At 36.9% G+C, this 56,530-nt stretch overlaps 1 protein-coding gene across 2 annotated transcripts; it reads left to right on the plus strand.

Annotated features, from left to right (window-relative positions):
- The first annotated feature begins 8,793 nt into the window (after positions 1 to 8,793).
- Positions 8,794 to 30,378, plus strand: LOC110928610 (phospholipase SGR2). 2 transcript variants are annotated; one of them, XM_022171640.2, is made up of 22 exons: positions 8,794 to 9,755; positions 10,863 to 10,963; positions 11,839 to 12,015; positions 14,172 to 14,327; positions 14,454 to 14,525; positions 16,045 to 16,197; positions 16,300 to 16,350; positions 18,079 to 18,249; positions 20,304 to 20,453; positions 21,012 to 21,077; positions 22,162 to 22,575; positions 23,042 to 23,093; positions 24,304 to 24,425; positions 24,569 to 24,641; positions 25,479 to 25,581; positions 26,365 to 26,458; positions 27,571 to 27,633; positions 27,745 to 27,793; positions 28,792 to 28,895; positions 29,005 to 29,051; positions 29,529 to 29,789; positions 30,135 to 30,378. In XM_022171640.2, exons 1-21 carry the CDS (start codon positions 9,560 to 9,562, stop codon positions 29,743 to 29,745), a joined length of 2,631 nt encoding a protein of 876 aa, XP_022027332.1. In that variant the 5' UTR covers positions 8,794 to 9,559; the 3' UTR covers positions 29,746 to 29,789; positions 30,135 to 30,378. The 2 variants fall into 2 exon arrangements, with proteins under 2 accessions (XP_022027332.1, XP_022027333.1); XM_022171641.2 differs by having other exon boundaries at positions 28,795 to 28,895.
- The last annotated feature ends 26,152 nt before the right edge of the window (positions 30,379 to 56,530 follow it).

Raw genomic sequence — 56,530 nt, forward strand, 5'->3', positions numbered from 1 at the left:
TGATTTGGAATTAGGAGCCATAATTTTTGCCCTTAAAATTTGGAGACATTATCTTTATGGTAGTAAGTTTACCGTTTTTACAGATCATAAGAGTTTGAGATATGTCTTCGGGCAAAAATAGTTGAATATGAGACAAAGACGCTGGATGGAATTACTTAGTGATTATGATTGTGATATCCAGTATCATGCAGGAAAAGCCAATATAGTGGCTGATGCTTTAAGCCGAAAGTGTCACGAAAAGCCAAAAAGGGTACGTTCTCTTAAATTAAATCTACAAGTAGATTTAAACGATCAGATTAGAAAAGCACAAGAATCAGTAATCAAGGAGGATACTGAAAAAATTAAAAGGAATGATTAAGGAGTTAGAACAAGGAACAGATGGAATTTGGAGATTCCATAAAAAGAGAATGTGGATACCTAAATTAGGAAATTTACGTCACCGTATATTAGAAGAGGCCCATAAGTCTAAATATACGATGCATCCAGGAAGTGATAAAATGTACCAGGATTTAAGGAAAAATTTCTGGTGGATAGGAATGAAAAAGGATATAGCAGCTTATGTTTCTAAATGTTTAACTTGCTCACAAGTTAAAGCTGAACATCAGAAACCCTCAGGTTTGTTACAGCAATTAGAAATGCCAGTTTGAAAATGGGAATTGATAACAATGGATTTTGTTACCAAATTACCCAAAACAAGAAAAGGTAATGATACAATCTAGGTGATTGTAGATAGGCTAACCAAATCAGCTCATTTCTTACCAATGAAAGAAACCTTTAGTATGGAACAATTAGCCAAATTGTATGTAAATGAAATTGTTTCATTACATGGAATTCCTCTATCAATTGTTTCTGATAGGGATAGCCATTTTACTTCTCATTTTTGGTCAAGCTTCCAAAAGACAATGGGAACCAAGTTAAACCTAAGCACAGCTTATCATCCTCAAACAGGCGGGCAAAGCGAAAGAACAATTCAAACAATGGAAGACATGCTTAGAGCTTGTGTAATAGATTTCGGAGGTAACTGGGACGAACACTTACCTTTGATAGAATTTTCTTATAATAACAGCTATCACACAAGTATCAATGCTGCACCATTCGAAGCACTTTATGGACGAAAGTGCAGAACCCCAGTCTGTTGGGCAGAAATTGGGGAAAAACAATTATCTGGACCTGAGATAGTACAAGAAACAACTGACAAAATCATCCAAGTTAAGGAACGACTAAAAGCTGCACGTGATCGACAAAAGAGCTACGCTGACAACAGACGCAAACCTTTGAAATTTCAAGTAGGAGATCAAGTATTATTAAAAGTCTCTCCTTGGAAAGGAGTAGTAAGATTCATCAAAAGAGGAAAGCTAAGTCCCAGGTAGATTGGACCTTTTAAGATTATTAAAAGAATAGGGCTTGTAGCCTATCAGCTACAGCTACCAGAGGAAATGGCAGGAATACATGATGTATTTCATGTATCTAATCTCAAAAAGTGCCTAGCTGATGAATCACTCATAGTACCTCTTAAAGATATAGAGGTAAATGAACAACTCAAATTTGTAGAGAGACCTCTACAAACTGAAGATAGGAAAATTAAAAATCTCAAGCATAAGAGATTAGTTCTGGTCAAAGTGAAGTGGGACTCCAAAAGAGGACCTGAATACACATGGGAGCTCGAATCAGAAATGCAAAGGAAATATCCACACTTGTTTCACTAGATCTCGAGGACGAGCTCTAAAACAAGGTGGGGAGGATATAACAACCCAAATGTAAACCGACACCCTCATAAATTTTTTTACACCCTAATATATCTTGAAAGTCCTTATATGCACCCCGTATGTGAAAACCGAGCCCAAGTAGATTATAACATATAAAATAAATTAAAAACCCTAAAAATTAAGCTGAGGCGGGCCGCTTAGGACCTCACCTCAACTTGACGCGGGCCGCATTAAGGTGTAACCGGACTCCGCTGAAATCTTTAGTTCATGCGGGCCGCGTATGATTTCGTATAAGTTAATGCGGGCCGCGAGTATCCCAATTGGTGGCGCAGCCCGGTGATGACACGTGTCATCATCGTGGCGGACCTATACGCTGACCCAGCCAAGCTACGCGTTGACCCAGCGTTGACGCGGGCCGCGTAAGCTTGGCCTATTCCTCACGCGGGCCGCGTGAAGACGCGATTACAACCCTATAAATAGAAGGCAACTGGCCTTCAGTCCGATCGTTCATTTCTTTCTTTCAATCTCAATTTTCTGTAGTGGCGTTATTATACCCGGGCATTATACCCCCTAATTAGCGAGGTTCTGCTACGATGTAAGTATTATAACCCCTGAAGACGTATTAGATACTCTGCCCGATTGATTTAGGGTTCCGTAACGGCTGTCGTGGTTCTGCCCGACGTAGTCGTTGGAATGCCGTCTCGGGGAGGGTATTACTAATGTTAAAATGGGTTATTATACTAACACATGTGCATTTGTGTAAATTCTAGATATTCACCAGGAAACCCTAAAGAATAACATAAAACAACAATGTGAGTAATCTCCTTTTTGTTAACAGTTTTTACAAAACCTTAACCTTTTTACAATACAATTTAGCAGTGATTGAGTCTTTGTAATTCTACAATTACTGCCGGTATGTTGGGGTTTTGTATACAAAATGTGAGTAACGTTACCATTGGACGAAGAGTTAGCCAATGTGTAATATGACCCACAAGTCAGGATTGACAGTACTGAATGAGTAATTTGGTAGATATAAACATTGTAATCGCCCTCAATACTGTTTAAATTAATTTAGTATTTTCTTGATCAAACTGGGATTCACTCACCAGTATTTTCCACTGATAAAATGTTTTTAAAACGCGTTTCAGGTAACACAATGTGAAAGCCAATTAGAAGCCAGCTGGACAGCACTGAAGGCTTGGAAAAATGGCTATAAAAGTTACCTAAATAAAAGAAAGCGTTTATTTTAATAAAGTGGGATTTATCCCTGTAAATCAATTTGTAATAAAAACTTGGGTTTTACCCATGTGTTTAATATTATAAAATATGGTGGTTTACTCTGATTTAATATTTCCTAACTACCGTCCTGATGAAAATTTCCGCTGCCAAATAAGTAATAACGTGATACCACCGAAGCTGGCTCGCGGCCGCCCGTTCCCGGGAATCAGGGATCGGGGTTGTGACATCAATACCATCGAATCCTTCATCATCTTCTTCCTTCTGCAATCACAGTCGTAGGTATGTTGTTTGCGTTTGATTATATGTGTTCATCCTTAATGCATTTGATGTAACAATCTTACGGCTATTCTTCAATCGAAAAAACAGGTTTTTTCAATGTTGTTAAAGTTTTTTATGTTCTAATAGTCTAATTGTTTTTTTTTTATCTTATATTTAGTTGTAAGTTTTAAGTATCGGTTTTCTTCGGTTTATCTTTTAACTCGATGTTTGTATGTTCTTATCTATATATGTGTTTCTTTCAATGTCCAATTTTTTTTGTTTCCTAAGATGCATTCATTCATCTATTTTATAATAATAACATTGTATATTTTTTAGATTGTTCAAATTTTTCATTCTTGGTTTCTTGCATTCATGTATTTTTAGAATAATTAAAATATTTATGTTTTAGATCTTTCAATTTTTTATCCATGGTTGTTAAAGATTAGTTTAAGTTTTAATTACATTTACAACTTTGCATTTTTTAGTTTTATTAGATTTTTAAATATATGTTTTGAAATGCAATACATGTGCGGTTATTTTTGCTAAATGATATGCAATTATATTAAAGTGTTTTTACATTTCAATTATTGCCTTTTTAAAGTATGAAAAATAGTTTCAATTAGAGATTCTGCAGTAAATGCAATTTCTTGACACTTCAATTACATTTTTTATGATTTGTATTTGTTATTGTTAATAATTGATTATTATTATTATTATTATTATTATTATATGCATTTTTTAATTGTGATGACAAATTTTCTGCAAATATAAATTCAAAGAAGATGAATCTCAGAGTCTTTAAATTTATCGATGATTCAAAATCGTTCTACTTGGTATGTTACATTATTGTTTTTTATATTGACTTTTATTAAACTTGATTATTCTTATAATATGTATAACCTATCATTTTCATATGTTTTTAAATAGTTTGTTAACTATATGTAAATAAATAGATTTTCTAACTAATGAGATATTTTAGGTTTTAGATTTCCAATAATTTTTTAATGTTCTTATGTTATGTTTAGACAGATCCAGAACATTATAATGTAAACATGTAAATAGATTTATGCTTATAATCAAACCTAACATTTATAATGTGTCGTGTTTATAGTAAATAGATATGACTCAATTTTTTTTAAATAATGCATAAATAATGGATTAAACAATAATGAATTTCCAAAATAAACAAAAATTACTTCCCAATAAAATTACAACATTAAAAATATTACTTATTTACCAATGATTTCCAAATTTATTTAACATTTAATTTCTGAAAAACATATATATTTTTTCATCGAATTATACCTAATATAATAACACTAATTAATCTATTTATTAAAATGTATTACTTAACATATAGTGAACTTAAAAACATTTTTTTTACATATTGATTGCGGAGAACACAACCATTTATAAGTTTGTTTTATAATACAAATTATTTGTTTATGCTACATATTTTTCTGTAAGTATTTTTATGGAGTCGTTTACTATGTCAATACATGTTTTTTTACAAATTTTGTCAATTAAGTTAAAATTTATCTGAAATACATATGTTAATTCAAAACAATTATAAAACAATGTAACGCTTGAAAACATTTCTTTTTATTTTGTTTAACGACATAATTAGATTAATATAAATTAACTTTTGCTGCCCGAGAAGGTCAGGTAGTCTTTTTATTTTACATTTGTTGTATACATAATTTAAATGGTCCAACCCCGTGAAGTTCATAGGGAATAACCTAGTTTAGTTTACAAAAAATAATCCATTGATTTACATATTAATTATCTTTAACATCACAAAAATCACCTCCTCGCCACAATATCTAATTATATTTCTCTCATCGTCTTTGTACTCGAATACCAAAGAAAAGAGAAATACATAACATCATCAAACAAGACCACAAACTTAGACCGTCTCTTCAAGAAAACCGTAGTGTCAAACAAGACCACGAACTTAATATATGGTGTCTTATATACATTCAGATTTGCTATTACGATGTGTGATACAACGTATTTGAAGTTAGACTATGTGTTGTGGAATAACAATCTCACTCAACGACTAGCAAAAAGTGTTGTCACATCACCGCTAAGTACACATTGGAGCAATAACTAAAAACACAATAACTAGATACGCAAAAAGTGTCGCCACGTCACCGCCAAGTAGACATTGGTTGTTAGGGCGACTCCTACCTTCTTCCCCATCTTCACATCCGCTATTGAAATTGCGGTGGCTTGAATGACTCCTTAAAATAACTGCTCAGCATAATGTTTGACGCCTCACCCTGAAGTATAAATTTACATGAACAAAATTTACAAAAACTAAACTTTCTATAAAACTTACAAAATAATATTTGACTTATATTTTTTTTTGAACGGCAAATTTGGATCACTGACGGATTACTGGAGTATCATATCCATCTCCACTAGACATAATGCCTATACACCAATTCAGGAGGAAACCCAACAAATATGGGAACCCCCCCTGTGGAAATCGAACCCAGGACCTATTGGTCCCAAAGTTTTATCCCACCACCACACATGCCACTAGGCTATAAAGCCATGGGCATTTGACTTATATTATCCTTATATTAAAAATCAAACGAAATGAACAGTAACGATTTCCTTATTATATATTAAAATTAATCAAGGGTATTTTTAGGTACCGAATCGGTACCGACTTTGACATTTTCGGTATCGGTTCGGTACCGGTATTCACCGGTTTTTACCCCCAAATGCTGGTACTGTACCAGTACCGTGCCAGGTATATTCGGTACTGGTACCCACTTTTAGGGATTTTCGATCCGAGCTCATCAAATCCTGTAGCAACGCAAGTAATTGCACCTTTTAGATTACTTTTCATACACAACCCAATGAATAGTAACATCATCAAGGGGATGAGCAAATGGTATCGGGTACCGGTACTGGTATCAAATTTACCAAACCGGTTATATTTTAGGTACCGAATTGGTACCGACTTTTGACATTTTCGGTATCAGTTCGGCATCGGTATTCATCGGTTTTTAACCTCAAATACCGGTACCGTACCAGTACCCACCGGTATGAACCGTACCATACCAGGTATATTCAGTACCGGTAGCCACTTTTGGGGATTTTCGGTAACGGTATTTTCGGTATCGGTTGGTACCGAGCTCATCAAATCATGTAGCAACGTAGCAACGCAAGTAATTGCACCGTTTAGATTACTTTTCATACACATTGTAAGTAAATTGTATTTCGTTTGAATAAGGTTTTATATACACAACAACTTATTTTGTTTTCTTTTTTGTCTTTTTCTATAATAAATGAATTGTAACATGTAAAATTAACTTGGAAATTTAGATTATTGATGAGCAAATCATATGAAATCTTGTAATCAAACCGGTATCGTATCAATACCAAATTTACTATACCAATTATTTTCGATACCAATTTGGTACCTACCTTTTGGCGTTTTCAGAATCGTTACTTTCGGTTCGACACCGGTCTAGCACCATACCTGTATTTACTGAGTTTTACCTTCAAATACCATATTGTATGGTACTGAGCATTTTCGGTGCCGGTACCTAATTTCGATGATTTTCCGGATCGGTACTTTCGGTGCCATTACCGGTACCGAGCTCATCCGTATTTTAACGTGTTAGCACCATAATAGCTAAACTGAAAACAACCTAATTTCCAACGTGTGGGTCCTATTATTATATATTAGATTATTTAAAATCGTTTTTTGGACGAAGTGACTATCGTTACCACTTTCATTTTTATTTATGTTTTGATATTCGGTATCTGCTTGCCGTTACCGACACGCGTTTTGCAGGCATTAGGTCCCCGCCGCAACGCGCGGACGGAAAATCAACTAGTATCTTTTAAAATTTTGCAAGTTAGAGCTTATTTGGCCACCCGGGGCGCCCCATGGTGAGCATTTGTTCACGCGTGGAATGGAGTAAAACACCGCCGCCGGTGGGAATCTTCACGCATTGAATACATAACGCGTCCTCACCATCACACGTTGGAATTCAGTTGTTTTGTGAATGATTTTGATGATGGAGATGAGTGTGTGGTGAGTGATGGGCATTTTCACTAAATGCTCGATGACATGGCGGAACTTGATTGGATGTTGTTAGTGATGGAATTACATCACTAGTGGAGCGCCCCTACGCCCCTTAGTCTATTTTTTGTTACGGTTTTTTTGGGACCTTTGGTCGAATAGGAACCGCAAGGTTATTAGCTTCACTTCTTACATCAATGCTACCAACAACTTTAGAAGATCTTCTTGCACTTGGACTTTTCTCTACTCGCAGGTAATCCATCTCACTATGAAGGGCTAAATGACAAAGCTAGGCTGGTTGGGTAATGGGTGAAACAACTAATATTAAGTACAAGTGTAGTTAGGATGCTCATGGAGCAACCATTGTCCATGTTCTTAGACCTTTTACAGATAGTTCGGGTCAACATGATATTATTTCAATAATATATTACTTTATGTAAAATTATAAAAAGATTAAAGGTTTTATACATTATAAACACCATTTGACCCGTTTCTTCTCTAAGCTTTTCTATTTAGTATCTGTTTGGCCCATGATAAATAACATAATCCAATTTGACCCGTTCTTAAGTAAATAGGGCGAAATCATAAACCCACCATATTCTATATTTTCATGGTGTGAAGATTTATGGCCAAGAGTTCGATATATTCTATAAATGTTGTGTGTCAATAATGAGTCAAATAGTATATTATTTCAATAAAGCCATATGATCTTTTTAACAAAATCTTCTAAAAGGTTTTATGGTTACCAAAATAGTTAATATAAAATAATATTTTAAAATGAAAAAGCTACTAATGCTTATTAAGTTTGATATGCGAGTCGGAGAAGTCAGTTAACCATCTCTTCGTGTCTTGCCATTTCGCTTAAGGTGTTTGGGATCGGGTTGCAAACTGGTGCTGCCTAACTGGGTTTATATGTTTGAAAGTAAAGATTTGGCCAGATATCATTGCCATGCGAGGTCGATGAAATGGAAAAAAATGTTGTACCCTATAACGCATTATGGAATGTGGAGTGTATGGCGTTGTCGAAACAACTTAGCATTCAATCAGAAGAATCCGAACCTGGGGAGCGCTGTAGAGGAGCTAAAAATGCTAGGGGTACATCTGGTTCCTGGAAAAAATAGAGAATGGTTGATCTAAAATGTCTGTAATTTGTAAATTGCTGGTGACTTTGGTTGTTTGTTCACACTGTTTGTATCTATGGTGATGGATATTGGATAATATGTCGTCCCAAATTTTATTTAATAAAATGAGTTGACTTCTACAAAACAAAAACTATAAAGTTTTATGGTTTGAGAAATAGGTCAGAATGAGTAATGTCTTTTTAAAATTTGTTTACTTTCTAATGTAAAAACAATGCATTAGTTTTTACATAATAAACAATTGATAAATACAATATATTTTTATATAACCCGTGTAATAAATAGAAACTTAAACTAGTTATGTTTTAAATAAATAAAAGCTTTAAAAGATAAAACCTAAATAGTCCATTAATGATAACTTTAAATATAAATGTTTATCATTATCTTTTTAGCCATGCGACACATATGACACCTAAGGTTAGGTGTTTGTAGCACAGCACATATGTGACCCCTTAAACCAAAGTCTCCCCCTTTTCTGTTTCCGAATATGCCACTCTCTTCTCTTCAACATTCTGCTTGCTTCTTGTCTCCATTTTCTTCAATCTTTTCTCATCAAGTAACCCTGATCGATCATCAATTAAGGCTTCCAAACTTCAACACCGACGATCAATTTCAGTGATTTTTAGTTGAAAAACTTAGACCCAATTTCAAGCTTGCGGTTCTTGATCGAGTGTGCGAGAAGCTATTTGTGTATGTTAGAATAGTGGGTTGTTCTTAATTGTAGAGAATAGTTGCAAGTGGAGGTTGTGTTGGGTGGTGTTTCAACTTGCACACCAACTGTTTGGTAAATTGCTTGAACGAAGTGTTTGAACAAATTAGACCCAATTTCAAGTGTGTGATTCTTGATCGAGTGCGAGAATCTATTTGCGTATGTTAGAATAGTGGGTTGTTCTTAATTGGAGAGGATAGTTGCTGGTGAAGGTTGTGTTGGACTTGCACATCAACTATTTGATAAATTGTTTGAACAAATTTGATCCAGTTTCAAGTGTGTGATTCTTGATTGAGTGTGCGAGAATCTATTTGTGTATGCTAGAGTACTGGGTTGTTCTTAATTGGAGAGAATTGTTGCTGGTGAAGGTTGGGCTGGGTTGGGTTGGGAGGTGTTTCAACTTGCACACCAAGTGTTTGATAAATTGCTTGAACGAAGTGTGCATCTGGTTTAAGGTGTTTTAATGGCGGAAAGCAGTGGGAAGCGTGAGATGGCAACATCTGCTGATATGTTGCGGAATACGCCATCGAATATACGGAGGTTAGCTGATGAGATACAGCAGTGTGAGGGGCGGCAGAAGTATCTTGCGCAGACGAGAAGCCCGTCCGATGGGGGTGATGTTCGGTGGTACTTTTCGAAGATCCCAATGGCGGAAAATGGTGAGTTGTTTGATCATGATGTTTGACTTCTAACAGTTATGTTGGTATTGTATGAATGTGTTGGCTTATTTCATTCTTTTTGGGAGTAACTTGCTCTCTATACCGATACCTTGTTGAACTCTTTACGGTTGCTATATATGTTTTAAATCTATTAGAGGCATTTTGTTAGTACAAAGTTCTCTTTTTATATGTAGGATTAGTCATTAGTGCACTTTCACACTTCATTGCCCCTGTAGAAAAATAGAAGTGGAAATAAAAAAAAAGAAAACATGAAATGACTTTAATAACACATCATATGCGCTCACTTATCATATCATGTTTATATTTCTAGTTTTGTTTCATTTCCGTTCATAGAAAGAAGGATGATGTTTTGTGAGTAGAGGTGTCAAGATGGACATGTCGTGCGAGTTATTTAATGCGTCAACAAGTGCCATTTTCTGTATGGGCCGAAAGGGGCTGGGTCATACTTCTGTCCATTTTTTGTTTAGTTTTTTAATTAACTAATTCTTAGATAAAAATAAACAATAGTATTTAACTAATTAAATAATTAGCTAGATCTTTGAATAAAAATGATTTAGGATGTTGTTTGCTTGAAAAATACACTTTGGAAGACTTTCAACGGTGACTTTTTTTTTAACTATTTTTAAAACTTGTTTTGGATGAAACACAGCCTAAATCGATCTATTCATAAGCAAATGGGTGATGTTGGTTGTCACGTTTTATCTTTTGATATTTAGAGTAAAGTACATAGATGGTCCCTATGGTTTACCAAAATTTTAGATTTGGTCCCCAGCTTTTCAAAAGTACACAGACTAAGTTCGTTACAAAGTGCAAACCACAGGGACCATCCATGTACTTTTAGAAAGCTAGGGACCAAATCCAAAATTTTAGTAAATCACAGGGACCATCTGTGTACTTTACTCATATATATTATCTTATAAGGAAATTTTATAAATTTTCACTCACTGTTATCGTTCCGGGCATAGTCTTATTATTCAAATCTCTGCTATAATATTATGTATAATCCATTATTCTCACACTAACATATCTTTTCCTATTCCTTTAATTAAATGTTAATTCCTTCTTGTTGCCATTGCTTATATACAGAGCTAGCTGCTGCTATCCCACCCACTGAAGTCGTAGGAAAAGGTGACTATTTTCGATTTGGTATGCGGGATTCTCTTGCTATAGAAGCATCATTCTTGCAGGTCATACCATTTGTTCTCTTTGTTGTATTGATAATTAGCTATTGATTTGATATTCGTCGTTCGTTTTAGGTTCACTCAGCAGGATGTTCTTATTTGAGTTTTTACTTCTCATGATCATTTGATACTAGATTATGTAAACGAAACATTACTACATTGTACTATAGGTGGTGAAATTGGTTGTACGCTGGTCTTGCAGTTTAGTAATGGGTCAAAATGGGCGGGGTTGCTTTCGCCAAAACACTTTTCTTCTATATTTTTTAATTTTTATGAATTATTAGTTTGCCAAATATATTTACACAAATTGTATTACCTTAATAATAATTAAGCATTTTGTATGAAATGTATACTTTGGGAGACATTTAAGTTTGAGTAAAGTACACGGATAGTCCCTGTGGGTTTCCAAAATTTTAGATTTGGTCCCGAGATTTCCAAAAGTACACGGATGGTCCCGGTGGTTTGCACTTGGTAACGCATTTTGTCCCTCTACTTTTGCCAAAAGTACATGGATGGTCCCTATTGTCTGCATTTTGTAACACATTTAGTCCATAACTTGGACCTCCTTAAACCTTTAGATTTGTTGGCTGGGGACTAAATTCGTTACAAAGTGCAAACCACAGGGACCATCCATGTACTTTTAGAAAGCTAGGGACCAAACCCAAAATTTTGAAAAACCACAAGGACTATCCGTGTACTTATACTCTTTTAAGTTTTGATTCATTTGTCCTGTTTCCGTCTAGCTTTTTTTTTTTTTTTATTTACTTGTCTCACCTGTTAGAGATAAATATAGCCGAATCAAATTGCCACAAATTTTAGGGATTTCTGTATTTTTTGCATCAAATTTTAGGGAATTACTGATATACATAATGAATATACAGAGAGAAGAAGAGTTGCTCTCTAATTGGTGGAGAGAGTATGGTGAATGTAGTGTGGGCCCGAAAGGATCACTTTCTTCAATTTCAGAGTCAAATGATTCACCAAACGCGCAATCAAGCAAACTGTATGCAAACGAAGAAGAAAGAGTTGGTGTTCCTGTGAAAGGAGGCTTGTATGAGGTGTTGTCTCTTTTCTTATCTTTATTGTTTTAAATACCATCTTGGTTTTACTTTTTAGGCACTTTGGAATAATCATTGTGGTTTTAAGCGTTGTATTCTGTTTCATTTTGGAGGCGTGTTTTGGCCGCAATTAGAATCTGAAATAAAACGGGAGATAGAAACATTAGACGTTTGAGTGTTTGATAAGTTTTGATTATATTAAGGAGTTAAATGCATGGTTGGTCCCTGTGGTTTGTAGATATTGCAGACTTGGTTCCAGTGTTTCAATAATTACAAAGTTGGTCCCAGTGGTTGCAATTTTCGCACTCGGGTGATCCTTATCACTAACCCATGCTAATTTTCTCAGTTAAATGTGTGTGAAATGACTAGATTGCCCCTGAACCATAAAAAATAAAAAAAAATTATAAAGATGGCCCACCCCCATCTTCTTCCTCTCTCTCTCTCTCAAACCCACTACCATCACCACCTCCACCTTCAACCCACCACCACCGCCACTTTCAATTGAAAAAAATAGATTAGTTTTCATAATCACTTGAACATAACATATCGTTTAGCTCTGATCAACCGTTTCTGACATGTTCAATATCCTGAATTTCCTGCATCTTCCATTTTACTTCTTTATCAAGATGTGAAAACTCCTTTATTTTCTGGTTTATTTGATGCTCGTGTGCCTGTTAACCATAGTGCAACAAAGAATCATATATACACGCATATGTGAGGTTTAATTTTGGAAAATACACACATGCTATGAACACTCAAATCGATCTATAGTTTATACCGTCCTTCAGATTGTCTTTTTTTCCAATGATGCTAAATCGAACACAATTTATAAACTGCAGCCTCTTCTTTTTCTGTTTTCCATTACGTTAGGGAGGGGGGGGGGGATCATCTTTTTTATTTCTTTTAATGTTCAGGGGTAATCTAGTAATTTTCAAACATACTTAACTGAGAAATCTAACAGAGGTTAGTGATAGGGACCATACGAGTGCAAAATTTACAACTACTGGGACTAACTCTGTAATTATTGAAGCCTTGGGACCAGACAAACCATAGGGACCAACCATGCATTTAACTCTTATCTTAAGAGTAAAGTACATGGATGGTCCCTGTGGTTTACCAAAATTTTGGATATGGTCTTGTAACGCATTTAGTATCCAACTTTTGCCAAAAGTACATGGATGTTCCTTGTGGTTTGCACTTTGTAACGCATTTAGTCCCTAACTTGGCGCTACTGGAACCTTTAGATTTGCTAGTTGGGGACTAAATGCGTTACAAAGTGCAAACCAATGGGACCATTCGTGTACTTTTGAAAAGCTAGGGACCAAATCCAAAATTTTGATTAACCACAGGGACTATTCGTGTACTTTACTCTTATTTTAAAAAGTGAAAAGATACAATGACCAGAAAGGACATTTTTGTGAAAAAAGTAAATACACACGAACTGGAAATAGAAGTCCCTTATTTAGGTTTAAATAAGGGGTTAATAAGTAATTCTATTGTACCCTTAAGATTATCAAGTTTGTTGTAGCTGGTATGAAATTTAGGCCTTTAAATGAACCGAACGAACACAGATGAGCATAAAGTACCTTTTTTATATGAATTATTGATTAATTACGATAAGTTTCATTGGAAAGCATATTTTTATTACTAGAAAGCTCGATTACTAATTAGTTATATTTTTATAAGTACTTAGAAAGCCCATTTTACGTTTATATTTATATAAATATAACTATTTATGTATTTATAAAAATTAAATGAACATAAATGAACAAACGAACATAAATGAATGTAAACAAACGAACATAAACGGACGTTCGTGAACATAAATGAACGAGCAATACGTATGTTTATGTTCGTTCGTTTAATTAAATGAACAAACATATTTGTTCATGTTCGTTCGTTTATTAAATTAAATTAAATAAACCAACATAAACGAACTTCCCGCCGAACAAGTTCACGAATAGTTCATGAACTTTCGGTTCGTTTACAGGCCTAATGAAATTGATTATTCATCTAATAATAATAACAATAATAGACTAATGGTAATATATTTATGGGTGTATCTATTGGCTTTTGAAAAGTCTTATCAAAGTTCTTATGGTGATTATAACGGTATAAATGTGTAATTACTTCTTTGTTGCATGTTACTATTGCAGGTAGACTTATTAAGAAGACATAGTTTTCCAGTTTATTGGAGCGGAGATAATCGACGAGTTCTTCGAGGCCATTGGTTTGCTCGTAAAGGGAGTCTTGATTGGTTTCCACTCCGTGAGGATGTTGCTGAACAGTTGGAGTTCGCTTATCGCAGCCGTGTAAGTGAAATGGGCGGGCCCGGTTGACCCAAAACACCTTTTGTCAATTGTTTAGTTTAAAGAATACACTTGTGTTCATTGTTAAATGACGTTTACAGTAACCACACTGTATGCATTGTTTTTCAGATTTGGCACCGTAGAACGTTTCAACCATCTGGATTGTTTGCTGCGCGAGTTGATATGCAAGGTTCTAGCCCGGTATGTTGGTGTTTAGTTCTAAACTTATATAGTTATATTTACGATTTGGGAAAATGCCATAGAATAGCAAAATACTTTCGCGTTTGGATCCGTTTTGTATTTGACGTTTTTTCCGACCTGTTTTGGCCTTTTTTGCTGATTTGTCAATATATATTACTCCAATTAATAATAACAATAATATAATAGTAACCAAGTTTTAAACAAATAGATACACACATCAACACATAATTATGAGTCACACTATAGTTATTAATTATTAATATTAATTTTATAACTATTACGAAATATTTAAAAACATACAAATATAAGAGAAATAATGATAAACGACAATTTTTCTGTAAAATTTAATATTATTATCAAAAGGGTTGTTTCAAAATTTTCAATTACCAAAGTGGGTCATATAAAAACTTCTAATACCAAAATAGGTCATTGAATGACGTATGCAGTTAATGCGGTAAAAGATCGGATATCGGTCCTCGATATTCGAGATATAGGTTATCGTGGTGGGATATGGGTAAGTTTAATATCATGCAGAATTTATATATATAGCAATTTAACATTAACAATTCAGTATACTCTCCTGCCATTAACAAATTAACCTTTTTCAACTTGCAAAACACTAACAATTAATAATTAAGACTTAAAGCACTAAGAGCAGCAATAAGAAGAAAGACGAATGGTAGAACTAAGGAGAAAGGTACTGATATCGAAGAAAGGTACTGACATCGGGAAAATCGGTGATATATCGGTCAATATCTTCGATAATATCGGTACCAAGGGTCAAGTTATTCTACAAAGGCTTCTAATTGTAAGAAGTGTAAGAAGGATTTATAGAGTGACAAGTGTCCAATAAGCTAAAACTAAACCCACTACATCACCACCAAAAACCTAAACACCCACCCCCACCACCCAAAAACCTAACCCCCCCCCCCCCGCGGCAAAAAAACAAAAAAAAAACTATATCTCACCAAAAAAACCCCCAAAAAACCTAACCCCCCCACCCCCACCCCCACCCAAAAACCTAAACCCCCACCCCCTCGGCAAAAAAAAAAAAAAAAAAAAAATTGTGTAGTGGGGTTTTTTTGTGTAGTGGGTTTTTTTAGGTTATTGGACACTTGTCACTCTATAAATCCTTCTTACACTTCTTACAATTAGGATCCTTTGTATTTGATCCTAATCCTCGGTACCAATATTCTGACTGCTATTTGAAACCGATATTTTACATGGGGACCGATAATCGATATATGGGTGGTATGTCCATATTAACTGCATAGTGAATGACTAATTAAGGCAGCATTAGCTTCTTAACCGGTTGCAGCGTAACGAGTCAACAAAGGTACCAAGACTGCCAGTCAAATAATTTTTGAATTATGATTACCAACATGAATCCGGAAAATAATTAATTACCAAAACGGATCCGAAGTGAAAGTATATTGCTCTTTAGGACATTTCCCTCGGGATATTAAATTATTGTCGCCATTTACATAACCATAAAACATATATTACTTATCTTGTGCAGGGGTTACATGCACTTTTTACGGGCGAGGATGATACATGGGATGCATGGCTAAATATTCCCTCATCGGGATTTTCTGGCGTAGTGAATTTTGGCGGGACGGGCCTCAAGTTAAGGCGTGGGTATGCTCCATCTCATTCACCAAAACCGACCCAGGTATATTTTTATTGGTCAACAAACTTCTCGAATGGTCAAACTTTTATAATTCCTGTAGAAATATTCCAGTTCCTTTATTTGCTTGATAACTTGTGTTTATAGGATGAGCTACGCCAACAGAAAGAGGAAGAAATGGACGATTACTGTTCACAGGTAAAACTGTTGCTGTATTACTTGGTTATATGTCATACCTATATCTAACTGTTGCTGTATTACTTGTAAAAATTTACATAAAATGTGTAAAGTTGTTTGTGTATTTTAAAATTTACCCCCCCTCTATTTTCACTAGTTTACATTTGGTCCTTAAACTTATAAATTTATACATAAAAAGTATAAAATTGACATTATATATATAGAAAAAGTTTAAAATACAAAAGGCTCTTAACGTGTGACGGTACGCGGCCACCAAAATAACGTGCGTAATTAGGGTTAACCAACCCATGCGTAATTAGGGTTTAACCCAACCCATGCGTAATTATGCAATAACGTGCGTTAAACCCCCCCGCCCTCTGTATATATATATTGTATAGGGAGAGGATCATGAGAAAACTAAAAAACTACCAAAAAAATCCTAAAAAGCACACCATTTTTTTTCATTTTTTTATTAAAATTCGCTATTTATTATAATATAAAAAAAGTAAATAAAAATAGTATTGTGCACATGTGCATTATATGTACATGTTGCACATGCGATTTAGCCTTGGGGTTTAGGTTTTGGATTTAGTTTAGCTTTCAGGGTTAAGTTTTTGGGAGGTTTAGTTTTTTGGGTGGGGGGGGGGGAGAGGGGGGAGGGGGGTTAGGTCTTAGGTTTAGTTTTAGGTTTTTTTTTTTTTGGGTTGGGGGGTAGGTTTTTTTTTTTTTTTTTGGGGGGGGGGGGGGCTTTAGTTTTGTGGGGGGTGGATGGGTTTAGGTTTTTTGGGGTGGCGGTGTGGGGGTGGGTTAGGGGGTTTAGGTTTTTTCGTATTAATGCACGTGTACAGTACTTATTTATTTATTTTTTTATAAATTAAAAATAGCAACTTTTAAGAAAAAAATTTGGTGTGTTTTTTAGGCTTTTTTAGTTAGTTTTTTTATTTTCTCATTTAAACTAGTTTTATCATGATCCATCCCCTATATAGGGGGGGGGGGGGGTTAAGTTATTCTACAAAGGCTCCTAATTGTAAGAAGTGTAAGAAGGCTTTATAGAGTGACAAGTGTCCAAGAACCTAAAACCTAAACCCACTACACCACCACCCAAAACATAAACACCCCACCCCACCACCACCCAAAAACCTAACCCCCCTCCCCTCAACAAAAAAATAAAATAAAATAAAAATAAAAAACTATACCTCACCCAAAAAACCTAACCCCCCAAAAACCTAAAAAAAAACCTAAACACCCATCCCCACCACCCGAAAACCTACCCCCCCCCCCCCCCCCCGCACCCCCACCCACAAAAAAAAAAAAGAAAAAAATTTGGGGGGGGGGGTGATGGGGAGTTTAGGTTTTTGGGTGGTGGTGGGTGTTTAGGTTTTTTTGTGAAGTGGGTTTATTTTTAAGAGCCTTTGTACACTTCTTATTTTTAGGAGCCTTTGTATTTGATCCTAATCCCTATATATATAGATAGCTATTTTATATTTCTTAGATTTTAACTACCTTATCGCAAAAACGTCGCTATCGCTACGTAGCATATAGGTAGTCTGTTGCTATTGACCGTGACAACTGTGACCTTGACTCATTTATTTAGTTTACGGTCCGTGTCGTGTTGGGAATGCTGCCACTGATGTTACTTTCTGAATAAGAACTGATGTCATTTTCTGTTGAGACATTATAAACGGACAGAATTACCAACTCTAAAGACCTGCATGAATTAAAAGTTTATTTGGTGTTCAAACTCCACAGGTTCCAGTTCGACATCTAGTATTCATGGTTCATGGTATTGGTCAAAGGTTACAGAAAGCAAATTTGGTTGATGATGTCGGCACCTTCCGTCTAGTCACGCAGAATCTTGCTGATCTTCACTTGACGTCTTACCAACGTGGAACTCAAAGAGTTCTTTTTATTCCATGCCAGGTAATGATTGCGTTTAACGGTTTTAACTTTTAACTGTAGCTGGCTATTTCAACCCATTTACTTAGGATTAAACTTCTTTCGTTAACGACACTGATGCATGTATTGAATCTACTTACGTGCCACCCAAGTATGTATGATGTATCTTGTTTCATTTATACAAATTCCACTTAAAACATGTAAGAATATTGTAAAAATGACAAAAAGGCACATGTTCAAGAAATATTCATTTATTACATATGAATTTACATATAAAGTACTAAAGTAGTATTAGACAAAGTATTCTAGTATAGGGACTAGATGTGTAATATGGTGTTCTATATAAACACCTACCCCATTTAACCGATATTGTAGTTGTGGTAATGGTAGGGCGGCGGTGGTGGGCTGCCCCTCTGGTGATGTTTTTGGTTAGTTGTTACCTAAGCTCTGATACCGAGATAACTTTATAATCAAAATTCTATTAGATTGTAAGGGTGTAATTAGGGTTACATGAGGTAGGTGTTTATATAGAACACCATATTACACATCTAGTCCCTATACCTTGGTTGCGTGATGCGCTCCGATGCGTTTAGTCCAAAAATCTGATGCGTGATGCGTGATGCGCGATGCGAGCGCATCACGTATGTGATGCGTTCTTTATAAAAAAATAGTTAAAAATTATTTATACATAAAAACTTATAAAAACATACTTAAAGTAAAACAACTGACGTAATTAGAAGATAAGAGTTGTGTTTTTTGGTTCAAATCAAGCATACTAAGATGTTAATTATGGAAAAAACCGAACACAGTTCATAAAATCTGGAAAAAAAAGCATAAGAAACAATGTTGCGTGCATTAGAGCGCATTATGCGATGAGCGCATTATGCGAAATGCGCGCAATATTCTCGCATCACGTAAACACATCGCATCAGCTGTTGCGATGCGCTCTCATTAGTGCATCGGGCGCATCACGCATTGAGCATTTTAAAACCAAGCCCTATACTAGAATACTTTGTCTAATAAGTTGTCTCTCCCAAGCATTTTGTGAGAGGAAGAGGTGCATTTTTGTCATTTTACAGCATTTCGGCATTTTTTTTTTTTTGCCGGTAATGCATTATTCCATTTTAACTATAACGGGACATTTTTGTCATTTTTACATACTTGGATGGCCTTTATAAAAGATGTTGAATATTTGAGTGGGCTTCACATACATTATCCTATTTACTTATGAACGGGTCAATCTGGATTATGTTCTAATACTAATCGTTTTAATCAGGTAAAATAGAAAAAAGTTGGATTAAAAGGTAACACGTTGATAGTCTAACTGCCAGTGTATTTTTAATGCATAAAGCCTCATGAATCAGCTTCTTTAAAAAAATTATTGTTGAGATGACATGATTTTCTAATCATGCTGGAGTACTACTTAATAAACAAGTGTAAAATGCCATTTTCGTCCCCGAGGTTTGGCCAGTTTTGCGACTTTCGTCCAATGGTTTGTTTTTCCGCGCATCAGAATCCAAAAGGTTTGAAATCTGCCATTTTCATCTGGCTCGTTAACTCCATCCTTTTTTCTCCGTTAAGTCAGGTATTTTCGTCTTTTTTGTTAACTTAAAGGGCAATTCGGTCTTTTGAATACTTGTACATTATGCTAAATGCTTGTACATAAAGTGAAAAAGACTGAGTAGTCCTTTAAGTTAACAAAAAAGACGGAAATACCCCTGAGTTAGCGGAGAAAAATGGATGGAGTTAAGGAGCCGGATGAAAATGGCAAGATTTCAAACCTTTTGGATCCAGATGCGGAAAAACAAACCTTTGGACGAAAGTCGCGAAACTGACCAAAACCTCAGGGACGGAAATGGCATTTTACTCAAAAAGAAAAAAATATAAGACTATGGATAGAATTATAGAAAATGTTTTAGATCGATCCAACCAAAACCAGTTTTGACCGGTACTGTACCAAAACTTACCATTTCGAGTTTTCGACCCAAACTCATTTGACCCCTTATCTGAACCGCATGTTTTTCCGCCTTTGATCGTCGTTATCCTTGACGTGATTGGTATTTTTGTATTGTGGCCAGTGGAGGAAAAACTTAAAGCTAAGTGGTGAATCTGCTGTAGAAAAATGCACATTACCTGGTGTACGCGGGTTGAGAATAACGTTAAGTGCAACTGTTCACGATGTCTTATACTACATGAGTCCAATCTACTGCCAAGATATCATTGACTCGGTATGTCTGGTCAGTTTTATGATTGTATTTAATTATAGTAAAGTACACGGATGGTCCCTGTGGTTGATTAAAATTTTGGATTTGGTCCCTAGCTTTCCAAAAGTACACGGATGGTTCCTGTGGTTTGCACTCTGTAACGTATTTAGTCACCGACTTTTGCCAAATGATCCTTGTGGTTTGCAGTCTTGCACTTTGTAACATATTTAGTCATCTACTTTTGCCAAAAGTACACGGATGGTCCCTGTAGTTGCACTTTGTAACGCATTTAGTCGCTAACTTGGAAATGCTGAAACCTTTAGATTTGTTAGCCGGGGACTATACGCATTACAAAACCACAGGGACCACCCGTGTACTTTTGAAAAGCTAGGGACCAAATCCAAAATTTTAATCAACCACAGGGACCATCCGTGTACTTGACTCCATTAAATATATGGGTCATTTAGATTTGGAGTTAAAAAAATACTTGTAATTTATGATGTCTTATCGCTGTTTGAGATGATCTGTTGGAATCTTGAGGTAGCTGGTTACATTTTGGGTGATTTTTTTGAACTTTTGCAGGTTTCCAACCAGTTAAACCGGTTATATATGAAGTTTCTTAAGAGGAATCCTGGTTATGATGGAAAGGTACATGAACTGGACCCCACATTATAGGTAAATGGGTCGACCCGTTTCCCAACATTTGCCACTGCTACTTTCCTAGCACATGACTAATATTTGAATTGTTAGAACTTAAAAAAAAGGTAAAATTGAAATGGTTTTAAATTCACCCAAAGTGTGTGCAAAATGTAAATACATAAAGCCGTATAACTAGTTATGTTTAAAAAAACCTAGATTATTATTGTAATTGTAACCATCAAGATTAAGTATTTGTACAATTTAATGAAATTAAAGACAGAAAGTGTTTGTGGACCAACCTGACCTGTTTTGACCCATGTAAAAATAAACTTTTTTTTTTTTTTTTTTGGGTAAAGGGTTTTACCCCGGTGATTCTATATATTCACAACCAAATAAAACAAGTAGTGTAGAACGCCTACACTAGTTCAATCATGAGACATAAACAGATGAAAACTTGATCAGTATATATAAGATGCATAGAATCTTCAAAATAATTTGATTAGAAAAACTAGATTATGGTTGTAATCATATGTAGCCGATTAATCATTTATCAAATTGAAAAGAAAATATAAGACAAAAGGTGTTTGCTTGTCAACCAGGCTCTACCTGACCTGTAATTTATAGGGGCGGCAATTCTTGACACGACCTAAAACCCTACCCGACACGAAAAAAAAACAGGTTTGGATCGACTAACACGACCCGTTTAAAAAAACCGGGTCGGGTTCGGGTTGGCCCGTTTAACTATTTAGAAAAAAAAACTTTATATTTTTTATTTTTCCGTTTCTAATTTACATGGTTAGTCATAATAATGTTAGTTTGACCCATGATATTATTTACTTGTCACACTTATACTCACCATTAAGCATGTTATCGATAACCCGCTTAAAACCCAACAACTCGCTTATAAATCGTCAACTTGTATGACTCTTAAAATATGGGTTAAACGGGTAGTGTTCGGGTTGACCCGAATTTATATGTGTGCAGGTTAGGATTGAAATCTTTTCACAGTTTGACCCGAATAATTATATGGGTTGGGTTCAGGTTGAACATTTCAACCCCGAATAATAAGTTATGTGGTTTTTTGTTTCTGCAGGTTTCCTTATATGGCCATTCGTTAGGAAGTGTACTCTCTTACGACATACTTTGTCACCAAGAAACCCTATCGTCCCCATTCCCAATGGAATGGATGTACACAGACCAAACCCATGAAGTATCTCCTGAGCGTAATTCTTCCGTAAATTCACCGGAAAATGATCTAGTCACAAACAACGAGGGTATGGATACGGTAGCTTCACACACGGAGGGCGTAAATGGAAAGTTGTCAATAGCAACAGATTCCGAGAAAGACGATAGTCTGGTTTTAGACGAAGTTGTAGTCAAATCTGGCGATGATCCAATTGAAATGCAATCTGAGAATAATGAAGTATTAACGAGCGACTCAAGTCAAGTTGATGAGGAAATTAACGAGAATGATGAAAGCGTAGTAATCAAGTCGTTGAAGGAAGAGGTCATGAAGTTTAACACTGCTATTTTCTTGAACTTTTGAAGAGTAAAATGCCATTTTCTTCCCTGAGGTTTAGCCACTTTTGCGACTTTCATCCAAAGGTTTGTTTTTTTTATGTATCTGGATCCAAAAGGTTTGAAATCTTGCCATCTTCATCCGACTCTTTAACTCCATCCATTTTTCTCCGTTAAATGAGGGCCATTTCTGTCTTTTTTTTATTGAAATAAAAGACACTATTAAGAAATAAAGAGTCGGAAATTCCTCTTATTTAACAGAGAAATATGGATGGAGTTAACTAGTCGGATGAAAATGACAACATTTGAAACCTTTTGGATCCAGATTCGAATAAACAAACCTTTGGACGAAAGTCGCAAAAGTGGCCAAACCTCAGGGACGAAAATGGCATTTTACTCATTTATAAATGATTTTTTTTGTTTCATTCTAATTATTAGTGTTTTTGTTCTTGCAGATCGATTGTTTGAACGCTAGAGTTAGAGAATTAGAGTCACAAATAGCTGAAGGTACAAACTCCGGAACTAGAGGTGGCTGTTGCTACCTATTTACTTATAAATGGGTCGATTTGGGTTGTGTTTATATTCTAAATGGGTCACATAGACCAAATAAACAAATTAGCTAAAAGGGGAATACTCAAACGGGTTAGTGGGTGAAACGGGTTTGAATGTCGTCTACACTCTATTTTATTTTGGAAAGAAAATGGGCATGGGTTTGAAAGATGAGAGAAAATGTGTGATTGGTTTTAAAAAATTTGTACGTTTTATAAAGTTGGGTTGTAGATTAGAATTGAATTTTAATTATTATTCGAAACAAATAGAGGGATAGAGATTGAGTTAGAAGAAGATAGCCTTTAGAGTTAAATGCCATTTTCGTCCCTGAGGTTTGACTACTTTTGCAACTTTTGTCGAAAGGTTTGTTCTTCCGCATCTGGATCCAAAAGGTTTGAAATCTTGCCATTTTCATCCGACTCGTTAACTCCATCTATTTTTTAACGTTAAGTCGGGGGTATTTTCGTCTTTTTAGGCATTTTTTTAATGATGATTAAAGGGTTTGGGTGGGGAGAAAGTCAACAGAGGCGGATCTTTATTTCTTGTAATGTTTTTTATTTTCATAAAAATGTCTAGGAATACAGAAATGGCCCTCGTTTAACGGAGAAAATGGATGGAGTTAACGAGTCGGATGAAAATTGGCCAGATTTTAAACCTTTTCGATCCAGTTGCAGAAAAACAAACCTTTGGACGAAAGTCGCAAAAGTGGCCAAACATCAGGGACGAAAATGGCATTTTACTCATAACCTTTATGATCAATGTTTTTTTTTTTTTTTTTTTTTTTTTAATAAAACCCCATCAAATTTATTAACTTGATTGTTGAAAACAACTTATTTCACTTTAAATAAGTATGAACACTTTTCTTTATCCACACTCAAAAGCGTTATGCTTTCGGAAAGAATAAGCAATGAGAAACACCTAAATAGATTCATATGTAATAATATTATTTTTGTATGGGATGATGTATAAGGAGGCCACCTAAATATTCAACTTTTTTTTTTGTCAACCCAACTATCAAAACTAATTTATAGGCCAGCACCAAATACATGCCGACAATTACCATCTTTTTTGACCATTTAATTATTTTTTTTACTTTATAGAACAGAGAATGTAACTTAATAATGCATCTAGAAAAAGGTTCCTAACTGTGTATTTCAATTTCAAATAGCCAATAAGCAGGAAACTTCAACCTCAAGAAACGAAAGCGTGTCTGAGAGTTTTCCGTCTTCAAAAAATGATTCTCGGAAGAGTTACACCCCTTATATAAAGTACACCAAGTTGTTGTTCAAGGTAACATTTATTTATGTTTCTATATTTGTTTTCTGTAACAACTCTCCTTACAAGTGGAATTATTACAGCCTAAAAGAGTATTCAGAAATATAATAATTGAAAATCTTGCTTTTGATCCTTATTCTACTTCATATTCATGCCAGGTGGATACGTTCTTTGCAGTTGGGTCTCCACTTGGTGTATTTCTTGCCTTACGCAATGTTCGCATTGGAATTGGTAATTATTATTTATTATCCTTAAAAGAATATTAATTACGGGTAAACCAAATTTGGTGTAACTTCCAACTTTTAAAAATTAACACATACGTCTTTTAACTATTTCTTTAGATTGTTTATTCTAATAATTATGTCAACTATGTTCGGATAATTATGTTAAGTGATTATATAGTTTTGGTAGGTTCTTTTAATCTTCGTGATGAAAAATGCAGATTTTATTTCAAAATGAAGTGTATTCATTTGTGTTCATTTATGTCCATGAACATTTGTTTGAGTTCATTTGCGTTTGGTAAGTGTTGGTGAACAGTTCATGAACACGTTCATTTCCTTAACGAACGAACACGAACAAGAATTCTCGTTCTGTGATTCTTTGTGTTTGTTTGGTTCATTTACAACCCTAATTGTCATTGTTTGGTGTTCATTTGACTATTTGACCTTGGAAGGTCTCACACTCTCACTTTATATGAAGTATGAACTACCAAACACTTTTCATGGAATCTATACACATTTATACATATTAATGTATCAAACATGTTATTAATGTGTGTCCTTACTCAACGGACTCAGGGGCGGAACCAGAGGGGGGTCAAGAGGGTCCGCTGACCCCGGACATAGAAATTTGTAAGATTTTTGTGTGTACAATCTCAGATTTTTTCTAGGAAAAAACATGTTTTAGACTCTCTAGTTGTAGCCGGTAGAAAAGTGAGTCTTATGATGACCCCCTGACAAAGAAGTTCTGATTCCGCCACTGAACGGACTTGATGCATAGTAATATGGTGTGAACTTGTACTTTTTATTTTGCTCTTATTTTTTTTATTTTGTTTTTTATATTCTTTAGGAAAAGGAAAAGATTATTGGGAAGATGAAAATATAATTGAAGAAATGCCATGTTGTCGTCAAATGTTTAACGTTTTTCATCCACATGATCCAGTGGCATACAGGTATCTCTCAACCCTTTGCTTATCTCTCTTTATATATAATAAAGCAAATAAGAGTTACTAATTATATTCATTTCCATTTTATAGCTAGATTTAAAACCAATGCAAGTTTTAATTTATGCTACAGGGTCAATAATAGGGGTGTGCATTTCTAACACGACACGAACCTAACACGAAATTCGCGAGTTTGGGTTTAGTCTAAAAGGGTTTGGGTCAGTTTCAGGTTGAACCCGCGAACCCGTTTAGCTAAGTGGGTTGGATTCGTGTCAACCCGATCGGGTTGGCGGGTTAACCCGTTTAATCTATTTATATTATATTTTATTTTAGCACAATATGTTTTATGTCATAAATTAAATTGGGTGGGTGATTTATGCCATAATTATAACTTAAAAATAGAAATTGACATTAAAGTTTATAATTAAAATGTAATTGTGTTATATACATTTGTGTTTTTGTGGTAAAATTTATAATTTTAATATATTATTTGTGGAAAAAAGTAAAAAATTCAGGTTGAACGGGTCGTGTTTGGGTTCATATGTATGACACGATTTTCGGGTTCGGATTGAACCCGCCAACGCACGAACAATACTCGTTTAGCACCCCTAGCTCAATAAACTAGTATATTAATATGACAATTTCTTGTTAACACGTGTACTCTGCTTTCATGGTTCATGTTTTTTATATGAAAAGATGTTAGTTTTGATAGGTCAAATTTGGCTCCTTTTAACCTCATTATAAATACGGTTACGTTTCGACACCGGGCATTAAAACTGGTCTTTTTCTCAGAGTCGAACCACTTGTATCTAAAGAGTATATAGACAAACGTCCGGTCATTATTCCTTATCACAGAGGTGGAAAGAGACTGCATGTTACATACCAGGTACACATTCTACACATATACTTGTGAACAGGCCAATTTAGATTGTATTTAATCTCAAAACGGGTCAAATGGTAATATACATATATAGTTCAACTAAAAAGATAATGGGGTCAAATGCGTTAAAAGTTACCCAAAGTCTTTCCTTTAACACAAACACATATCTTATTAGAAGATTAACTTTATTTTAGCAATCATAACTCATAAGTAGCAGATCCGTTGTTAATAAAAAAACCGGTTAAGCCATGCGGAGGACATGCAAGTATTGAACCTTTTGCATTAAGGCCACCCATATGTTGAAACTACTAGGGCTATAAACGAACTGAACGTTTAGCGAGCAGTTCGTGAACCGTTTGGCGGGAAGTTTGTTTAGGTTCGTTCGTTTAATAAATGAACGGACATGAACAAGAAATTTTGTTTGATTAGTTAAATGAACGAACACGAACAGTGGCCATAGAAAAAAAGATGATATCGTTTTCATATGGAAAGATATAGGCATGTAGACAAGATTAATATATGAGGTAATAAAGGAAAGAATGTAAGGTTAGAAACGGAGGGACCGGTCAAGCAGTTAAAAAAAACTCGTGCCGTCGTGCGCATGAATAGTGGTGAGCGCGCCCCATCACACTTTTAGAAGATTTGCGGCACCTAGGCCTTGCCTCACGTGAGCGTTGGGTTTCAAATCTTTCATTAATACCAATTAGGCAACTATAACCGAATGGCAAAATTCCCTTAAAAGGTTTGAAAAATACGCGAATACCTTTGTAACGCATTTAGTCCCCAACCAACAAATCGAAAGGTTTCAGCATGTCCAAGTTAGGGACTAATTGTGTTCCAAAGTGCAAACCGCAGGGACGATCCATGGGACTTTTGGTAAAGTTGGAGACTAAATGCGTTACAAAGTGTAAACCACAGAGACCATCCGTGTACTTTTGGAAAGCTAGGGATCAAATCCAAAATTATGATAAACCACAGGGACCATCTGTATACTTTACTCGTAAATAAATAACAATTCTTGGATGGCTTCCACATACGTTACACCTAGATAACTAAAAAAGTGGACAAAGAAAGCATTGCATGATCCACTGACCGATTTTGTCATGCTACTTGTGCAGGAATTTGTAGAAGGAGTCGCATCACGCTCTCAAGTGGTGGTTGATAAAATGAGCGTAGCAAAGGTGGTTGTCACTAATTGGCCTCAAAATGCCATACATCGTATTTTCTTTTTTTTTTTTTCGTTTTCTTTTTCTTTTTAACAACATGCTTTAAACGTCATTTACTCTTTATAGGTTAAAGTACTCACAATATGTCAATCAAGGGACAATGATGATCATGAAGGTAAATTATTAATTAACTATATAACAATTATGAACTAGATGAACAATAAAATCAATATTTAATTTCAATTTTTGTTATCAACTAAAACCATATTTAATTTTAGTTTTTATTTTAACTCCTATTATTATATATAATATACATGTTTTTAACCTGTTTAATTTTTAATAATCGGTATTTTCTCGAATAAACTGTGTTCGATAGTTTATTTAGAAAACTGAATATGCGGTTGTGTCTAATATTTAAAAAAATGTTGTGTTCGAAATAGAATATTTTCTTGGTATCATAGGCTATACTGAGTGCCGGTGTCGTACCCGTACCGTGGCAAACGAAACAGATAGAGACTAAACATCGGTATATTATGGAAACCGGTATCAATTTTTGTTTGTTAAACGTCGGTTCCGATTGATGTAAATCACAGTTCTCTTTTTGGGATACACGGCTTTATTATTTTGTTAAAGCAGACAACTTTTGTGTAATGGAACTGTTGTAAACAAACTTTTTCTTGTATCATACGAGTCGTGTTCAGAATACTCTATTTCTTTGTGTCATAAAAACTATACCGACTGCCGGAACCGGTAACGAAATGAGCCAGCCCGATACCGACCGAATAACGTGGCTACCACTATCGGTGTTATTGGATCGGTATCAGTATTCGTTTTTATTGGTTTCAATCGATATTAAACACGTATCGGTATCCTTTTAGGCATATCACGGTTTATTTTTATTGTTTTCCAGTTTCGGTTGCTATAACGTGTGTAGCGCAGGGATCCTGCTAGTGAATAACAAATAGGAAACAAAGTTTTTGCTGGATATCATCTTAACAAATATTGCTTTTTTTTTTTTTTTTTTTTAATAATGGGTGAAACTGGTTGTAATAAGTAACTAATTTTGTTTTATTTACTATAGAATGAGTAAATATGATACTTCTAGTGTTTTGAAAGTGCAAATATGATATATTTTTTTTAATAAAGTTAATTACTTGTATGTGTTTTGTTTAGCAGAAACGTCGGAAGAACCCGAAGAAATTGAGAGATCGTATGGTTCAAGAATGTTGGAGAGGTTAACAGGGAGTCAAGATGGGCGAGTTGATCATGTACTTCAAGTATGTATCTTTACTAAAGTGGCAGTTTGACCCGTTTATATACAAATGGGTCGTTATGGGTAATTGTTCATCTCTAATTTTCCGAACCTCATGAATTTTGATAATGCAGAATAAAACATTTGAGCATCAATACATATCAGCTGTCGGAGCACATACGTAAGTATATATTAGTCATATCATACCTTTGAGATAATTTCTGTTTTAAGCTTGTTGAAATTTATTTTAATAACTGCATTTGAAGCAAGGCGTTACGTGTTAAAAAGTTTAACACATAACGGCAGAGCTGGTGATTTTGACCCGTATACTTGTGACCAGGTTACATAATATCTCAAACGGGTCAAATAAAAAACGTAAGCTAAAGGGGAAACATATCAAAATGGGTCGAATGGGTCAAACAAGTTGAAAGTCGTCTATAGTCTATTTTCTATGCATATAAGTTGACAATATCACAATTTTCTAATCTTTTTCATTCAAAGCTTTAGATAATTATTTTAACAATATTGTTTTGGTAAACCATACCTAATGCATTAATTATTCATAATTATTCAGTGAAGTTAGACATTAAAATTTCCTCACTTTTCTCTTTGTTTTTTTGTTTTTTTGTTTTTTTGTTTTTTTTTTTTTTTTTTGCAGAAAATACTGGAGAGATTGTGATACCGCACTATTCATATTAAAACATTTGTATCGCGATATACCAAACGAACCCAAAACATCTTCAGAGGACACTTTAAGTCAAGAAAACGCGGATTGGGAAGAGTTATTCGATAACGAACAGCTTCCGTTAACTTTTGCCAGTGAGAAATTCATGAAGCAACTATCGGTTAGAGTAAAAAAGTTCGCAAACCAATGAATCATGCCGACTTTCCTCTTGATATGTACATTATGTAAACGCAGGTAAATAGTAGGAAGACTATCTTCACTTTCACAAGCGTTTCTGAACAAATTTTGTCTGACTGACCCGTTTATGTGAAGACGGGTTTATTTACTTCTAATGGGTCGAATGGGCCAAGTCTTGAATGTACCCAAATGGAGAAGGGATCAAACGGGTTAAAAGTATCCCACGAGTTTCCAAATTGTTTTTAGTAAAACAGAATCGGCAAACAGCCCATCTTGACGTACTTTTACTTTTACCCAGTTTGACCCGAGTTGACTCGTTACCTAACCCGACACCTTTTAATTTTTTGGGTCTCATTTACTTTCTTACGCATTTCATGTTGACTTTTCTTTCATTGTATACAGGCCCAGAAACATTAAAATTTGGCTCGAAATATAACACAGAATAGAGTTCCAGCTGACTTTTAAAATTCAAGGGAAAGTCACCCCCCCCCCTAAATTGTAGAAATGAAAACATGTTGTACCGTGTGCTAGAAAACTTGTTCAATAGATTCGGTTTGAAACATCATGCTTGAGTGGTTGTATATAGCAACTGATAGCCTAGAAAAACAAGGTATGAAGGATAAATTCAGATTCCAATTTCAGTGAATTCCGACGGATTAAAGACCAACAAATGGGGAGGATGTTCACAAGCTCAAGCCAAGATAAGGTCGTCTTTGGTTTGAGCTTGAAATCCTTTCGAGCTGATATTTTAAACTTGTATTTAACTCGTTTACAGCTTGAGCTCGTAGCCGGCATGAAACAAAAAAAGATGTTTGATGGCGGCTTCCACGGTGATCGAACAAGAAGTGGATATGGTTGTAGGTCGATCTTCGGGAAGTGACGGCTTGAAAACTGTTAAAATTAGATTGAAATCTACTAGTAATTAGATAATGTATAATTCAACAAAATAATGTTCCAATGTTAGAAGACTATGCATTCAAATCAAAAATCATAAAACACAACCACCTCAAAGAAGATTACCACATAAAAAAAGCAGATTATCCCTTTTTTAAACCCTAAAGACTGAAACAACTTAGATCTAAAAATGTTATGGTTATTTGCCTTTTTGTGTCCAAGTTTAAGGTGCATACTTTGGTATAGATAGCATGCTGCTTAGCTAGAGCGAGCTTACGTCTACTAGAAATCCATATGAGCCCGCTCAGCTCATCTAAAAAGTTATACGAGTTGATTTCAAGCGAGTTTATCAAACTATCTTCAAACGTTTTTGAGTGCGCTTTTAAGTTGCACTTTTTAATAGAAAATGTCTAGTTGCTCGTTGCAATGACGAGTGCATATAGTGTTGTAGTTATTTAATAACCGGTTAAACAGTCTGGTACACCCGGTTGAACCACCCGATACACCCGGTTAACTCGTTTCTGAGCCAAATCCGGTACGGTATATAAAACGGATTATAAAACATTGTTTCTAAGTTGTTGTCTTTAGGCTTTTTTTTCATAGGTTAACTCGTTTCTGAGCCAAATCTGGTACGGTATATAAAAAGGATTATAAAACATTGTTTCTAAGTTGTTGTCTTTAGGCTTTTTTTTCATAATTTTATATTATTTGAGTAATCTAAGGTTGTTTTGGTCAATTCATAAAACATTAACAAACAAAACAGACGTAGTTAGTAAAAAAGTTTAGGGGCAAAAACCAAGATTTTTGCCAAGTCAAATGGGCAAAATCATATTTACCTCGAGTTTTTAAGAGTATCATTACGTCATCACCTTACCAAAAACCTCCCGAGCTTTCCTATTCACAACAATCTCTCTACTTCCAAAACCAACCTCAATTGTCATCATTTCTCTCCTCATTTCACTCACAAAGCATGGTTTTGATTTTTCCTTCAGTCTCACCTTCTCTCTAGTCTCTACTCTAAAAATCAACCACTAGAGACATTCTAATTTAATTAGAATTGAATCCTACTATTACTATTTTCACCAAACTTTTTGTTTATTCAAGTGGCATGACTTCGGTTAGTATTGCTCCGTTATTATATAATTTATATGTAAATTTAGATAAAAATGAACACATTCCAACGCCATACTCATTTTTTTATAAAATTTTATATATTGAAAATTATAAAAGAAAAACAGAATTATATATCAACTAAATTCACACCATTAGGAGCTTCACTCAATTAGTAATGTTAAACTAGTGATATTCCCCCGCGCTTTGCGGCGGGAATTTGGTTGGTATCAGTTTGGCTCATTACGATATTGATACTCGCTATTATAATTGAAAGAGAAAACCTTACATCGATAAAAAACAATTAGAAACGAATATCGATACAGATACTGATGTTCAGTTGACATCAGTTCGATTCGATTCATTTGTGTTCTATAAACTGTCGCCTAACATATAACGCTTTTGATAACGATATTTATTTTATTGTGTTCTCTTTCAATAAACTGACAATATATCACGGTATCTATATTCATTTTTATGGTTTTCGATTTCATTTTTTTTTTCATTTTATCCACTCTGTCTGCAACGATAAATGAATATCGGTACAACTACCATGACTCTCAACCAATTAATACCGTTTGAAAAACATCAGTGCTTCGTTTTTATCATTTTTTATCGATGTAAAACATATGTTAATTTCTATACCAAGTGCGTATATTGTACTAATATTGTAATATACCAAATCGATATCTTTCCAATAAAAACGAATTAAGTAATAAAACAATCAAAATCAAAAAAGTAATATAAAAATCTTTGATTTGCTTTTAATATGTATAATAATATTAAAAAAGAAATATTACTATTCATGATGACTTGCTTTTAATATGTATATGTATAAATGTATAAATATAAATATAAATAAGGATAAATTACACTTTTCGTCTTTTATGTTTGTACTGGATTGCAACGGATAGCCTTTAATTTCAATAATTACAATCACAATCCTTTATTTGCAAAACCTGTTACATTGTACGTCCTTTAGCACTAACCAAATTAAAATTTTCAGTTAACTTTCTTTACTCAAGGGTATTCTGGTCAATTCATCTTTTATTTAAATATTTAATAGATAAAATAAAAAAAAAATTCATATACACACTTCATCTTCCACAACTTCCTAACCTTAACCCTAACCACCATATCTTGCTCCCCTCCTCCTCTCTCCTCTTCAGTTCCCTCTCTCGAATCCCTCTCTCTAGAATCCGCCGGCATGATACGTTGACTATTGACCCGTATAAAGATGGATAATCACATCGAAGAAAGAGCTATGATATTGAAGAAACAACTAAGAGGTTAGATCCAAGCAGTTTTGGATCTGGTATGGGATCGAGTAATGATTTAGACTTACAGAGTGGTTAGATCCGAGCAGTTTTGGATCAGACTTCAGAGATCGAGCCAGTCAAGAAGTTACTCGAGCAATTTTTGATTCTTGCTGTGAGTCTCGTAGATTTTATTAGGGCTTTTGGTTTTCTAAATTAATTTGATTTTCTTGTTTATTAGGGTTTGGAGTTGTAGGTCGCAACATTGTTGATTGAATTTGTGCCTGATACAGTGAGTTTTGTGGTTGATTTTCCTACTCTTTTTATTAAAAAGATTCCAATAACTTCTCAAAAGCACTAACTTCTATAATGAAATATCATTTAAATTCATTGTTATAGAAGGAAAGTCTAAGTATCATACTATCTTCTCTCTGCAGCTTTATTACTATTAAATTACACTGTTTATATTTGATCGTTTCTGTCTTGTGGGTTTCATTTTATATGATGTAACTATTAATTCAATCAGATATGGTAAATCATTCTCAGTTGTGCGGTGATGCAGAAAAAAAGGAATCTCGTGGTGGTGGTTTGGTTGTGAGTTAGAGAGAGTGGTGGTGGGTGGTTGATGGTGGTGGTAGGTGGAGAGAGAGAGGGGGGGGGGGGGATTTTTTAATTTCTTTTTTTTATTGTATTAGAATGGGAAAAGACAATAACACCCTTATATGCAAGTCACATGTCATACATAACTGAAAATTTTAACTGAGTTAATGTTAAAGGATTTACGGTGTAATGTTTTTATCAAAAAAAAGGACTGTGATTGTAATTATTGAAGTTAAAGGGTATCCATTGCAATCCAGTATAAACATAAAGGACGAAAAGTGTAATTTATCCAATCCTATAAATAAATATAATTGAGTAGTGAAACTTGTTTGACCTCAGTAAATGAATTATGGGTTGATATGAATGTGAATTTAAAGCAGGATGACCACAAAGCACAAACACATGCTACAAGACAAGACAAAAGTCACAAAACAGTGCTCCTTGACTTCTTTACTGACCACCTACTTTTTTTTGTGATCAAATGTACAAATCTTATTATCACATGTGAATCATTTAGACCACCCGTGGTGGGGCGTGATTTAAAAAAAAAAAATTGAAAAAAACGCCTTAAAACGCCCCTCCCCCACTACACCGGACGTTATAAAGCGTTTTTTTTTAATGGTTTGCATGTTAGGCGTTTTATTTAAAACGCTCAAGTGCCCGAATGTGGCCAATGAGAGCTTTCTTCAGTCTAACAACCCCACTTTTGTTTAATGATTGCATTGTTTTCCTTTTCTTTTTTTTAATGATTGAATGGAGGTTATTGGCATAATGTCTCACTACGCCACTTTTGCTATAATGCCCCAACGCTGACTAGGATGCCACGTGTCGGATAATGCCCCATAGTGGGGGCATTATGTTTGTTCACCACTACACATGGTCTTATTATTAATAGTAAATTAGTTTTTGAGTTTTTGAGCGTTTATGTTTTAGTGGTTTTAATCATTTGAGTTCAAATCAAAATGTTTAACGCCCTGAGTCCCTAGACGCTTTTTTTATAACCATTTGAGTCCAAATTTTAACCTTTTGAAAATTGGACTCAAACCATTATAAAATGAACAAAATTGGACTCAAAAGGTTATAAAATAAATGGCTAGGGACTCAGGGTGTTAAGTTTTTTGCTTTTTGACTCAAGTGGTTAAAACCACTAAAACACAGGGACTTAAAAAGTAATTTACTCTATTATTAATAACTGGTCATCATGTGAATTACTATAAAGTGACAGATAAATGGATAATAAGTCTATACTTCACAGTCGAAACAAAAGGATCATTAGCCGGTGCTTAAGGAAAACCTGATACTCCATAAAATATGTTGACCTAGACCACCTATTCCGTGCTTGCTTTTCAAATCTCAATATGAAGTAATTCAAACATCACATTATTTGTTTCCTTATTTTATTTTATTTTTTTTATTTCAAGTAATATTATTTCTTTTAATCTTAATTATTGTAAATTATGTTAATGTATATAAACAATGAGCATATTAAAAGGTTGATGATTTTGGTTGAGGCACGTGTTCAATAATCAATGTACTTCTCTTAAAACAGATTATGTGCTTCCTCTTATACGAACGCGTCTGTCTCCCATTGTATAACAATTGAAACATTTTTTATTGCTGGAGATGGCTCTCACGTCCAAGGTGTCACCGGATTAGTATGTTCAGAATTTTCCATATATTAAAGGATGATGGCATTGCCCTAGTCAATAGTAGACTACTAGTTCTTTATAGATTATAGATATGGGTATTAACCTTATGCTTTTGTTATGAAATATTTTGATGTTTAACTATTTTGTTATTGAAATATTTTGATGTTTAAGAATTTTTGAAGCGGTTGTTATTATTCAATTTTTAGTGGATTTTTATACTGGATGCAATGTGGCAATGTGCTAGATTAGCGGAGCATATGGTATGAGTTTGTATGATTATTATATTATATATTATAATAATAATGAGTGTCATTATGGCATCTATATCTATACATATAATAAAGTAAACCAATTTGAGACACATGGCAATCGATGAGACTATCTAGAAATCTATTTTCCCTCCTAAAATATAATCCCTTTAGTTTCATAGTTAATCCTAAATTAATAATAATAATAATAATAATAATAATAATAATAATAATAATAATAATAATCCTGAAATCTGATGTCCCTTCACATATCAATTTAATTTTATTATTATTTATCCGTTTAAAAAACATATAAAATATACATTTATTACACTTTATGTACATTTATATTTAACCCCGTATTTTAATATCTTACGGGTTAAATGTTATGATTTTGTTGATATTATAAATAATATTTATGATGAAAATGTAACTTTATATTTTAAGGAATTTAATTTTAATAAACTATTTTGTATAAATTTTGTTATTATTAACTATACAAAATTACATTTATATAATCTGTGTAATATACGAAGTTCTTAAAGATATAACTTTTTTATCATTTGCTATGTAAAATTATATTTATTCAACACGTATAATACATGGGGTTTTTTTAAGGATATAATTTTTTTTTATTATTTGGTAGATTTTTCAACCCGACTATACACGGGTTTTTTTAAAGATACGACGTTTTTAGTATTTAATATACAAAATTACATTTATTTAATATGTGTAATACACGTGGTTTTTAAAGATATAACTCTTTTTTAGATCTATTCAACACATATATAAGGGGTTTTTAAGGATGTAATTTTTTATTATTTGGTACATTTATTCAACCCGATTATACATGGGTTCTTTAAAGATACGACGTTTTTAGTATTTAGTATACAAAATTACATTTATTTAATTTGTGTAATACACATGGTTTTTAAAGATATAACTTTTTTTATTATTTGATATATAAAATTATATATATTTAACCCGTACAATATACGGGGTTCATAAAGATATAACTTTTTTATTATTTAATAATATAAAATTACATTTATTCAACCCGTATAATACACGGGGTTCTAACCTAGTATATTATAAGATCAACATATTGGCATGTGGAAAAGATAGAATTATAAAAACCAACGGTAGGGTTGTTCAAATACATGTGCCATGTCACGTATAAATTAGCTCCTTAATACCCGAGTTAATTGTGCTCATATATGAGTATCAAAACCAAGTTCAAGACGAAGGTAGCTTTTAGTGGGCGGCCGAACCCTCGAATTTTTCGCTTAGTTGTGGAGAGTATGTAGTTTTCGTATAGAGATTTTTGGGTATATACGTTTTCGACCCTCCGGTCGAAAATCTCAAACTTCGCCACTAGGTCACAAGTTGGGTTGGCTCAATTAACTTGTTCGTTAGCTTTGTATAAAGTTACTTATTTTCCGATGTATTGATAATTTGATTATAATTTAAATTGTTGTTAACATACTATTTATTGATTTTATAAAACATAGATATACAGGTCAATTTGTAAAGCTACGAACTGGCTCAAGCTAGGAGCGAGCCGAATATGGTTCTAATTTTAGCTTAGTTATCTTCCTAATATAATAAAGCACGCAAAGGAGTTTGCTTTTTTATTTATCTGAAAGTTCATGGAAGTTTGCTTTTTTCCTGATCATAATGTCCTTCAATTCAATAGGAATGAGGAATCCCTGTGTGAGAATGGGAAACAAAGAAAGAAAAAACCATTTGTGATGTGGTTGAGTCAAAAGAATTTTGCAATTGAAAATTTCCCGAATTTCTTCCTCGAGGTATGCAATTTATTGCATTTTGGAACGATTTATTAAATCTTCTCATTTGGTGTAAGTGTAAGGTGAGCTCCACCGGTACAAACTTGAAGGGTTGTCATTCTTGGACTCCAAACAAACACATGTGATACTTCCAGACAAAATGGGTGTTGGTATGTTTTTTTTGTTCGTGTAATTCTGCTTTTTTACATAATTAGATTTATTATCACATAAAGCATACACAAATTTCTCAAATTACTTTTGCACACTAAATTTGAGCTCACTTTACACAACAGTAATCGGGGTGTGAAAACGAGATAGGGGCGAGAGTAGTGATCTGTTAAAAATGCTGGTTGGTATATCTTGTGAGTTGTATGTGGGAAAGGCGTTTATTTATTTATTTATTTTTGTTTTTTTATTTGATTTTTTTTTTGAATTTTTTTTTATTTTGATTTTTTATTTATTTATTTATGTTTTTAGCCTATTATGCCCAAATCCATCTTGACAAAAACCCATCTTGACCTAAACCCATCCTAACCCATTTCTTAATAAACCCATTACCCATCCTAACCCAAACTCATCCTAACTCATACCCGTCCTAACTCATTACCTAAACTTGTCCATGTCACACCCCCAAATTACCACCTAGGGCGTGTCCCTGATGGAGGTGTAACGATTCAACAAAGAGCCACCAATCATATCAAACACAAGTTACAATATAATAAAATACCCAATTGAAATTAATGTAACGTCTGAAAAGTTAAATCAAAACCAAGTACTGAGCGGAAGCATAAAAGTATCAATGTGTAATGTATCAAAAGCAAATTAAGATAACGGTTTATCATGACCACAACCACTCCAGCAGCATCAGACAGCAAGCTCCCAAGTTCCTTCAGTAATCACCTACAAGCATGTAAACAAGTGTGTCAGACTACGCTGGTGAGTTCAAGGTTTGTGTTCGTTTACCAAGTAGTGTTACCAATCAGGTGAGCAAAACAGTTTACAAAACGATATGTTGTTCGTTGTTATGATGTTTGATGTTCGATGTTGTTATTACCCAAGTACCGAATGGCCAGATGATATGTGATTGCCAACCCCAATGCCTCTATCAAAGCATTGGTCATGTTTTAAGGTAATTAGTTCACGCCCGTTCCCCTTGAACGTCGTGAGGGTGCCAAACCTAATAGCGCTATCAACTAATAACCCCCGTTGCCCTACAAGCAACGTGCCGGTAGATGTAGTGGTCTTACAATGATAGAAAAACTGAGTACAATAACCAACATCCCGTTACCCATGCATTCCTCATCGGAACGTTACCCGTTAACCCTTCACTGGGATCCATGCTTGAGAAAAGAGCAATGAACTCACCTTTGGTTGCTCGGTTAGATTAGCTACGTGATCAATTTGCTCTAAATGATCCTAACATGGATACGATTAACATTTAGTTGGTTATCGCTTAAATCTTTATATTCTACACACACATTTCACAAGTAGGCATCGTATAAAATCATGCAAGTTATAACGAGCATTCGGGCCACAAGTACTCTCTCATTACAAGATCACATATCACAATAGCACGTAGTAACAGTCAAGTCCTTAATCAATTGAACATGCATATGATGACCACATTTCATAATATTCTATAATCTTCTAATTAGAACAACCCAATATTTCTATTATGTATTAACATCATAACATAGTCCAGTAATACTCAAAACATTCATATTGCTAATACCAAACTACCACCCAACTATATCCATCCTATGTTACCCGCCCCTTAAATCAACCGAGCCTAACCTCTCGTCAGGGTGTGGCCCAGTTCAATCCATTAAGCCCAAATCAGTTAAGTGCAGCCATTATTCAATCTAGTCTGGCCGAAGCCTAACCCCACAGCAGGCCCAACATACTCGGCCCAAACACAGCCTTTAGTTAATTAATATTCAGGGTGTGTGAAAACGCTTATGACCTGTTATTATTTACTCGTGTCAACTGGCCCATGACACAATTATCTTAGCCCTTTAATCCCAGCGGTCCATCTACCATTCTATCCAAATGTTCGGCCCATAGTTTAATCAGCCCAAGTCATTAACTATTGGTGCCCGGCCCATACGATAGTCTCTTGAAACCCCCGGCCAGTTCACAACCATTACAATACCCAGCCCCACTTAAATCATCAGTTCTAATTACATATTTTCAATGAAAGCAAAGCCCATTACATGGTTCAGCCAATTCAACCCGCACACAACTATCTATCAATTAATTAGACTTATGTTACAGTGTGGCCCTATAATATCTCGATTACAATACCCCCATTACATCAGTCATGCATGATCCTAATTAATTCAGCCCCTCATTTAATTATACCCGATCATAAAGCTGCCAACAATTAACAAGTTCATGCACAATCATATCACAATTAACTATCCCCCAATTGGACCTTTGCTCGGTCCAATAGAGGATCGACACCTCAACATGGATGGCAACTAATTCCAATTACTATAATAAAACAACAGTGGCGGCAACTAATTCTTGAGAACATGCACATGGGCGGCACATAATTTATAAAACATAAAATATTTATACACATATACTACATAATAGTCATACACTAGCCGCCCCCCTATTGGACCCTTAATCGGCCCATCAATTTTGTGACAACTCCCTTATGCTAATTGGACCTACCCATCACCTATTAATTTTATTGTTTTACTTATCGGCAATAAACTATTGGCAATAATAATTGTCTATTTTCACATCATTATTCTTATTTACATTAAAACACCCAACAATGGTTGCTTCTTGATTTAATTATAGCAGGCTTATTTAAGGATTCTTTAACAGTTATACATATCTAACTAATATTGATTCATAACAGCCAATTAATTTGATCTAAACATCTCTAGCATGTGACACGATTCACAGAGTTATATCATGTATTCATCTGATATTGATTCATACCTTGTTTAATCAACACCTACTTAAGCAACTAGATACAACCAAAGAACGATAATAAAAGAAAGAATGATTTACTAACCAAGATCTTTGATAACCGAATGATATCTCACAAGAGAGGGGCTGCTATAGTTCGTACGAGCAGGGAATCAGAGATGAGGGGGTAGGGTTTGTTATAGTTATAAATTCAATCAGAGTTTTAGTTAGATTATAATACGTATTCTACTCCCTATATGAAAGGATTAAAATGTTGGGCCGGTTACATACTCTTAGACAATAGACAACAGTTGGGCTTATTATTGGAACTAAACAAACAATGCAAGAGTTGGGCCGGTTAATCAAATTATGAAGGAATTGGGTTGATTAGCTAGTCCACAAGGATGTTGGGGCCGGTTGTAGGACATGGGCTCAAGCCCAAGTAAACGGCCTAATTAAACAGTGGCCAAGGTTAATGCGCGATCCATTACGTCATACTTTAACTATTAGTGTACTGTTTTAACGTATTAGCGGAAAACAACGAAGAGTAAGGATCAAAAGATGGAGCGTTACTTGCCTCGAAAGTTCGGGTTGTCACATCATCCCCAACTTGAAGGAAATTTCGTCCCGAAATTGGTAAGCGTCAAGTGTGAGAGAAACGAAGTAAGAAATCAGAGTTGTTGCGGGTTTTGCTCAGTTGTGACATCATCCCCAACTTGAAAGAATTTTCGTCCCGAAAATTGATCTAAAACAATGGTTTAAAGTAAGTTCCGACGAACTCGATCTATAGATACCTTACAACGCCTGGGGGCTAATCTTGTGATCAGTGGAAATCATGGTATGGTGGTTAGCGTGTTGTTATATCAGTTGCCAATCAATGAAACAGGGGATTAATGAGGTTCGTACAAAGAATCGAGCGAAACAAGGGGTCCATTAAACATCCGAAGGATTTGGCCAGCAAATTTGTTGTCTAGAAGTAATTTCCGGTAGTGGTGCATGGCGGCATGACACAACAGGGAGGTTCGTTACATTGCGGTCGCGCGAGTGTATCATTTGTCCAAAACAGAGGTTGGGTGGGTAAGGGTTAGTGTTGCAACACGACAAACGCGTGTAACTGTGACTGCTTCCCTTCTGGTGGCGATGACAAGTGAAAGTGATAAGGTTCGTCTACAGGGATGCGTGGGTATAGTTCTCCTAATCCGTGTTCGTTCGGAAGTTCCATCTAGCGATGCCATCACATGGTTAGCTCTATTGAAACAAGGGTGCACTGGAGGCCCTTGTGTTCGATCTAATTGGTGCATTCGGTACCGTCCAAGTAATGCCTCCCACTTAAATCCAATGACCACGTCAAAACTTACGAGAGTATTGGGAAGTAGGTCAATGTCGAACACTTGACCCACGAGATCAAGTTTATGACCGAAAAGAACATGAGAAGCTTCTATCGATTTACTATCAGTCAGTTCTACTACATGCTTATTTACAAGAAAGGTGGAAGTCAGTCCTAACTAACGACTGAACCCTAAGGCACAAAACTCCAATCGAAACAAGAGTCAAATAAACCAAAATAGAAAAGGTCATTCAAAGAAGACGTACCGGCCTCTACATTGCCATCATTGCGAGTCTTCCCCAGCGCCAATAGTAAATACTCTTCCACGTGCTCCGTTCCCACCATTGTTCCCATTGTTGCCGTTCCCAGTATTGTTGTTGTTGCCAGCATTCTTATTGAGCTGAGGGCAATCCCTCTTTAAATGACCCTCATCACCACACTGAAAGCACCCCTTTTGATTTCCCTGGTTCTGTTGAGACTGTTGCCCTTGCTGTCTCTGATTCGACTGTGTCTGCTGCTGCTGTTTTGGCTGAGGGGCCCTACAATCCTTTGCCTCATGGCCTATCTTGTCGCACCTACGACAAACCCGATCACACTGCCCATAGTGATGAAACCCACATTTGCTACACTGAGGTTTCTTTCCTGCATAAGACCTCTGATTTTGATTCACTGAGGATGATTGGCCAAAGCTGCGAGTACTGCCCGTGTCTGTCTTCTTTTGGGGCTGAACCGAGTTGGGCGCTTTGTCCATATCACCCCACTTGCGTTTACTATCAGTGACAGGAGTAGTGGCGGTGGTGGCGGCAGTAGTAGCTTTAGAAATACGTGGTGGCAGTGAGTCGCTCTCCACCTCCTGGTCAACGATTTTATGTGCCAATCTAACGATCTGGGTTAGGTTATTGAGGTTCGCGGCTGTAACTAAACCCTTCACCCGTGGAGGTAACCCCTTAATAAACAACTCGATTCTTCGGGACATGGGTCGGGACAAGTTCGGACACAAATCAGCTAACTCATACGACCGCTTCACATACGCCTCGATTTCAGACCCCACCATTGTCAGATGATAGTACTCATTCTCTAACTTCGCTATTTCATCTCGAGGACAGTATTCCTCTCTCATCAGTTCTTTAAAATCATCCCACGTAGTGGCGTTCGCCGCCTCAATACCTAGCAGTTGGACCTGGGCATTCCACCAGGTCAAGGCACCATCCTCAAGCGTGCCTGTTGCATACTTCACGCGGTCCCCCACAGGGCAGTTGCACATAGCAAACACTGACTCAGCTTTCTCGAACCACCTTATAAGTCCCACAGCCCCTTCCGTCCCGCTGAAGGTCTGTGGCTTGCAATCCATAAACATTTTGAACGTACAGACAGACTGGTTGTTTGGGTGCGCTGAATGAAAGAAGATACGACACAAGAGTAAGAGTTGGATTCACGAGATAGGATTAAAAGTATTTGGTACAATTCATACCAGCTTGGTAGGCTGCCAGAGCCTCAGCCACACGTGTGTTTATCAGGTTGGTTAACTCAGCCTGAGTCATGTTGATGCTACCACGACCGTGTCCTCGTCCACTCATGGTTCTATAATAGGAGAAGGGAACGAATTTAGGAGTCGAGAACGAGAAAAGTATTCAGGTTTATCACGTTAGGGACGATTAACTACTATGTTCGTACACAAACAGGGAAGAACCCCTCTTACACTCGTTAAGCCTCATTGGGATTTGCATGCACCACGCGTTATTATTATGTGTGCACCCATGATAATAAGGCGGTTTGCATGCTCCTCTCAATGCTTCTTAACTTATGTTCGAAGTTTCTCCCACTCCAATCAACACAAATTAAGCACTACCAACAAGATGAGAATTTATTAAATGTAAGTGTTATGTTACACTATCAATGTGTCATGATGTCTACCCTGTCGTATTGTGCATGCTATATATATAGTTACGTTTACTAGACATATAAGCATAAGCTAAGGAGGAACGAACCTTGCAGTCTGAAGCTGAGTGTCATGGTCATCATTTGGATCAATTCGGTTATAGTCTGGTTTTATGAAAACATTTTTAAAACCAAGTTCTCTATAACCAGTGGCTCTGATACCAAACTGTCACACCCCCAAATTACCACCTAGGGCGTGTCCCTGATGGAGGTGTAACGATTCAACAAAGAGCCACCAATCATATCAAACACAAGTTACAATATAATAAAATACCCAATTGAAATTAATGTAACGTCTGAAAAGTTAAATCAAAACCAAGTACTGAGCGGAAGCATAAAAGTATCAATGTGTAATGTATCAAAAGCAAATTAAGATAACGGTTTATCATGACCACAACCACTCCAGCAGCATCAGACAGCAAGCTCCCAAGTTCCTTCAGTAATCACCTACAAGCATGTAAACAAGTGTGTCAGACTACGCTGGTGAGTTCAAGGTTTGTGTTCGTTTACCAAGTAGTGTTACCAATCAGGTGAGCAAAACAGTTTACAAAACGATATGTTGTTCGTTGTTATGATGTTTGATGTTCGATGTTGTTATTACCCAAGTACCGAATGGCCAGATGATATGTGATTGCCAACCCCAATGCCTCTATCAAAGCATTGGTCATGTTTTAAGGTAATTAGTTCACGCCCGTTCCCCTTGAACGTCGTGAGGGTGCCAAACCTAATAGCGCTATCAACTAATAACCCCCGTTGCCCTACAAGCAACGTGCCGGTAGATGTAGTGGTCTTACAATGATAGAAAAACTGAGTACAATAACCAACATCCCGTTACCCATGCATTCCTCATCGGAACGTTACCCGTTAACCCTTCACTGGGATCCATGCTTGAGAAAAGAGCAATGAACTCACCTTTGGTTGCTCGGTTAGATTAGCTACGTGATCAATTTGCTCTAAATGATCCTAACATGGATACGATTAACATTTAGTTGGTTATCGCTTAAATCTTTATATTCTACACACACATTTCACAAGTAGGCATCGTATAAAATCATGCAAGTTATAACGAGCATTCGGGCCACAAGTACTCTCTCATTACAAGATCACATATCACAATAGCACGTAGTAACAGTCAAGTCCTTAATCAATTGAACATGCATATGATGACCACATTTCATAATATTCTATAATCTTCTAATTAGAACAACCCAATATTTCTATTATGTATTAACATCATAACATAGTCCAGTAATACTCAAAACATTCATATTGCTAATACCAAACTACCACCCAACTATATCCATCCTATGTTACCCGCCCCTTAAATCAACCGAGCCTAACCTCTCGTCAGGGTGTGGCCCAGTTCAATCCATTAAGCCCAAATCAGTTAAGTGCAGCCATTATTCAATCTAGTCTGGCCGAAGCCTAACCCCACAGCAGGCCCAACATACTCGGCCCAAACACAGCCTTTAGTTAATTAATATTCAGGGTGTGTGAAAACGCTTATGACCTGTTATTATTTACTCGTGTCAACTGGCCCATGACACAATTATCTTAGCCCTTTAATCCCAGCGGTCCATCTACCATTCTATCCAAATGTTCGGCCCATAGTTTAATCAGCCCAAGTCGTTAACTATTGGTGCCCGGCCCATACGATAGTCTCTTGAAACCCCCGGCCAGTTCACAACCATTACAATACCCAGCCCCACTTAAATCATCAGTTCTAATTACATATTTTCAATGAAAGCAAAGCCCATTACATGGTTCAGCCAATTCAACCCGCACACAACTATCTATCAATTAATTAGACTTATGTTACAGTGTGGCCCTATAATATCTCGATTACAATACCCCCATTACATCAGTCATGCATGATCCTAATTAATTCAGCCCCTCATTTAATTATACCCGATCATAAAGCTGCCAACAATTAACAAGTTCATGCACAATCATATCACAATTAACTATCCCCCAATTGGACCTTTGCTCGGTCCAATAGAGGATCGACACCTCAACATGGATGGCAACTAATTCCAATTACTATAATAAAACAACAGTGGCGGCAACTAATTCTTGAGAACATGCACATGGGCGGCACATAATTTATAAAACATAAAATATTTATACACATATACTACATAATAGTCATACACTAGCCGCCCCCCTATTGGACCCTTAATCGGCCCATCAATTTTGTGACAACTCCCTTATGCTAATTGGACCTACCCATCACCTATTAATTTTATTGTTTTACTTATCGGCAATAAACTATTGGCAATAATAATTGTCTATTTTCACATCATTATTCTTATTTACATTAAAACACCCAACAATGGTTGCTTCTTGATTTAATTATAGCAGGCTTATTTAAGGATTCTTTAACAGTTATACATATCTAACTAATATTGATTCATAACAGCCAATTAATTTGATCTAAACATCTCTAGCATGTGACACGATTCACAGAGTTATATCATGTATTCATCTGATATTGATTCATACCTTGTTTAATCAACACCTACTTAAGCAACTAGATACAACCAAAGAACGATAATAAAAGAAAGAATGATTTACTAACCAAGATCTTTGATAACCGAATGATATCTCACAAGAGAGGGGCTGCTATAGTTCGTACGAGCAGGGAATCAGAGATGAGGGGGTAGGGTTTGTTATAGTTATAAATTCAATCAGAGTTTTAGTTAGATTATAATACGTATTCTACTCCCTATATGAAAGGATTAAAATGTTGGGCCGGTTACATACTCTTAGACAATAGACAACAGTTGGGCTTATTATTGGAACTAAACAAACAATGCAAGAGTTGGGCCGGTTAATCAAATTATGAAGGAATTGGGTTGATTAGCTAGTCCACAAGGATGTTGGGGCCGGTTGTAGGACATGGGCTCAAGCCCAAGTAAACGGCCTAATTAAACAGTGGCCAAGGTTAATGCGCGATCCATTACGTCATACTTTAACTATTAGTGTACTGTTTTAACGTATTAGCGGAAAACAACGAAGAGTAAGGATCAAAAGATGGAGCGTTACTTGCCTCGAAAGTTCGGGTTGTCACAGTCCAACCCACCCATTTTGCCATCCCTATGCCTAGATAACATAGTATAATTGACTCAACAAGAAAATTTTTAAAAACCGCATGTTCTATCAAATTTTAAGGGTGGAAAGTTGTAACCTGGTTATGTTTGGTAGAAGAAAGTAGAATCATTTGGACATTATTATTATTATTATTATTATTATTATTATTATTATTATTATTATTATTGTTATTATTATTATTATTATTATTATTATATTTATAAGCTACTGATAATTCCTTTTTTAATAGTCTCTTCTTCTCTTATGGATTAAGCTATTGTGCTCTCTTGTGTTTAATAGATATGAAAATATGTGGGGTGATGTCCTTGGCTGTTGTCTGTTGGTGAGATACCATATACCATCTGTAACACCCCGTGTTTTCCCAAGAGTCAAAGTCAAAGTCAAGAGTTGACTGTTATTGGAATTAAAGATCAATAAAGATTAATTTCATTTTAGTTTCATTTTGATTTTCATATTATTTGGAGTAAGTGTTGTATAATCAAACTAATCGACCGATAATCGAACTGTGAATCAACGACCGACTGTGAATGATAGGAAGTAACAATGCAATAAAGCTAATCAAATCAATCATCAAACTCAAGTGTGGGGATTTTAGTACTTTTTATACGTGTGTGTGTGCCTTATGTGTTACTTGCGCATGTTTACTTTTATGTTAAAGTGTGTGGTGAATCAATCAAATCAATCAAGACTCAAAGGTGAATCAAACTCAATCGAAACCGACTTTGAAAATAGGTTGTAAGGATGCTTGTATGTTAGATATAGTAGTTGGGACTAAAAGTAATTTGATTAGGAATTCTATCATTCTCAAATCATCGTTCATCGAACTCGAAATATCAAAAATCGTCGCGAAACACTCAAAACCAGGCAAGCCGATCGAACAGGGCAACCTGATCGAACAGGCTAGCCGATCGAACAGGCTGTTCGATCGGACAGCTGCTCGATCAGGGATGCTGTTCGATCAGCTGACCCTTTCCTCTTTTGGAAGCCTATAAATAGGGCTGTCCTTGTCAAACTTTCCACTTTTGGAAAAGCTCTGACCGACCAGCCTCTTCTTCTCACTAAATCTCAGATTTCTCTCAAACCGGTAAGTATTTCGCTCTAATCCTTGTACGTTTTTGTTCATTAATCGATTCTACATCTTTCTATCTTTCAAAACTTGGATTTCATCCATGAAATCACCAAGATCTAGGTGTTCTTGGGTGATGTCATCATGTGTTCTTCAAGAACACCAAGTTTTGACATCATTCCACCATGAATAGCTTAGATCTAACCGATTTCCACATAAATAACCTAAAATCTACCAAAGATCTTAACATTTCACGGTGGAAAAGGATTGGAAGATGGGTTTTCATCTATCTTTCAACTCTTTTACACTCAAAAAGGTGAAAACGAGACTTGAACCGATTTACAAACCATTCTAAACAAACACATGGTTCAAGATTCGGGTTCTACCAAGAGATATACCGATTTCGGGTTAAACGTTAAACTTAGGTTCCAAACCGTCTCTGACCTAGTTTGGGTGATTCCTGCTCGAGTCAGTGGGCTAAGTGGGGACTTCAGTTTTGTGGTTCAACTCGTAGTCAAAACATCTCTAAAACTTCAACAATTAACGGGAATAACCAAGTGTTAAGTGATAGGTTAACCGAATCGAGAAGCTGGCCGAACGGCTAGGCTGTTCGATCGAACAGCCCAACCGAACGACTATGCCAGCCGATCGACTAGGCTAACCGATCGACTAGCACTTAGACCCACAAACTCACAAGGTGTAGTATTGACTGAGTTCTGTTCGATCGATCGAGCCACTCGATTGTAAACATTACTGCTCGAATCATGAGATACTATACTTCAAAACACTTAGACTTTTCGAAACATTGGAATGTCATCCGATCGAGCATGCCAACCGATCGAGTGACATATTTGAAAACAATGAAGTGCTAGCCGATCGGTTGGGCTAACCGATCGAACAGCTGTTCGATCGGCCAACTTGAAAGGTAGTACAAACCATCATACACAAACACATCCTTCACATCAAAGGAAGAAACAATCCACTTGAAGGAACCAGCCGATCGAGCCAGCCGGCCGATCGAATGGATGTTCGAACGAACTTTCAAACCGATCGAACAGCCCACTCGATCGAACTGCTGTCCGATCGAATGGCCTACTCGATCCAAGTACATTGTTTACTTTTCCGCGTTACTCATCATTGTGTTATCGAACTATCCAGGCTAACCTATTCTCAGTGCTCCTTTCAATCCACATCAATCACTGTGAGTATACTCGATCCCTTTTTGCTTTCAGCACTTTTGGGTGTTACATACGTAATCTATCACATTCACAAACAACACAAACTATTTGAACGCTAACCTACTTGCATGTATTACTTGTCTAAATGATTGCTGTTTATTATGTTTACACGTGGAGTGCTATCTACCTGCTTTAGCAACGTAGTACTATAGTTTGGACTCAGCACCCGTTCACTCGGGGGTTGCTAAGGACAATTACTTGCATGGATTACAGTGGTAATCATGTATTGCGAACTGTCTCGGACAGTCAACTTGAAGTCGTTGGTATCGATGGTCCCATGTTGATAATTTACATGCATCGTTTGCCCTTGTGTACGTGCTTGGTTATGCGTAAACTTTTCGAACTTTATATGCTATATCAAACTTGTGTACTCACCTTTACATTATATGTATTGACTTTTATTTTAACGTATGTGACAGGTGTTTAAGCTACTAGCGTGCTAGGGAAGCGAGGCAATAATAAGCTTCTAGGAGCCTGTGACCTTAGGACAGTGTCCACATACCTGCTCCAGGGCCGTAATTATCTGTAGATCTTGTACTGGCACCTGTAGTCAGTAAGATTTACGGATAGCCGTCTAGAAGTCTTAAAACAATATTTAAATTCGGTCTGTAATAATTAAGAATCTGAGTTGTCGGAACAGTTCCCTTATTGTTTAGTTGATTTCTATGATAACTTGTTATTATTTGGGACACGGTATGGGACGTGTTATATAACTGAATTGTATGATAGTTGTTGTGGAAACTTCTGAACAATCTGTTTCGCTCAGTGCCGCGCCCCGATGATTCCGCCATCGGTTGGGGTGTGACAGATTGGTATCAGAGCCATAACTATAGGGAATTAGGTTAGACACGATCTAGTCCGGATCGCTGTCTTAGAGACCTAGACTATAGTTAGGAACCAAGAGACCAAGTTTATGTGCTTATTTTATGTTGTTTCCTTCTATTCTATCATTACATCCGAACTCCGAGCCAAATTTCGTAATTTGGACGGGATTAGGAGTGAAACCCGCGAATTCCTGCCTAAATTACAAATTTTGCCAATTATTTTGTGCGATTTTCTATCAACAAACGGGGGAGAATTATACCAAATCAGGGCTGAAACCCATAATTTGATGAAAACTTTCCTCTAAATTTTCTTAAAACAAGGAAGAAATTGCTGAGCTAGGGGTGAAACCCTAACCTTGGCAGTTATTCCGACTTTATTTTATCTCGCCAAGGCAGTTGACGGACTCCAACGACCTGAACTCACGAGTATGGCCTAGAATGCGCATGCATAATGCCCAAGAATCGAGGCAGAAACATGTCCCCTAGAGTCGAAAGTGACGACAAGTCAACTGTGAATAGTTAAATTGCCATGGTTAGTCAAAGTCTAGTAGCCGCAGACAATCCATTTTCCGATTTTGAGTGTTGCTTTGTTGATTTTATACGATTTACCTGTTTACGTGTTATAAGATTCGTTGATTGCTCCATTTGTTAATCAATCTGCGTGACTTCTGTTGCTATCCTATCTCGATTCAAATCCCTGTTGATGTGATCTAAACGAAACCAGTGTGCTATGCTACGCTATACGACTAAGTTAGACGATACAATGTGATGCTATCCGATATACAAAACGAACGACACTCGACTTGTGGATATAGGTTTCTGTTTTCTGACCACCTCTGTGATAAAATTGCGTACGTGTTTAGGAAATTAAGTGCTCTATTTGCTTAAATGCTCATGTGCTCTAATTGCTTCTGTGCTTATATGCCTCTATGATTATGTGCTTATGTGTTTATATGTGTTACGTGACGTGAGATGCGACGTGATTCTAAGCTTTAGTAAACTAAGACGTGCGAGATTCGAATTCGTTGTGTTGAGCCCTATGGCGATGTCTATTGCAGACCATGTCGTCATCATCAAGAATTCACCAAAACCTTTCCCGTCAGGAAAAGAGAGACCGACGTCTCGCCAAGCTCATCTCAAGGTCTGTAGCGAAAGCTGTCAGCGAGGTGTACGAAAACACCAGCAAGTCGTCGGAAGAATCCCGAACCCTCACTGAACCCATCAAAGCTCCGTTCAGTTTCAAGCAATTTAAGGCATGTGGACCGAAGGAGTTCACCGGTGAAGAGGGCCCTACAGGCTTATTTCACTGGTTTGACTCTGTGGAAGTTACCCTTCGTCAAAGCGGATGCCCGGATCATCTTCGAACTCTCAATGCTACCGGTGTCTTCCAGTCGCGGGCATTGGACTGGTGGACAGCCGAAAGGAATAAGCGCGGGAACGACGCCGCCTACGAGCTGACGTGGGAGGAACTGAAGGCTATCATGCTGGACGAGTTCTGTCCTCCCCACGAACGCCAAAAGTTGGAGGATGAGTTCTGGACCATCAAGCAGAAGGAGGGCGACAACGCTGGTCTCACCGCCCGTTTCAAACAACTGAGCATTATCTGTCCAGACCAGGTCAAGACTCCCGAGATGACCATCAAGAAATACATCCGTGCTCTTCCGGATTGTGTTGCAGATTATGTGTTCGCCGCCAAACCCGCATCAATCGAGGAAACCTACCTACTCGCTGCCGAGATTAACGACAAGCGAGTTAAGGCTGGTGTCTGGGATAAGCCATCCAAGTCGTTGCATCAAGTTACTGCCGCATCAACCGACAACCCTACTGCTCAAGCCTCCAAGTCCTCGAGAAGAAGAAAGAAGAACAAGAATTGCGCCGCCGCAACCAATGCTGCTCCTCTTCAGTCAGTACCGCCACAACAGCAACAACCACAGCGCACTGCGCCAGTGATCAATGCGCCGCCGGCTAAGCGTGCGTACACCGGCCCCCACCCACTCTGTGCTACATGTTCTTATCATCACCCGGTGGGTGTGGCCTGCCGTTACTGTGCCCACTGCAACGTTTACGGGCATTTCACTGCGAATTGCCGCTATGGTCCTCGTCAAACGCAAGCTCAAGCCGCTGTTAACCAAGCCCTGCTACCTGCCCCTCAAGCTCCTCAAGCTGCACAGGCCCCGGCAAACAACGTTCGGACCTGCTTTGCATGTGGTGACCCTAACCACTTCGCAAACCGGTGCCCGAACAGAGTGGTGAAACAAGAAGCTCATCAACCCCAGCAACAACAACAGCAGCCTCAACAACAAGCCGCTCACGCCAGAACTTTCAACATCAACGCACGCCAGGCTCAAGCTGATAACAACGTGGTCAATGGTACGTTCCTTGTGAATGGTATATATGCATCATGTTTGTTTGATACTGGAGCCGATAACTGCTTTGTGTCATTTGAGTTTGAGAAACTTCTTAGACGTAAGCGCTCTTATCTTTCGTCACCCTTCGAAGTAGAAGTCGCTACCGGAAGAACCATTGCTGTCAATTCTGTGCTCCGTGATTGTACTCTCGAGCTCAACAATCATATATTCCCGATTAATCTCATTCCAATGCAGCTCGGAAGTTTCGATGTCATAGTAGGCATGGACTTTCTTCGTGAAAACCATGCTGAAGTTGTGTGCTCCGATAAGATGATTCGTTTTGTGTTAGCTAGTGGTGATATTCTATGTGTTTATGGTGAAACTACTGCAAAGGATCTCAAGCTCATGTCATGTCTTCAAGCTCGCAAATATCTCCGCAAGGAATATCGAGCCTTCTTGGCCAACATTGTTGTAGCAGAGACGGACAAGAAAAAGAAAGTTGAAGCCAAGGATGTTCCCGTTGTCCGAGAATTTCCTCAGGTGTTCCCTGATGATCTTCCTGGATTACCTCCAAGTCGTGATATCGACTTTCGAATCGACCTTATTCCAGGAGCCAACCCAGTGGCCAAAGCTCCGTATCGACTCGCTCCATCTGAGATGCGAGAACTCTCGAATCAACTCCAAGAGTTACTCGAAAAAGGCTTCATTCGCCCGAGCACTTCTCCATGGGGCGCACCAGTCCTTTTCGTCAAAAAGAAGGACGGGTCGTTCCGAATGTGCATCGATTACCGGGAATTGAACAAGCTGACCATCAAGAACCGATACCCCTTACCAAGAATCGACGATCTGTTTGACCAATTACAAGGTGCTCAGTGTTTCTCCAAGATTGATCTACGTTCAGGCTACCATCAGTTGCGGATTCAAGAGGAAGACATACCCAAAACCGCTTTTCGAACCCGATACGGCCACTACGAATTTGTTGTCATGCCTTTTGGTTTGACCAACGCACCCGCGGTCTTTATGGATCTGATGAATCGCGTGTGTAAACCGTTCTTAGATCGTTTCGTCATTGTATTTATCGACGATGTCCTGATCTATTCCAGATCGAGGGCCGAACATGCGCAGCATTTGCGATTGGTTCTCGAGTTGCTTCAGGGAAACCAACTCTACGCCAAATTCTCCAAGTGTGAGTTCTGGTTGGAGGAGGTTCAATTTCTGGGTCACATTGTGAATAGTCGGGGTATACACGTTGATCCTGCAAAGATTGAGGCAGTCAAGGGATGGGTTACGCCAAAGAATCCGTCAGAAGTTCGCTCTTTTCTCGGATTAGCCGGTTACTACCGGCGATTCATCGAAGGGTTCTCAAAGATTGCTGTACCGCTTACCTCCCTTACTCATAAAGACAAGCCTTTTGTGTGGGGAACCGCGCAGGAGACTGCTTTCCAAACCCTCAAACACATGCTGTGCCATGCACCAGTTCTTACACTGCCGGACGGAAGCGATGACTTCGTTGTCTATTGTGATGCTTCAAACCTTGGACTTGGCTGTGTTCTCATGCAACGAGACAAGGTTATAGCTTACGCATCTCGACAGCTCAAAATCCACGAGAAGAACTATACAACCCATGACCTCGAGCTAGGCGCAGTTGTCTTTGCCTTAAAGATTTGGCGACACTACCTGTATGGTACAAAGTGCACGATCTTCACCGATCACAAGAGCCTACAACATATCTTTAACCAGAGAGAACTCAATATGCGTCAACGCCGATGGGTAGAACTTCTCAACGATTACGACTGTGAGATCCGTTATCACCCAGGCAAGGCGAATGTAGTTGCAGACGCCCTCAGCAGAAAGAATTACGTGATAGGTGTTCGAAACATCCAGGCTCAGTATAACCTCGAAGCTCTCATCCGCGAAGCACAACACGCTTGCTTTAACGAGCGTACGTTGAAGAAAGAACGAATCTATCACGATGGAACTCAGCTCGTGAGCAAAGCCAACGGGATATTCTATTATCTGGACCGAATCTGGGTTCCGAGGAGGACAGATTTGCGAAAGATCATCATGAACGAAGCCCACAAATCCCGATATTCCATTCATCCCGGTGCGGACAAAATGTACCAGGACCTTCGCTACAAGTACTGGTGGCCTGGGATGAAAAGAGATATTGCCTTATATGTTGGTAGCTGTTTAACTTGTGCAAGAGTCAAGGCTGAACACCAAAGACCTTCAGGCTTACTCGAACAACCGCCGATACCCGTATGGAAGTGGGAAAGCATAGCTATGGATTTCATAACTAAGCTTCCGACCACGCCATCAGGTCACAACAGTATTTGGGTTATAGTCGATCGTCTAACCAAATCAGCCCACTTTCTGCCAATACGAGAAGACTATAAGGTGGCCAAGCTAGCCCAAATCTACACCGACGAGATCATTAAGAATCATGGTACGCCTCGAGACATCATTTCTGATCGCGACGCTCGGTTTACATCAAGATTGTGGGAAACTTTTCAAGCAGCTCTTGGTACGACGCTGAATTTGAGTACCGCATTCCACCCGCAAACCGACGGGCAGACTGAAAGAACGATTCGTACTATTGAAGACATGCTCCGTGCGTGTGTTATCGATTTTGGTGGTAGTTGGAGCAAACACCTACCGTTGGTCGAATTTTCGTATAATAATAGCTATCACTCCAGCATCGAAATGGCACCTTTCGAAGCCTTGTATGGTAGGAGATGTCGCTCGCCTATTGTATGGCACGAGGTCGGTCATTCACAATTGACTGGGCCCGAGATTCTGCAAGAAACGACTGACAAGATCCACCAGATAAGGGAAAACTTGGTAAAGGCCCGGGACAGACAAAAGATGTACGCCGATAAACGACGCAAGCCCCGCGAATTTGCAGTTGGCGACTACGTGCTCCTAAAGGTATCACCTTGGAAGGGAGTAGTCCGATTCGGCAAAAGAGGGAAACTTGCGCCTCGATTTGTTGGACCTTTTAAGATTCTGGAAAGAATCGGTAAAGTTGCCTACAAACTCGAATTACCGGAGGAACTCAGCAATGTCCACCCGACTTTCCATATTTCAAACCTTCGAAAATGTGTAGCCGATCACGACGCAATAATACCACTCGACGATCTTCAGGTCAATGAGACTCTACACTTCGTGGAAAAGCCTGTTGAAATCATGGACCGACAGACCAAGCAACTCAGACGCTCTCGCATTCCTATTGTAAAAGTACGATGGGAAGGCAAACGAGGCGCGGAGTTCACTTGGGAACTTGAAAGTGACATGAAGGCCAAGTACCCGCAGTTGTTCAGATAGATCTGAAGCATCAAATTGGTAAAATCACACGGCGATGTACGGTTCTCGGCCTAATTTCGGGACGAAATTCCCTAAAGGAGGGGAGACTGTAACACCCCGTGTTTTCCCAAGAGTCAAAGTCAAAGTCAAGAGTTGACTGTTATTGGAATTAAAGATCAATAAAGATTAATTTCATTTTAGTTTCATTTTGATTTTCATATTATTTGGAGTAAGTGTTGTATAATCAAACTAATCGACCGATAATCGAACTGTGAATCAACGACCGACTGTGAATGATAGGAAGTAACAATGCAATAAAGCTAATCAAATCAATCATCAAACTCAAGTGTGGGGATTTTAGTACTTTTTATACGTGTGTGTGTGCCTTATGTGTTACTTGCGCATGTTTACTTTTATGTTAAAGTGTGTGGTGAATCAATCAAATCAATCAAGACTCAAAGGTGAATCAAACTCAATCGAAACCGACTTTGAAAATAGGTTGTAAGGATGCTTGTATGTTAGATATAGTAGTTGGGACTAAAAGTAATTTGATTAGGAATTCTATCATTCTCAAATCATCGTTCATCGAACTCGAAATATCAAAAATCGTCGCGAAACACTCAAAACCAGGCAAGCCGATCGAACAGGGCAACCTGATCGAACAGGCTAGCCGATCGAACAGGCTGTTCGATCGGACAGCTGCTCGATCAGGGATGCTGTTCGATCAGCTGACCCTTTCCTCTTTTGGAAGCCTATAAATAGGGCTGTCCTTGTCAAACTTTCCACTTTGGAAAAGCTCTGACCGACCAGCCTCTTCTTCTCACTAAATCTCAGATTTCTCTCAAACCGGTAAGTATTTCGCTCTAATCCTGTACGTTTTGTTCATTAATCGATTCTACATCTTTCTATCTTTCAAAACTTGGATTTCATCCATGAAATCACCAAGATCTAGGTGTTCTTGGGTGATGTCATCATGTGTTCTTCAAGAACACCAAGTTTTGACATCATTCCACCATGAATAGCTTAGATCTAACCGATTTCCACATAAATAACCTAAAATCTACCAAAGATCTTAACATTTCACGGTGGAAAAGGATTGGAAGATGGGTTTTCATCTATCTTTCAACTCTTTTACACTCAAAAAGGTGAAAAACGAGACTGAACCGATTTACAA

This window comes from Helianthus annuus, unplaced genomic scaffold, assembly GCF_002127325.2.
Source record: "Helianthus annuus cultivar XRQ/B unplaced genomic scaffold, HanXRQr2.0-SUNRISE HanXRQChr00c019, whole genome shotgun sequence".
Lineage (NCBI taxonomy): Eukaryota > Viridiplantae > Streptophyta > Magnoliopsida > Asterales > Asteraceae > Helianthus > Helianthus annuus.

Excerpts from the sequence above, each read along its gene's own strand:
- LOC110928610 (XM_022171640.2), top strand. The coding sequence starts at position 9,560 with ATGGCGGAAAGCAGTGGGAAGCGTGAGATGGCAACATCTGCTGATATG. Across the intron at positions 14,526-16,044 it reads ATATGCAAGGTTCTAGCCCG|GGGTTACATGCACTTTTTAC; the intron begins GTATGTTGGTGT and ends TATCTTGTGCAG. Across the intron at positions 16,351-18,078 it reads TGGACGATTACTGTTCACAG|GTTCCAGTTCGACATCTAGT; the intron begins GTAAAACTGTTG and ends CAAACTCCACAG.